This window comes from Arachis ipaensis, chromosome B1 (genome assembly GCF_059453495.1).
Source record: "Arachis ipaensis isolate K30076 ecotype BB chromosome B1, ASM5945349v1, whole genome shotgun sequence".
Classification (NCBI taxonomy): Eukaryota; Viridiplantae; Streptophyta; class Magnoliopsida; order Fabales; family Fabaceae; genus Arachis; species Arachis ipaensis.
In genome coordinates this window covers 86,375,110-86,447,198 of record NC_142436.1, presented here as the reverse complement: position 1 = coordinate 86,447,198, position 72,089 = coordinate 86,375,110, and the positions used below count along the sequence as shown (strand labels likewise).

The following is a 72,089-nucleotide window of genomic DNA, read 5'->3' as shown; positions in this document are numbered from 1 at the left end:
GTTGGGCAGTGGCCAGACGGAGAAGAGAAAAGAAGGGTTGTGGTTGGCTGGTGCAACAGGGCATCCTCCCTGATTAACGCCCAGAACGCGACCTGTGTGTACACACAAAGAAGTGTGTGTACGCACACATGGGGAAAAAAGGGGTGCAAATGCACAGGGTGTGCGAGCGCTCTTGGTAGGAAGGGTGTTACGATGTGTATGTACGCACAGGGCTGTGCGCATGCACAGAGGATTTTTTTTTAGGGCAACAGGACCATGTGTGCGTACGCACAGAGAGACGGGTGTATGCATAGAATGAAAATGTGCTGGGGTGCGCTTGCACAGGGTGTGCGACCGCTGTGAACAGAGCGTGTGTCATCAAGTGTGCGTATGCACACGGCTGTGCACACGCACAGATGGCGAAAACTAGGGGACGTGTGCATATGCAGAAGGCTGTGCGCGTGCACAATGCTCTGTTTCTACAACATTTTTAATGCCTCTAAGGCTCCAACCATGATATCAATCAAAGGTTTTCAACCCCAAAACATATCATTCTTCAAAAAAATATGATCAAACATAAAATGCAACTAATTTAAACCTAGAATTCAATCAAACCAAGCTAAGCAAAGAGACAAAATTCAATAAACAAGGGCTAAAAGAAGAGAAGAGTTAGAAGGATGTTACCATGGTGGGGTGTCTCCTACCTAGCACTTTGGTTTAAAGTCCTCAAGTTGGACATTTGGTTGAAGCTTGTGTCATGATGGCTTATGCTTCCACTCATCCTTGAGTTGCCACCCATGTTTTCTCCTCAAAGCTCCTCTGGGGTCCTAAACAAAGTACATTAAGCTCTTAAGCAACTTCAGGTAAGCAATTGGGACCGAAAATTGTTATTTGTAGAGGTGTATGCCCGGATTCCACACTTTGGTTTCTCTATCATCCTCTTGTTAATTCTTGCTCTTGCACTTGGATGAACAATCTCCCGAATTTTTCTTGAAGCACCCAAATAAACCTTGGAATCCTCCTAATTGAACCTTGCACCACATATGCTTCCAATTCCATTGGCAACCAACACCTATTTCTTCATCATTTAACACTCCAAGAAGCACCTTAAGTTGGTGATTCGTTTCCAAGAGAGCATATTGGTATGGTCCTATAAAGCTCATGGAGGAAATTTTTACCCACTCAAATTGCCCTTGGATTGAAATCACCCTATTGGACTATTGCATAAATACCTTCACTTCTTGGGTGACCACCTCTTCCTCACCACCCTTTTCAATATCTCTCTCAAACTCAAGAGGGGAAGGTTCCTTAAGATCATTGAGGGGATCGACCAAGGTGGACAAAAAATCATTGATGATGCAATCCACTTCTTAATCAAACTCCCTCAATTCTCCATTTACCTCTTCCAGTTCACTAGTTCTACCTTCCTCCTCTTGTGAATCAAGCCTTAGCTCCTCTTCTTCTCTTTGACACTCCACGTTCTCCTCCTCACTACATTCCTTAGTTAATCCTCCATATTCCTCAAGGGAGATGTCTTGATTGCTTGAGTGTAGTAAGGCTAAGTGGTTCACCGCTTTGGCTATAGTAGCTATGAACTCCCCTTGCTTCTTTCGAAATTCTCCTTGCTCTTAGAGAAAAGATTGAAGTTCTTGTTGTTCTTGGGGCAAGGGTTGGAGAACTTCATATTGAGGTGAAGAAGGTTCAATGGTTGGGAGAATGGTTATATAGTTGGAAGGTGTGTCATGTGGGTAAGTGTATTGATGTGGTGTATAAGGAGGTGATGGTTCATATGGTTGATGGCAAGGTGTATAAGCATTTTGATTCCATAGAGGTGGAGGGTGTGATGCTTGAAGGTTTAGTGGTTGGGGGTCGTGTAGAGGGTACGGTTCATACCTTTGGGTTTGGTATGCACATAGAGGAGGGTTTGGCTTGTTGTAGTATGAGGAAGGTGGTTGGCATGAGTGTTGCTCAAACGCAAATGGTTCCTACCTTAATTGATTCTCTCACTCCATGATGCAATTCCAATTTGAATTCATCATACCCTACACTATAATCACAACTAAGCTCCAAGCAATAAGGGTGATAACTCATAAAGAAAGTAGAAAATAAAAGAAAAAGACATCAATAAACAAGAAAGACAAGAACATAAATATTAGCAAAAGCAACCAAACAACCAAAAAGGAAGCTATTTACACTATGAACATATTCACAACAAAAAAAAATATAACACCAATTGCATTCCCCGGAAACAACGCCAAAAACTTGGTGTGAGAATTTTTTGTTGATCTAGAATTTCACAAAATAGAATCTCATTGCAAGTATAGGCCAAATCAATAACTAACTCCCACAACCAAAGTTTGATATTTTCCAATAAAAAAAATTAACCGAGAGTAATGAAATCTCGGTTCGTTCTCCCTATGAATGCAATTAAGATGTGATGATTGGAATGTAATGTATCACTACAAAAATTTCTTCGGCAAGTATACTGAATTGTCGTCAAGTAATAACTCACATCAGTGAGGTCGAATCCCACGAGGATTAACGGATTAAGCAAACAATAGTTAGTTGATTATTCTAGTTAGACAAGCATATTAAGGAGAGATAATCAAAAAGAATTGTAAATTGCATGAAAGTAAAAGAAAGCAATAAAGTGAAGGAAAAGTAAATGACGTAAAAGTAAAGTACAAGCAAGTAAAGTGCTGGAAATGTAAAGTGCAGAAAATGTAAATACCCATAAATTAAGTAAAAGAAAGAGAAGATAAAATAAACATTGGGATCAAGAGATATTGCATTCTCCAGATTAATTGATTTCATCTCATCTTCAATCATGCAACTCATTGACCTCTTGGCAATCATGAGTGATTGAGTCCCAATTCCTTGGTAACTCAATCTTTCCAATCTTGATCAAAAGCCAATTCCTTGGTCTAGTCGCTCATGAGAAGAGATGAAGCTTGTTCCCTGATTATACCACATACTTTCCTAGACCCAAATAATGGAGAGATTAAATGTCACAATATCTCATCCATAACCAAATCTATTCAAGTGTGAGAAGGATTTTCAAGCATGGTTTTATCATTCCTCTTCCAAGGTTCACATAAAACTCAAATACATTTAATCTCTTTTTCAAGATAATTGCATGCTAGTATGAAGAACGAAATTCCTTCAAGTAAATCAAAGAGAGATGAATAGAAGAAGGAGAATAAAAACAATCAATCCATCAAATAGCAATAGAGCTCTCTTTCCCAATGGAAAGAGTTAGTATTTCATAACAAAATATTTTACAAAGTAAGAAAGAAAATGGAGGAGAAGAGAAGGGTGGAAAGAGAGGGTCCGAAGACTCACTCCCTCTGTCTCGGGATCTTCCAAAATGCCTAATTCTATGAAACAAAGGCCTTTATATAGGCTTTCTTTAATTACAAAATTGAAATGAAAGTGAAAGAAAATTAAAATCAAATGAAAATTAACTATTCTAGATGATTCTTGTGGCCTTGAATGGTTGATAATTGTGGGCTTACTTGCTTGAAGTTTAAATGGACTTGGAATGAGATTAATTGAGCTAGAATGATGCTCCCAGGCTGGCGTAGAGTTTTTTTGGAAAGCGTAGCACCCATGCACGCATGCGTACGCGTCACCCACACGTGCACGTCACCCACACGTGCGCGTCATCACTATTTTTGGCCCTTGTCACACGTACGCGTCACCCATGCGTACGCGTCACCCTTAGCGTTGGTGTCAAAGGCGTAGCGTTAGTGCCAAAGATGCTCTTCCACGCGTACGTCTCGTCTATGCATACGCGTGGTCTTCAAAAATATCACTTTCATGCGAACGTGTCACTCACGCGTACGCGTAACTGATGAGCGGATAATTTATACGCTTTTTGGCATTGTTTTTACATAGTTTTTAGTATGATTTAGTTAGTTTTTAGAATACTTTTATTAGTTTTTAATTAAAAATCACATTTCTTGACTTTACTATGAGTTTGTATGTTTTTCTGTGATTTCAGATACTTTGTGGCTGAAATTGAGGGACCTGAGCAAAAATCTGATTCAGAGGCTGAAGAAGGACTGCAGATGCTGTTGGATTCTGACCTCCCTGTACTCAAAGTGGATTTTCTGAAGCTACCGGAGTCCAAATGGCGCGCCCTCAATTGCGTTGGAAAGTAGACATCCAGGGCTTTCCAGCAATATATAATAGTTTATTCTTTTCTTGAATATAAACGACGCAAACTGGCGTTCAACGCCAGTTCTCTACCCTATTCTTGCGTTAAACGCTAAAAACAGGTTACAAGTTGGAGTTAAATGCCCAAAACAGGTTACAACCTAGCGTTTAACTCTAGAAACAGCCTAGGCACGTGTAAAGCTCAAGTCTCAGCCCCAGCACACACCAAGTGGGCCCCAGAAGTGGATTTCTGCACTATCTAACGTAGCTTACTCATTTTCTGTAAACGTAGGTTACTAGTTTAGTATTTAAACAACTTTTAGAGATTTGTTTTGTATCTCATGACATTTTAGATCTGAAGTTTGTACTCTTTGACGGCATGAGTCTCTAAACTCCATTGTTGGGGGTGAGGAGCTCTACTGTGTCTCGATGAATTGATGCAATTATTTCTGTTTTCTATTCAAACACGCTTGTTTCTATCTAAGATGTTCATTCGCACTTCAATATGATGGATGTGATGATCCGTGACATTCATCACCATTCTCAACCTATGAATGCATGACTGATAACCACCTCCGTTCTACCTTCGATTGAATGAGTATCTCGTGGATTCCTTAATCAGAATCTTCGTGGTATAAGCTAGAATCCATTGGCAGCATTCTTGAGAATCCGAAAAGTCTAAACCTTGTCTGTGGTATTCCGAGTAGGATTTGGGGATTGAATGACTGTGACAAGCTTCAGACTCACAAGGGTTGGGCGTAGTGACAGACGCAAAAGGATCAATGGATCCTATTCCAGCATGAGTGAGAACCGACAGATGATTAGCCGTGCGGTGACAGCGCACCTGGACCATTTTCACTGAGAGGATGGATGGTAGCCATTGACAACGGTGATCCACCAACACACAGCTTGCCATAGGAGGAACCTTCCATGCGTGAAGAAGAAGACAGGGGGAAAGCAGAGATTCAGAAGACAAAGCATCTCCAAAACTCCAACATATTCTCCATTACTGCATAATAAGTATTATTTAATCCATGCTCTCTTGTTCATTTGCAAGTCAACTGATAATTATAATTGATATCCTGACTAAGAGTTACAAGATAACCATAGCTTGCTTCAAGCCAACAATCTCTGTGGGATCGACCCTTACTCACATAAGGTATTACTTGGACGACCCAGTGCACTTACTGGTTAGTGGTAAGAATTGTGAAAAGTGTGAATTGCAATTTCGTGCACCAAGTTTTTGACGCCGTTGCCGGGGATTGTTCGAGTTTGGACAACTGACGGTTTATTTTGTTGCTTAGATTAGGAAAAACTCATCTTTTTAGTTTAGAGTCACTAAAATTGCACCTTCTGTTATTGTTTTTGGTTAAATTTTTTTTTAAATCCTTATTTTCTCTTTTTAAATTTTTCAAAAATTTTTATAAACTAATAATTGAGTTTTTCTGTTTGAGTTTAGTTTCATATTTTAAGTTTGGTATCAATTGCATATTTTTATTTTCTTTTAAATTTTCGAATTTGTGTTCATTGTTCTTTCTTAATCTTCAAGTTGTTCTTGTTTCTTTTCCTTGTTTGATCTTTAGTTTTTCTTGTTTTGTGATTTTTCTTGTTTTTCTTGTGCATTTTCGAATTATTAGTATCCAAAAATAAATAAATATTTTATACATTAAATACCTTTATTAAAACACTTTAAATTTATAACTCAATTGGCTAGAGCGTTGTGTTTATGTTCTTGGTAATTGGAAATTTTCCTTTTTAAAACTTTTTCAAAAAAATAATTTTTCTTTGATTAAATCTTATGTCAAACTTTTAAGTTTGGTGTTCTCTTATTATTATTTTTTTATTTTCGAAAACTTATTTTTAGTTTCCTAATAGTTTTAAGTTTGGTGTTCTTTTTATGTTCTTGTGAGTCTTCAAAGGGTTCTTGAGGCTTCTTTGTGTTTTGATCTTAAAATTTTTATGTTTGGTGTTCCTTGGTGTTTCTCCTCTAAATTTTCGAAAATAAGGAGCATTAGATCTAAAATTTTAAGTTCTGTGTCTTTTTATTGTTTTTCTCTTTCCTCATTGAATTCAAAAATATATTTTTCCTTTATTTTAATTGATTTTTCGAAAATTACCTTTAAAAAATTCAAATTTTTATTTTAAAAATCAAATATTTTCAAAATTCAAAATCTTTTTCAAAAATCATATCCAAAGTTTTTCCAATCTTCTTAATTAAGCAATTAATTTCATTTTCAAATTTATTTTTCTCTTGGTTTTCGAAATTTACATTCTAATTTCTAATTATTTTATTTTATCTTATTATTTTTAATTATCTTAATAATTTGGTTTATTCTACTTAAATAAAATAAAAAAATAAAATATATTTTTTCTTTGCAATTCATATCAATTCCATTTTATTCATCATGGATCTAAGTGGAAATGAACAGTCCAGAAGGACTCTGGGGTCATATGCTAATCCCACTACTGCTGCATATGGGAGTAGTATCTGTATACCTCCCATCAAAGAAGGCAGTTTTGAGCTAAATCCTCATCTCATTGTCATGGTGCAGCAAAACTGCTAGTATTCCGGTCTTCCACAGGAAGAACCTATTGAGTTTCTAGCACAATTCTTGCAAATTGCTGACACAGTACATGACAAGGAGGTAGATCAGGATGTATACAGACTGTTACTGTTTTCGTTTGCTGTAAAAGATCAAGCTAAAAGGTGGTTAAATAACCAACCCACAGCAAGCATAAAGACATGGAAACAGTTATCAGACAAATTCCTGAATCAATATTTCCCTCCAAAAAGGATGACACAGCTAAGGCCGGACATCCAAGGCTTTAAACAAGAGGATGATGAATCCCTTTATAATGTTTGGGAGAGGTACAGAGGGATGCTAAGGAAATGCCCCTCTGAAATGTTTTCAGAGTGGGTGCAATTAGACATCTTCTACTATGGGCTTACAGAAGGAGCTCAGATGTCCCTAGACCACTCAGCTGGTAGATCTATACACATGAGGAAAACTATTGAAGAGGCTCAAGAGCTTATTGATATAGTTGCTAGAAATCAGCATCTATACATAAGTAATGGGTTCTCCATAAAAGGAGAAGCCAAAGCAGTGTCTACTGAACTTGGTCCTCCAGAACAAGTTGCTGAACTCAATCAACAATTGTGCTTTCTAACAAAACAGCTAGCAAAATTCAAGGAGATGCTACAAGACACTAAAAATGCTAATAAAAATATGGAGGCACAATTGAATCAGACAAAACAGAAGTTATCAAAGCAGATAACAGATGAGTGCCAGGCAGTTCAATTAAAAAGTGGGAAAACATTAAATACCTCACTTCAGGGCAGCAGAAAGCCAAGAAAAGAACAACTGACAGAGGATGAGCAAAATATTATCCAAAATCCCTCTGAGGACAGTAAGAGCCCAGAGAGGAACAATTCTGGCGTTCAAACGCCAGAAACAGGCAAGGAGCTGGCATCAAACGCCCAATGGAAACTCAGTTCTGGCGTTTAAACGCCAGAAACAGGTAAAAAACTGGCGTCCAATGCCAATCAAGCTTCTAACCCTGGCTTCCAAACGCCAGTGAGGGATCAGACACACCCAAGTGCTGATAGCAACCCCTCTAAAAGGGCTTCTCCAACCACCTCTGTAGGAAATAAACCTGCAGCAACTAAGGTTGAGGAATACAAAGCCAAGATGCCTTATCCTCAAAAACTCCACCAAGAGGAGCAGGATAAGCAATTTGCCCGCTTTGCAGACTATCTCAAGACTCTTGAAATAAAGATTCCGTTTGCAGAGGCACTTGAGCAAATACCCTCTTATGCCAAGTTAATGAAAGAGATCTTGAGTCATAAGAAGGATTGGAGAGAAACTGAAAGAGTTCTCCTCACTGAAGAATGCAGTGCAGTCATTCTGAAAAGCTTCCCAGAAAAGCTTAAAGATCCCGGGAGCTTTATGATTCCATGCATATTAGAAGATAATTGCACCAAGACAGCTTTATGTGATCTTGGGGCAAGCATCAACCTAATACCTGCATCCATTATCAGAAAGCTTGGTTTAATTGAATAAGTCAAACCAACCCGGATATGTCTCCAAGTTGCTGATGGCTCCATTAAATACCCATCAGGCATGATTGAAGACATGATTGTCAGGGTTGGGCCATTCGCCTTCCCCACTGACTTTGTAGTACTGGAAATGTAGGAGCACAAGAGTGCTACTCTCATTCTAGGAAGACCTTTCCTAGCAACTGGACGAACTCTCATTGATGTCCAAAAGGGGGAAGTAACCCTGAGAGTCAATGAGGATGAGTTTAAGTTGAATGCTGTCAAAGCCATGCAGCATCCAGACACACCAAAAGACTGCATAAAAGTTGATCTTATTGACTCTTTAGTAGAGGAGATCAACATGGCTGAAAGTCTCGAATCAAAGCTGGAAGACATCTTTAAAGATGTTCAGCCTAATCTGGAGGATTCAGAGGAATTGAAAGAGCCCCTGAAACTTCCTCAGGAAGAGGAAAAACCTCCTAAACCCGAGCTCAAACCATTACCACCATCCCTGAAATATGCATTTCTGGGAGAAGGTGACACTTTTCCAGTGATCATAAGCTCTGCTTTAAATCCCCCGGAAGAGGAAGCGCTACTTCAAGTGCTAAGGACATACAAGACAGCTCCTGGGTGGTCTATAAGTGATCTTTAGAGCATCAGCCCAGCAAGATGCATGCACAAGATCCTATTGGAGGACGATGCTAAGCCAGTGGTTCAACCACAGAGGCGGCTAAATCCAGCCATGAAGGAAGTGGTGCAGAAAGAGGTCACCAAGTTACTGGAGGCTGGGATTATTTATCCTATTTCTGATAGCCCCTGGGTGAGCCCTGTCCAAGTTGTCCCCAAAAAGGGAGGCATGACAGTGGTTCATAATGAAAAAATGAACTGGTTCCTACAAGAACAGTTACAGGGTGGCGCATGTGTATTGACTACAGAAGGCTCAATACAGCCACCAGAAAGGATCATTTTCCTTTACCATTCATAGACCAGATGCTAGAAAGACTAGCAGGTCATGATTATTACTACTTTTTGGATGGCTATTCATGCTACAACCAAATTGCAGTAGATCCCCAGGATCAAGAGAAAACAGCATTCACATGTCCATCTGGAGTATTTGCCTACAGAAGGATGCCATTTGGGCTATGTAATGCACCTGCAACCTTTCAGAGATGCATGCTCTCTATTTTCTCTGATATGGTAGAAAAATTTTTGGAAGTCTTCATGCATGACTTCTCAGTATATGGAGACTCATTCAGCTCCTGTCTTGATCACCTGACACTGGTTCTGAAAAGATGCCAAGAGACCAACCTGGTTTTAAATTGGGAAAAATGTCACTTTATGGTGACTAAAGGGATTGTCCTTGGGCACAAGATTTTGAACAAGGGAATAGAGGTGGATCAAGCTAAGGTAGAGGTAATTGAAAAATTACCACCACCTGCCAATGTTAAGGCAATCAGAAGCTTTCTGGGGCATGCAGGATTCTATAGGAGGTTTATAAAGGATTTTTCAAAAATTGCAAAACCTCTGAGCAACCTGCTAGCTGCTGACACGCCATTTGTGTTTGACACAGAGTGTCTGCAGGCGTTTGAAACTCTGAAAGCTAAGCTGGTCACAGCACCAGTTATTTCTGCACCAGACTGGACATTACCATTTGAACTAATGTGTGATGCCAATGACCATGCCATTGGTGCAGTATTGGGGCAGAGGCATGACAAGCTTCTGCATGTCATTTATTATGCTAGCCATGTTTTAAATGATACCTAGAAAAATTACACAACCACAAAAAAAGAATTGCTTGCAGTGGTTTATGCCATTGACAAGTTTAGATCATACTTAGTAGGATCAAAAGTGATTGTGTACACCGACCATGCTGCTCTTAAATATCTACTTACAAAGCAGGATTCAAAACCCAGGCTCATAAGATGGGTGTTGCTTCTGCAAGAGTTTGATATAGAAATAGGAGACAAAAAAGGGACAGAAAACCAAGTGGCTGATCATCTGTCCCGGATAGAACCAGTAGAAGGGGCGTTCTTTCCCTCTATTGAGATCTCTGAAACCTTTCCAGATGAGCATTTGTTCGCCATTCAGGAAACACCATGGTTTGCAGACATTGCAAACTATAAAGCTGCAAGGTTCATACCCAAGGAGTACAGCAGGCAACAAAAGAAAAAATTAATTACTGATGCAAAGTACTACTTGTGGGATGAACCCTATCTCTTTAAAAGATGTGCAGACAGAATAATCCGTACGTGTGTGCCTAGAGAAGAAGCACAGAAGATCTTTTGGCATTGCCATGGGTCACAATATGGAGGTCATTTCGGAGGTGAGCGAACAGCCACCAAGGTCCTCCAATGTGGCTTCTACTGGCCTACCCTCTATAGAGATTCTCGAGAGTTTGTATGTAACTGTGACAGTTGCCAGAGATCTGGTAATTTGCCTCATGGTTACGCTATGCCTCAACAAGGAATCTTGGAGATTGAGTTGTTTGATGTATGGGGTATTGACTTCATGGGGCCTTTCCCACCATCATACTCAAATACTTATATTCTAGTTGCAGTCGACTATGTATCCAAATGGGTAGAGGCCATTGCCATACCCACTAATGATACTAAGACAGTGTTGAAGTTCTTCTAGAAACATATCTTCAGCAGGTTTGGTGTCCCTAGAGCACTAATTAGTGATGGGGACACTCACTTCTGTAACAAACAGTTTTACTCTGCTATGGTCCGGTATGGAATTAGTCACAAGGTGGCAACTCCATATCATCCACAGACAAACGGGCAAGCTAAAGTCTCTAATAGAGAACTAAAAAGAATCCTGGAACGGACTGTAAGTACCCGTAGACAGGATTGGGCGAGAAGCTTGGATGATGCTCTGTGGGCTTACAGAACAGCATTCAAGACTCCTATAGGGACCTTTCCATACCAGCTTGTGTATGGTAAGGCCTACCATCTGCCCGTGGAACTGGAATATAAGGCCTATTGGGCAACCAGATTCCTAAACTTTGATGCCAGATTAGCTGGAGAAAAAAGATTGCTCCAGCTAAATGAGCTAGAGGAATTTAGAATCACTGCTTTCGAAAATGCCAAGCTTTACAAAGAGAAAGTAAAAAGGTGGCATGACAGAAAGCTGTCATCTAGAGTCTTTGAACCAGGACAGAAGGTTCTGCTGTTTAACTCTAGGCTCCGGCTATTCCCCGGGAAACTGAAATCCCAGTGGAGGGGACCATATGTGATTACAAGTGTGTCACCTTATGGCTATGTGGAGCTTCAAGACATTGATTCTAATAAGAAGTCCATTGTTAATGGACAGCGAATCAAGCATTATCTTGATGGCAATGTTGAGCAAGAATGCTCAAGGCTGAAGCTAGATTAAAATCTAAGCAAGGTCCAGCTAAAGACAATAAAGAAGCGCTTGCTGAGAGGCAACCTAGCCATTACCAAAACTTTTTCTGTTATTTTATTTTATTCTATTCCTCATTTTATTTATTTTTTAAATTATACAAGTTCAATATTAATAATCTTCAAGGTAAAGAATCAATTGCATAAGTTCACAGGGTTGTAGAAGGATTCAGAGCACAAAACAGGGAAAAGGAGCTCACTGGCAAGAAAACGCCAGTAAGAGGAACAATTGGGCGTTAAACGCCCAAAAGAAGCATCTACTGGGCGTTTAACGCCAGTAATGATACCTTTCTGGGCATTAAACGCCAGAATGGGTACCATTCTGGGCGTTTAACGCCATACTTGCAGCGTCCTGGGCGTTCAGGAAAAACGCCCAGTGACAAAAGAATTCTGGCGTTTAACGCCAGCTAGAAGCAACAGCTGGGCGTTAAACGCCCAGAAGAAGCTACAGGGGGGCGTTAAACACCCAAAAATGCAGTAGTTGGACATTTAACGCCGGGATTGTGGAGGGGAGGAAGTTTTTGTTCCCAACTTGATTTTTTTTTTTAAATTTTCATATTTGAATCCATTTTTATTGCATAAACATGTTCCCATACTTTCATTTTTCAAACTTTTTTTTTCCAAAAATTTTTAAAAATATCTTAATCCTAAAATTAAATCTTTCTCAATTCTTCTTCAACCTCTTCTCAAATCTTTTTCAAAACAAATCTATCTTTTTCAAAATTCTTTTTTTTTCAAACTCATCAATATCTTTTTCAAATCTTCACAATATTTTTAGAACAAATCTATCTTTTTCAAATATCTTTCATATCCTTTCAATTTTAAATTACATCTTTTCCTATCTTACTTATCTTTTCCAAATCACATTTTCTATCATATCTTTTTAAAAGATTTTCGAAAACCCACCCCCCTTCCTTTTAAATCCTCGTTCGGCCTCCCCCTCTCTTCCACAATTCAAACTTGGCTCTCCCCCTATTCCTCTCCTTTCTTTTCTTTTGCTTGAGGACAAGCAAATCTCTAAGTTTGGTGTGTTTATCCGTGATCACTAAGCCAATACCCACCAAGATCATGGCTCCTAAGGGAAAACAAACCAACTCAAGCGGCAAGAAAGAGAATATTCTAAAACCACTTTGGAATCAAGGGAAGTTCTTAACCAAAGAACATTCAGACCATTACTACAAAATAATGGGTCTAAGGTCAGTGATCCCGGAAGTTAAATTCGATCTGAAAGAAGACGAATATCCGGAGATCCAAGAGAAAATTCGAAACCGGAGCTGGGAAGTCCTAGATAATCTTGAAACAAAGGTGGGAAGAAATATGGTTTAGGAATTCTACTCTAATCTGTGGCAAACAGGCAGGCAGAGAATAGATGGAACCGCATTCTATGACTATCGAACTCTGGTCAGAGGGAAGATTGTTCACACCCACCCTGACAAAATAAGGGAGATCTTTAAGCTGCCTCAATTGCAAGATGACCCGGACTCTTTTAATAGGAGAATGAAGAGACCAAATCAGAGCTTGGACAAAATTCTAGAGGACATATGCCTCCCTGGAGCCAAATGGACAACCAACACAAAGGGTGTCCCAAACCAACTCAAAAGAGGGGATCTCAAACCAGTTGCCAGAGGCTGGCTGGACTTTATTGGGCGCTCTATACTGCCCACTAGCAACCACTCTGAAGTCACCATCAAAAGAGCAGTGATGATCCATTGCATTATGCTGGAAAAAGAAGTTGAAGTTCATCAGCTGATTTCTTGTGAGCTTTACAAAATTGCAAACAAGAACTCCAAAGCTGCCAAATTGGCTTATCCAAGCTTGATCTCCCTGTTATGTAAAGATGCTGGGGTAAAGATGGGAGTAGATGAGTATATTTCAGTTGAGCAACCAATCACCAAAAAGTCAATGGAAGGTCAAGTGCAGGACGATCCCATCAAGAGGAGAGCACAGGAGTTCCTCCCGGAAATTCCTCAATTTGAATACTGGGGGCGCCTAGAAGCATCTATCACCAATTTGCAAGAAGCTATGGATCAACTGAAGGAAGAACAGCAAAATCAAAACAGCATGCTCTGTAAGTTGCTTAGGGAACAAGAAGAGTAAGGGCGTGAACTGAAAGAACTGAAGCGCCAGAAGCTATCTCTTGAAGGGCCAAGCACTCCACAGACTAAAGAGGCATCTACCTCCCAAAGCAAAGGTTGTTGAGTCCTAACTCTGTGATAACCTTTTATCTATTTTAAGAGTCTATGAATATTAAAATTAGAGTCATTTGTCTTTATGTCTTTAGTTTCTTTTCTTTTATTGCTAAGTGTCTGCTTTTATGCCTAATTTATATTATTTCCAATAAATAATAAATAAAGATTAGAGTCTATGCCTTAAAGTTATGAACATCCTATAAATCCATCACCTTTCTTAAATAAAAAATGTTTTAATTACAAAAGAACAAGAAGTACATGGTTTCGAATTCATCCTTGAAACTAGTTTAATTATTTTGATATGGTGACAATACTTTTTGTTTTCTGAATGAATGCTTGAATAGTGCATATGTCTTTTAAATTTGTTGTTTATGAATGTTAAAATTGTTGGCTCTTGAAAGAATGAGGAAAAAGGAGAAATCTTATTTGATAATCTGAAAAATCATAAAAATGATTCTTGAAGCAAGAAAAAGCAGTGAAGAACAAAGCTTGCAAAAAAAAATACGAAAAAAAAAGAAAAAAATATATAAAGAAAAAGAAAAAGCAAGTAGAAAAACCCAATAGCCCTTAAAACCAAAAGGCAAGGGTAATAAAAAGGATCCAAGGCTTTGAGCATCAGTGGATAGGAGGGCCCAAAAGGAATAAAATCCTTGCCTAAGCGGCTAAACCAAGCTGTCCCTAACCATGTGCTTGTGGCGTGAAGGTGTCAAGTGAAAACTTGAGACTGAGCGGTTAAAGTCGAGGTCCAAAGCAAAAAGAAGAGTGTGCTTAAAACCCTAGACACCTCTAATTGGGGACTCTAGCAAAGCTGAGTCACAATCTGAAAGGGTTCACCCAGTTATGTGTCTGTGGCATTTATGTATCCGGTGGTAATACTGGAAAACAAAGTGCTTAGGGCCACGGCCAAGACTCATAAAGTAGCTGTGTTCAAGAATCAACATACTGAACTAGGAGAATCAATAACACTACCTGAATTCTGAGTTTCTATAGATGCCAATCATTCTGAACTTCAATGAATAAAGTGAGATGCCAAAACTATTCAAGAGGCAAAAAGCTACTAGTCCCGCTCATCTGATTGGAGCTAAGTTTCATTAATATTTTGGAATTTATAGTATATTCTCTTCTTTTTATCCTATTTGATTTTCAGTTGCTTGGGGACAAGAAACAATTTAAGTTTGGTGTTATGATGATCGGATAATTTATATGCTTTTTGGCATTGTTTTTACATAGTTTTTAGTATCATTTAGTTAGTTTTTAGTATACGTTTATTAGTTTTTAATTAAAAATCACATTTCTGGACTTTACTATGAGTTTATGTGTTTTTCTGTGATTTCATATACTTTCTGGTAGAAATTGAGGGACCTGAGCAAAAATCTGATTTAGAGGGTGAAGAAGGACTGCAGATGCTGTTGGATTCTGACCTCCCTGCACTCAAAGTGGATTTTCTGGAGCTACAGGAGTCCAAATGGCGCGCTCTCAGTTGCGTTGGAAAGTAGACATCCAGGGCTTTCCCAAAATTTATAATAGTTCATACTTTCCTCGAAGATAAATGACGCAAACTGGCATTCAACGCCAGTTCTCTGCCCTATTCTGGCGTTAAATGCCAGAAACAGGTTACAAGTTGGAGTTAAACGCCTAAAACAGGTTACAACCTGGCGTTTAACTCCAGAAACAACCTAGGCACGTGCGAAGCTCAAGTCTCAGCCTCAGCACACACCAAGTGGGCCCCGGAAGTGGATTTCTGCAATATCTATCGTAGTTTACTCATTTTCTGTAAACCTAGGTTACTAATTTAGTATTTAAACAACTTTTAGAGATTTATTTTGTATCTCATGACATTTTAGATCTTAAATTTGTACTCTTTAACGGCATGAGTCTCTAAACTCCATTGTTGGGGGTGAGGAGGTCTGCTGTGTCTCGATGAATTAATGCAATTATTTCTGTTTTCTATTTAAACATGCTTGTTTCTATCTAAGATGTTCATTCGCACTTCAATAGGATGGATGTGATGATCCATGACATTCATCACCATTCTCAACCTATGAACGCGTGACTGACAACCACCTCCGTTCTACCTTCGATTGAATGAGTATCTCGTGGATTCCTTAATCAGAATCTTTGTGGTATAAGCTAGAATCCATTGGCAGCATTCTTGAGAATCCAAAAAGTCTAAACCTTGTCTGTGGTATTCCGAGTAGGATTCAGGGATTGAATGACTGTGATGAGCTTCAGACTCACAAGGGTTGGGCGTAGTGACAGACGCAAAAGGATCAATGGATCCTATTCCAGCATGAGCGAGAACCGACAGATGATTCGCCGTGCAGTGACAGCGCACCTGGACCATTTTCACTGAGAGGACGGATGGTAGCCATTGACAATAGTGATCCACCAACACACAGCTTGCCATAGGAGGAACCTTGCGTGCGTGAAGAAGAAGACAGGGGGAAAGTAGAGATTCAGAAGACAAAGCATCTCCAAAACTCCAACATATTCTCCATTACTGCATAATAAGTATTATTTAATCCATGCTCTCTTGTTCATTTGCAAGTCAACTGATGAGCGGATAATTTATACGCTTTTTGGCATTGTTTTCAGTATGTTTTTAGTAGGATCTAGTTACTTTTAGGGATGTTTTCCTTAGTTTTTATGTTAAATTCACATTTCTGGACTTTACTATGAGTTTGTGTGTTTTTCTGTGATTTCAGGTATTTTCTGGCTGAAATTGAGGGACTTGAGCAGAAATCAGATTCAGAGGTTGAAAAAGGACTGCTGATGCTGTTGGATTCTGACCTCCCTGCACTCAAAGTGGATTTTCTGGAGCTACACAACTCGAAATAGCGCGCTTCCAATTGCGTTGGAAAGTAGACATCCAGGGCTTTCCAGAAATATATAATAGTCTATACTTTGGCCAAGAATTGACGACGTAAACTGGCGTTCAACGCCAGCCTTCTGCCCAAATCTGGTGTCCAGCGCCAGAAAAGGATCCAAAACCAGAGTTGAACGCCCAAACTGGCACAGAAACTGGCGTTCAACTCCACAAATGGCCTCTGCACGTGCAACACTCAGGCTCAGCCCAAACTTACACCAAGTGGGCCCAGGAAGTGGATTTATGCATCAATTACTTACTCATGTAAACCCTAGTGACTAGTTTATTATAAATAGGACCTCTTATTATTGTATTAGGCATCTTTGGTCTCAGTTTTAATCCATTGTTCATCTTAGGAGACTATTGATCTCGTTTAGGGGGCTGGCCATCTCGGCCATGCCTGGACCTTCACTTATGTATTTTCATACGGTAGAGTTTCTACACTCCATAGATTAAGGTGTGGAGCTCTGCTGTTCCTCAAAGATTAATGCAAAGTACTACTGTTTTCTATTCAATTCTTCTTATTTTTCTTCTAAGATATCCATTCGCACCCAAGAACGTGATGAAGGTGATGATTATGTGTGACGCTCATCATCCTTCTCCCTTATGAACGCGTACCTGACAAACACTTCTGTTCTACATGAATTAAGCTAGAATGAATATCTCTTAGATCTCCTAACCAGAATCTTCGTGGCGTAAGCTAGAATGATGGCGGCATTCAAGAGAATCCGGAAAGTCTAAACCTTGTCTGTGGTATTCCGAGTAGGATTCAATGATTGAATGACTGTGACGAGCTCCGAACTCGCGATTGCAGGGCGTTAGTGACAGACGCAAAAGGATAGTAAATCCTATTCCGGCATGATCGAGAACCGACAAATGAATAGCCATGCCGTGACAGGGTGCGTGAGCATATTATTCACTGAGAGGATAAGATGAAGCCATTGACAAGGGTGATGCCTCCAGACGATTAGCCGTGCCGTGACAGGGCATTGGATCATTTTCCCGTGAGATGACCGAAAGTAGCCATTGACAGTGGTGATGTATCACATAAAGCCAGCCATGGAAAGGAGTAAGACTGATTGGATGAAGATAGCAGGAAAGCAGAGGTTCAGAGGAACGAAAAGCATCTCCATTCGTTATATCTGAAATTCCTACCAATGATTTACATAAGTATCTCTATCCCTATTTTATTATATAATATTCGAAAACATCTTCATCACTTTATATCTGCCTGACTGAGATTTACAAGGTGACCATAGCTTGCTTCATACCAACAATCTCCGTGGGATTCGACCCTTACTCACGTAAGGTATTACTTGGACGACCCAGTGCACTTGCTGGTTAGTTGAACGGAGTTGTGTCCAGACATAGAGCCACAATGAGGATTCAATACAATTATATATTGTTACTCTCACATAAGTACAAAGAACATGGAACACAATTTCGTGCACCATCAACTGATAATTATAATTGATATCCTGTCTAAGAGTTACAAGATAACCATAGCTTGCTTCAAGCCAACAATCTCTGTGGGATCGACCCTTACTCATGTAAGGTATTACTTGGACGACTCAGTGCACTTGCTGGTTAGTGGTACGAATTGTGAAAAGTGTGAATTACAATTTCGTGCACCAGTCACCGGCTAAAAATGTCACTTTCACGCGTATGGGTCACCCATGCGTACGCGTCACTAGTGAAATTTTCCAACTTATTACAGGCGCTTTTGAGAAAAGTGTAGCGCCAAAGGCGCTCTCCTGATATGAGGGACGCTTTTGGGAAAAGCGTAGCGCCAAAGGCGCTCTCCCCTAATTTTTAGCTTTTAAGTTCCTTTCTTCTTTCATGCTTGTTGTGTGCTTTTTACTTTCTTTTCCACCAATTTCTACAAAATTCATCAAATCAAAGAATTGAAAGTAATCTATGATTTAATCACAAAAGTATTCAATAATTAAGCATGATTAATGAAAATTAAAGGTGAAAAAGCATAGAAAAATATAACATGATGCGTAGTCATCACAACACAAAACTTAAACTTTGCTTGTCCTTAAACAAACAAAGAATCATGTAATAAAATTTGACAAACTAAGGTGAGAAGAGTAGCAAATTTTATGTTCATGGTTGGCTAGTTTCTTATGCATGCTACAATCACAAAAGAGATTCAAATGATTGATGCTTCTATCTAGCTCATTTTATGAAATCTTTTTCTTTATGTTCCTTCTTTGAAGCAAGCTTTTCATTCTTTTCTTAGCTTAGCTTTTTGGGTGCTTTGCTCCATGTGTTGAAAGCTATGACTCTAAATGCTTTGTTTTCATGTATTACCACTTGATACATAAGTACCACAAGCATTTAATTAGAGGACTCTTTTAGCTCAGTTGTTTCTTTTCTTTACTCTCTAATCATTGATACTTAGAGCCTTGAGCTTTGAGGGAGTGCTTTGCACTTGAGCCTAGCCTTGACTCTAAGTGTTTTATTTTCAAACTTTTTACTTGATACATAAATGCCCCAAGTACTTAACAAATGAATTATCATTGGTACTTAGAGCCTTCAGCTTTCTCATTCTTTCCCTTTTTTTTTCTTGCCTTATTTGCTTTTGCTTCTTCAAAGTTTTCATGATTTAAAAAATTTCATAAAATGTTCTAGATGAAAACTTCAATTAAACAAATTCAACTGCAATTGAGCAACAATAATCATGCTAGCTTCCCAATACTTATAAGCTCATGCTAACTTCTTCTTTAATTACCTTGTTTGTTTATGATCATGATACTTAATTGCTTTTGAACTCACAAATTTCAAGATGGTGGTCATAATGTCATAGCACATGTTACAATTCAGCAATCAAGCTATGCTTATTCATAACACACATGTATATACAAAAAAAAAAAATAGAAGACAATCATGCAATTTTAAGTACTAGAAATAAATAAGAGGAAAAATAACTTTACCACCTTGTAGTTCATCTTCATTATTGTTGTCATTTTCCTCCTATTCTTCCCCTTCCCACACAAAACTTAGAATGATTGCTTCTCCTCAAGCAAGAAATAAAATAGTGGTGATGTGGTTTATTATGGTTCATGAATATCTTAGAACAATAAAATGTGAGTAATACATATGGTTAGACAAGAAAAATTAAGAATCACAATAAAGGCACAAGAAAAAAATAGAGGCAATGTGATTGCATTAATAAGTGGTGTGTGCATGGTACATTGCATAAAAGATAAGTGGCAACACTAAACTTAGTGTGACACTTTTATTTTAGAATAATGCAAGTACCCAATGAAGATTGAAAATCAAATTGTTGCATGGCAACACCAAATTTAGAATGCAATCATATGCCAAATTATTGAAAATAAACAAAGCAAAGAAAAGAAATGTTATCTACGGTTGGGTTGTCTCCCAACAAGTGCTCTTTTAATGTCATTATCTTGACATGTTGTTCATGACTTTCTTCCTCTTCTTCCAGCTAGTTAAGAGGAATGACCTCATGAGGGAAGAGGAGCCAGTTAATGCCCCCTGTTTTGAGTGCCTCTCCCCCACAAGCTTTCTTTTGTTGTTAGCTTGAGTAAACTTGCTTGTTGGGGTAGGGGTGGGATTGTTTTTGGTTGACCTTTTCTTCTTCTTGGATATTGTCCTTTTCTTGGTCACCATCCTCTTTTTAGTGCTTTTGTTGACTACCTTCACTTCTTTGATTTCAAGACTTTGTTGTTGTATACTGGTTGGAGTGTCTTTTTCATCAAGAGCTTCTTGAATTGGTGGTTCAATGAACTCACCCTTTATGCAACTGTCTATTTCATTGGAGTATGGACTCCCATGATTGACGTCCTTCCTTTCTACTGCATGATGTTTCATTGAGTATTTTGGGAGTGAGTTTGCATGTTCCTTTGTCACCCTTAGTAGCCTCTGTGGGTATGGAGTTTTGGGCTTATATACTCATACAAACTCCTCCTTCTTCATTGGAATTTCACTTGGTATAGGTTCCTCTTTTTCTTGTTCTTCTAATTCCTCCCTTGTACCCACCATTTGATCTTCATCCTCCTTGCTTAGCACTACTCCTCTTGTGGTATTGTATTCTTCTTGTAGCCAAGGAAAGAGAGTGGTTGGATTTTCAGCATAGAATTTTGCTAAGTTTCTCTTTTCTTCTTCATAGTCCCTTCTTTCTTTTTCCAATTTTTCTCTAAACTTTCTTAACTCCTCTTCCGATTCTTTCTTAGCTCTTTTTTTGCACTCTTCATAATGCAAATTCTAGCCTAGAAAGCTTATCTAAGGGAGGTTGTGGTGGTTGGTTAGAGTTGGCTTGTGAATGGAATTGGTTGTTTTGTGGTTGCATGTTCTGGGAGTGGTATGAGCTTTGTGGGTGATGGAATGAGTTTTATGGACTCTGAAAAGAATCTTGTGTGTAGTGGAATAAATTTTGTGGATGATGAAATGAATTGTATGGATTTGGGAAGGAATTTTGTGCTGAGGAATGCTCAAGTGATAAAGAATTTGGACATGTAAAACTAGGAGGTGAGGTTAGATAATTAAGAGGTGATGGCTCTTAATGAATAGGGTACGGATGAGTGAAATCTCTTTGATTTTGATCTTCCCAGCTACAACATGAGTAGTGATTACACTAATCAAAATATAGATCATTTTGTGGCCCTGGGAAGCACCCTATTTCATGTTCTCGATACTCCCACCCACCATGAGTATAATAACGTGGATCATTTTGTGGTGGTGGAAAGTTTTCCATGAAATTTGATTGATCATTTTGTGGCCATGGAGCATATCCTAATTGGGTTGATTGCTCATAATTTATCATTCCTTCGTGATATTCCCAGCCACCATTAAGATAATGACTTGAATAATTTTGTGGTGTGATTCACTCGAAAACTATCTCTCAACAATTTCCTACTAGTAAGTGCACCGGATTGTAGTCAAGTAAAAAACTCACTATAGAGTGAGGTCAAATCCCACAGGGATTGGTAGATTGATCAATGTTAATTCGAGAATTGTGCTAGTTGAGCAAAATCAGATTTGATTAAGAATTACAGAATGTAAATTTGGCGGGAAATTTAAATTGCAAGAAATTAAATGACAGAAATTAAATTGCAAGAATTAAATGATAGAATCTTAAATTGCAAGAAATTAAATGGGAATGAGGATTAAGAATGAAATTAAAGAGCAGAAAGTAAAATGAATGGGTAAGATAAGACTAGGGGATTCATTGGGTTTTGAGAGATATTGAATTCTCCGAATCAAATCATTTTCATCTCTTCCTCAATCAATGCATTCATTGATATTGCTTGGAAATGTTAGATGATTGGATCCCAATGTCTTGGCTCACCAATCTCTCTAAGCATGAATAATTGCCCAATGTCTTGATTTAATTGCTCATGGGAAGAGTTGAAGTTTGGTCACTGACTATACCACATAAATTCATATATCAAAGTATTGGTAGGATTACATGTCACTATATCCATCCAACCCCCAATCTAATCCAAGGTGAGAAAACAATTCTAGCATGAACTCTTTATTGCTCTATCAAGGATCTAAAGAATTCCAATTATGGATAGCTTCTCTCTCAAGACAACTATCCAATTGAATTAAGACCGAAAGCTTTCTGACAAAAATCAAGAGAAAAGAAAGAAGAAGAAAATAAAAACTACTATTGATCCATTGAATTACAATAGAGCTCCCTAACCCAATGAAATGGGGTTAGTTGGTCATAGCTCAATTCAATTTTACAGAAAAAGAAAAGTGCAGAAAAAAATAAAGAAAGTACAAAAGAAATTAAAAGAAAAGTGCACTAATGGAAATCAGGGAATTGAACTCCTAGAGCCCCCCTCCGGGCCTCCCAGAGCTCCTTTAATCTTCAACAATTCTTCTATTTATAACCCTCTTCTCATCTTCAATTGGATCAAGTATTTGGATGTGGGCCTTGGCTGAAGCAGTTAGATGAAGACAGGTGCCAATTGTGCATTATGGTCTTAAAGTTGAAGTCAACGTTTTTGGTTAAACGTTGAGCCAAACGTTCCCTTGAGAAAATCAGTTCTGTTGCTGTCATTGGCGTTTGACTCAATGTTGGAGTGCCAACGTTCTTGCAGTCACGCATACGCGTGACCTACGCGTACGCGTGAATAGTCAAATTTTCTATTTCACGCGTGCTTGTGCCATATGCATGCACGTGGTTGGGCTGAAAAAGTATGTCCATGTGACGCGTACGCGTCGATGCAAAGTTCCCAACTCCCATTTCCGAAATCTTATCACGAATGTTGGCCTTAGCATTGGACTAAAAACGCTTCCTCCAACGTTGGCACATCCATGCGTGCGCGTCACGTATGCGTACGCGTGGATTGTCTTTTTTCGATTTCCAGCAAGCACAACGTTGGGGGAAATTACACATCAAGCGGTTACTTTGTCCTCTTGTCAACGTTGCCAATTTCATGCCCACTATAGACTATTATATATGGTTCGAAAGCTCTGAATGTTAGATTTCTAACTAAACTAAAATCACCTCAATTGGACATCCGCAACTCAAGTTATGTTCCTTTGAAGGGGACAGGGTCGCTGGTGTCAGTGTGCAACGTTGGATGCAACTTTGGTACACCAACATGGTCGAAAATGCCAGATTCTGGAGCTCAAATGCATTGTCCACCCCATACTATTATATATTGTTGGAAAGCCCTGAATGTCTACTTTCCATTGCCGTTAAGAGCGCGTAGTTTGAAGCTCTAAAACTCGAGTTATACTCCATGGAATGTGTCGAGGTCAGCTGGCCTTACTACATGTTGATACTATGTTCATCTTTGTACTCTTGGTGCAAGTTTTCTCCCTCAAATTAAGTACCCGATATGTAGTGCCATATATGCTTGGAATGCTCTAGATTCATACTTTCCAATGCTTTTGGAATCATCTCATTTGGAGCTCTGTAGCTCAAGTTATTCTTGTTTGAAGTATACCCATTCAGGCTGTGAGGAGCAACATTTCCAGCAATGTTGGAGCACCAACTTTGGCTCCAACGTTGCTTCCCTTTGCTTCCTTTCGTGGCCTTCTTGTTGCTTCTTTGCCTTCCCTTTTCTTAGCTTCCTTTTCACCTATCATCAACCAAATAAAATGCATCAAAGTATTGCCTTAATCATAAGATAATGCATCATTCATAGCATCAAACAATTCTTTGCATAAATCACATAAAAATGTACAAAATTAACAATGCTTGATTGAATCAAGACAAGCATAAATTTCTCATCCAAATACTTACTTATTGTCTAAGAAATGCATGAAACTACTCTAAAATAAACTAAAAATGGCTTGTGAATCTAGCCAAGATGCCATGGCATCATGGTGGTGGGCAATATCCCATATGATATGACTGATCAGAGTGAAGTAAACTCCATTTGAATTTTGTAAAATACAATCACCAAGAAAAATTGAAATTCCTTATATCAGAGATAAGGAGTTCTTAGTGATGCAATAATACAAACACCTTAGTACCAAGAGAAAATAGAAAATTAAAAGAACTTAAACAAAAAAAAGAAAAAAAAAACTAAAGAAAAAAATGTCTAATCTAGATAATCAACCACCGGTAGTTTGTTAATCACAATTAATCCCCGGCAACATCGCCAAAAACTTGATGATTGATATTTAATGTATCACTACAAAAATTCCTTCGGCAAGTTTACCGAATTGTCATCAAGCAATAACTCACATGAGTGAGGTCAAATCCCACGAGGATTAACGGATTAAGCAAACAATAGTTAGTTGATTATTCTAGTTAGACAAGCATATTAAGGAGAGATAATCAACAAGAATTGTAAATTGAATAAAAGTAAAGGAAAGCAATAAAGTTCAGGAAAAGTAAATGACATAAAAGTAAAGTACAAGCAAGTAAAGTGCTGGAAATGTAAAGTGCAGAAAATGTAAATACCCATAAAGTAAGTAAAAGAAAGAAAAGATCAAATAAACATTGGGATCAAGAGATATTGCATTCTCTGAATTAATTGATTTCATCTCATCTTCAATCATGCAACTCATTGACCTCTTGGCAATCATGAGTGATTGAGTCCAAATTCTTTGGTAGCTAAATCTCCCCAATCTTGATCAAAAGCCAATTCCTTGGTCTAGTTGCTCATAAGAGGAGATGAAGCTTGTTCCCTGATTATACCACACACTTTCCTAGACCCAAATAATGGAGAGATTAAATGTCACAATATCTCATCCACACCCAAATCTATTCAAGTGTGAGAAAGATTTTCAAGCATGGTTTTATGATTCCTCTTCCAAGGTTCACATAAAACCCAAATACATTTAATCTCTTTTCCAAGATAATTGCATGCTAGTATGAAGAACAAAATTCCTTCTAGTAAATCAACGAGAGTTAAATAGAAGAAGGAGAATAAAAATAATCAATCCATCAAATAGCAATAGAGCTCTCTTTCCCAGTGGAAAGAGTTAGTAATTCATAACAAAATATTTACAAAGTAAGAAAGAAAATGGAGGAGAAGAGAAGGGTGGAAAGAGAGGGTCCGAAGACTCACTCCCTCTGTATCGGGATCTTCCAGAATGCCTAATTCTATAAAACTAAGGCCTTCATATGGGCTTTCCTAAATTACAAATTGAAATGAAAGTGAAAGGAAATTACAATCAAATGAAAATTAACTATTCTAGATGATTCTTGTGGCCTTGATTGGTTGACAATTGTGGCCTTGCTTGCTTGAAGTTTAAATGGACTTGGAATGAGATTAATTGAGCTAGAATGATGCTCCCAGGCTGGCGTAGCATTTTTCTGGAAAGCGTAGCACTCGTGCACGCACGCGTACACGTCACCCACGTGTGCGCGTCATCACTATTTTTGGCCCTTGTCACACGTACGCGTCACCCACGGGTACGCGTGACCCTCAGCGTTGGTGTCAAAGGTGTAGCGTTAGTGTCAAAGGCGCTCTTCCACGCGTACGCCTCGTCCATGCATACACATGGTCTTCAAAAATATCACTTTTATGCGTACGTGTCATCGGCTAAAAATGTCACTTTCACGCGTATGCGTCTCCCACGCGTACGCGTCACTGGAAAAATTTTCCAACTTATCGCAGGCGCTTTTAAGAAAAGTGTAGCGCCAAAGGCGCTCTCCTGATGTAAGGGACGCTTTTGGGAAAAAAGTAGTGCCAAAGGTACTCTCCCCTGATTTTCAGCTTTTAAACTCCTTTCTTCTTTCATACTTGTTTTGTGCTTTTTACTTTCTTTTCCACCAACTTCTATGAAATTCATCAAGTCAAAGAATCGAAAGTAATCTATGATTTAAGCACAAAAGTATTCAATAATTAAGCATGATTAGTGAAAATTAAAGGTGAAAAAGTGTAGAAAAATATAACATGATGCGCAGTCATCAAGATGTCACACTTTCGGTTGTGAGGATATGGGGTTTTGAAATCAAAGAACTAAAGGTTAAAGGAACTAAGAAATAAAACAATTAAGAGATGATCAAAATGGTAATGAATGCAATTAAAGAAAGATAAGGTCAAAACTAGTGAAAATGCAAAGATATGTATAAAAGAGCCTTGACTTGGGAATGAGAATTAAGGAATCCTATCATCGTCTTAACCTCAACTATGGCAATTATGAAGAGTCAATCTCGCTTAGTCAACCCCTAACATCGAGGACTATGTCAAGCAAGCATAATTGACCTTAATCCATAAGTCCTAGCTAACTTACCAAATTAATTGGTAAAAAGCTAGCTGACGAGCGAATTTTTGTTAGTAAAGAATTTCATAAATAAATTCTCATTGCTAATATAGTTTCTAAACCAACAAAGAATCCTTTCGTACAAATAAATTTGGTTGTCAGAAGTAACAAACCCCCTAAAAATTAATAACCGAAGTATTTAAACCTAGGGTCGTCTCTCAAGGAATTGCAGGGAAGTGTTCTTATTATTGGTTATGAGTTTTCTGAGAAATTTTTGAATGAGGAATGGAAAAATAAATGATTATAAATTAAAGCAATGAAAATTAACAAGAGATTTTATGTAATTAAAATCAAAAGCCTTGGCTAGGAAAAGGTTAATCGAAAGTTCTATCCTTGTTGGATTTTCCAAGATTAATAGTAATAGGTTGTTGTTTCTACTTAGTTAACCCTTACCGAATAAAGGAAAGTCAAGTAATTAACTAACCAACTCTGAATTCACAAGTCCTAATCCTCTCCCTTGGAAAGGATTAGCGTTAGTGACTAGAGAGCCAGCCAACAACTTCCAATTACAATTTAACTCTTGAGTCTTCCAACTCAAGGGTCTCCTATTAAATATTAATCAACTCCAAAGCCAAGTTGGAAGCCTACTCCATTAACATGGATGCCATTTTCGCATACATGTAAAGGGAGTAGAAAGAAGACATGATAATTAGAATTGAATTGAGATAATCAAGCAAATAAAGAAATTAAATAGAAAAATACTCTTTGCATTAATAAATTAACAAGAGAAGAAGATAAACTAAAGTAATAGAATAAATAAAAAGTAGAAGAAAACTAAATTAAAGGAACATTGAACCTGGAATTGGGAAAAAATAAACCTAAAATCCTTAAAACTAGAGAGATGAGAGAGCCACTCTCTCTAAAAACTACATCTAAAACCTAACAATTTGTGAATGATGGGAAGCGAATGAATTCCCTGTGATTCCCCCACTCTGCAGCCTTTAATCTGTGTCTTTCGGGCTTGAAACTGGGCCAAAAACAGCCCAGAAATCGCTCCCAGCGATTGCCACTAAATGTCAGATTGTGACTCTAGTATCCTAGGAACTCAAATCCCAAGCCAATGTGTGAAAATCAACTCAAAATTACCAAGTGGCATTTTCACAAACACTTGGTGGGCATAAAACCAAAACATAGGAAATTACAAAGGAAAATGAAAACTATAACCAAACTATTCACAATATCAACAATAAACATTCAATCAAGAAAATATAAATCATAGAACACTAAATTCATCAACGAAAATTGCATATATTAACAAAGTAACTTGAACCAGAGGAAATTGTAGAAAGAGTAGTGAAATTAAAGAGAATATTAAAGAGTACTTACAATGAGATAGCAAAATCCAAGACCAAAATTGAACTATAAAATGTCACATTGAAAACCTAATCAAAACCCTAAGAGAGAAATAAAAGATCACTACTCTACACTACTCCTACTCCTACTATGTAAAACTATGTCTAAGTGAGCTCTCTTGATATGTGATGTTTATCGCTTCATAGAGCACTTCAATTCAGCATCTAGCCTTCCAAAATTTGGCCAAAAGAGCCCAACATCGCGAGCCACGTGCTTCATTAATGAAGTCATGCGCTGGTACCTGTGCGTACGCACACATACGCACAAATGTGTGCGTACGCACACTTGCTGATTTTTCTACTTGTGCGTACGCACAATGGGTTATGCATACTCACACTTGGCTGTGTGCTTCTCCTTTGTTTTCTTCATGTGTTCTCCCTTATTACATGCTTCCTTACACTTTTGACTTGCCATTCATGCCGTTAGGGCCTGAAATCACTCAACACACATATCACGGCATCGAATAGAATAAAAGTGGAATTAAAATGCTCAATTTAAGCACAAAAATGCATGTTTTCATATTTAAGTCCAATTTTGGAATAAAACAGAAAAGTATGCTATTTTGGTCATTAAGTGTGAGTTTATATGATGAAATCCACTCAAATCAAGCCAAAACTTATCATCAATTATGGACTCATCAATGCTCTTCTCCTTTGCAGTAAGAGACAGAGCAAGGCTATCGCTGGATTTTCAACCTAAGGAAAGCCTAGATAGTTGGGAGAAGGTGGTCAATATATTCTTGACCAAGTTCTTCCCGCCTCAAAAGCTGAGCAAGCTTAGGATGGAAATACAAACCTTCAAACAAAAAGATGGTAAATCCCTCTATGAAGCTTGGGAAAGATACAAGCAACTGATCAGGAGATGTCCTCCTAACATGATCTCAGATTGGACCATGTTAGACATTTTCTATGATAGTTTATCTGAGATGTCCAAGATGGCATTGGACCACTTTGTAGGTGGATCCCTCCACTTGAAAAAGACACCTAAAGAGGCACAAGAGCTTATTGACATGGTTGCTAACAACCAGTACATGTACACTTCTGAAAGGAACACTGTGAATAATGGGGCTACTCAGAAGAGAGGCGTCCTTGAGATAGGCACGTTAGATGCCATCTTGGCTCAAAATATGCTCATGTCCCAGCAGATCAACATGATCACTCAGCACCTGAGTGGGACACAGAGCTCTGAGGCTTACTGTCCAGAGACAGCTTATAAGGTAGAAACAGGTGATAACGCTTGGACCACCATGGAGGAGGTGAACTATATGGGAAACTCCTCAAGAAACTCCAACAACAATCCCTGTTCAAACACTTTCAATCAGGGATGGAAAAACCATCCTAATTTTGGGTGGAAAGATCAACAAAAGCTTCAATAAGGTTTCAGCAACAATCAGGGTGGAATGAACCAGAATAGGCTCAGTGGTAGACACTATGAAACTTCTCAGCAACAATTAGAGACACCCAGGCAGAGTTTCCCTGACTTGGCTGCTATAGTCTCCCACCTCTCCAAGACCACCCACAGTTTCAAGGTTGAAACCAGGTTTTCCATTCGAAACTTGGAGATACAGGTTAGTTAACTGAGTAAGAGGATCCCAGAGATCCCTTCCAACACTCTTCCAAGCAACACTGAGGTGAATCCAAAGGAAGAGTGCAAGGCCCTCACTATAGAGGTTGTGACCGAACCTAAAGAGGAGCCTACTGTTGAGGAGCTAAAGGAAATTAGAGCTCATGAGGAGACTGATAATGTCACATTACACGCCCTTCTGCTGACAGAAGAATCTGAAGAATACTCTCTTCAGAAGAGGATAAAGAGTCTAAGGAAAAGCAAATCGCTCGGTACATAGCAATCCTTAGGAAGCTAAAAGCCAACTCCTCTCATACAGAGGCGTTAGAGGAGGAAGATGAACCTGTGGTACTGGTCAAGGAGTGCAGTGCCCTGGTTCAGTAGAAGCTTCTTCAGAAGCAACTGGATCCTGGAAGTTTCCTGATTCCCTTTACTATAGGAACCATCACCTTTGAGAAGGCACTATGTGACCTTGGCTCAAGCATCAATCTAATGCCTCTGTCTGTAATGAGGAGGCTAGGAATCCTAGAGGTGTAACGTGCCACAATCTCATTGGAGATGGCTGATAAGACCCTAAAAAGGGCGTATGGTATAGTGGAGGATGTCCTAGTGAAGGTTAAAGACATTCACATCCCTGCTGACTTTGTAATTCTAGACAGAAGGGAGGACAGAGATGAGTCCATCGTCTTTGGAAGGCCTTTTCTAGATACTGCTAAGGCCATAATTGATGTGAAAAGAGGTGAGCTAGTCTTTAGACTACATGAGGACTGTATCTTATTCAAGATACCCATCCCTCAGTCCCCCTCTGACATAGCTGGTACCATAGTGCAGCACATTGTATTTCAGCCTTCACTCTCAGTGCAGAGCTTTACAAAGCCCCCAAACACCAATTCTAAGTTTAGTGTTGGGCAACCATCATCAAGCACTGAGAAGGAAGGTTCTAAGAACAAGGTACCTAAAGGCTGGAGGGACAAAAAGATCCCTATTGAAGGACTCTCACTGGGCATGAGAGTGATAAACCCCATTTTTAAGGTTTATCTTGTGTTGAATCTATAGCATTTTATCAACCTTTTCTCATATTTATTCAATGAAATAGCATGGTTTTGTGATTCTCCCTCATTTTGTGCTTAAGTGTGAAAACATGCTTTTAGGCCTTTAATTTGATTCATTTTATCTACCTTTGATTCCACTAAATGCCTTGATTTGTTTATTAAGTGAATTCAGGTTGAAAGGGCTAGGAATGGATCAAAGGATTGAAGAGGAAAGCATGCAAAGTGGAGAACACATGGAAAAAACCAATGATTTGGTTGCACTCATCCACGCGCACGTGCAACAGACGCGCACGCATGGATCGTAAAACCTCAAGGATGCACACGCATGTTGTACGTGTATGCGTCGGTGCTGGCACGTGATTTTAAGTGAAATCGTGCTTGGCGAATTCACAGAGGCTGTAGGGCCCAATCTGAACCAACTTTGGCACCAAAACACATAAAAGGACCAAGGATTGAAGGGGATTCCATCATTCCATCATTCAATCATTCAATCGCTTTACACATTAGGAATTAGTTTAGCTTTAGTTTAGTTTCTAGAGAGAGAAGCTCTCCCTTCTCTCTAGAATTAGGATTAGGTTTAGGTTAATAAGCTTAGATCTAGGTTTTAATTCATGCTTTCATCTACTTCTACCTTTCAATTCTTTGTTGCTACATCTTGTTCTTCTATTCTCTTGTTGTAATTTCCTCTATTTTGTCTCTATACTTTGTTGTTGATGTACTCTTATTCCTTTTATTTTCTTTTAATACAATTTGAGGTAATTCATGTTAATTGTGCTTTCTTTGCTTGTTGTTGTTAATTCTTTGTAATAAGTTGTTGTTAGATTTTATTCTTGTTGTCAATTTACTACGCTTTCCTTTTATACCTTCCAAGTATTTGTCAAAATTCTTGAGAGGATGTTAGAGTAGAATTTTATGTTCTTGGCTTAGGAAGATAACTTAGAAATTCTTGAGTTACTAATGTCCAAGTGATTGATAGTTGGTAGCCATTAACTCTAGCTCTCATTAATTCAATTAGTGAATAGCTAGGACTTGTGGACTTAGATTGATATAGCTTATTTGACTTTCCATTACTTGTTAGAGGATGACTTAATAGGATTGAACCTTGCAATTATCATATTGTGGTTAGTAATAAGAATAGAGATCCTTAACCACCAAACCTTACCAAGACCTTTTCATCATTTGAATCCCTTGGCCACTTACTTTTCTTGTCTCTTATTCAAAACCCCAAAATATACATGTCCATAACCAATAACAAGAACACTACCCTGCAATTCCTTTGAGAGACAACCCGAGGTTTAAGTACTTCGGTTATTAGCATTATTAGCGGGTTTGTACTTGTGACAAACAAATTTTTATATGAAAGGATTATTGTTGGTTTAGAGACTATACTTGCAACGCGATTTCATTTGTGAAATTCTATACCATCAATTTTCCATTATTCAGAGAGTTGCCTTCACTAAAAGTCCAGTCCTTCTACACACAGTGAGCATAATCCTGTCTCTAGAGCATGTGGAGCTCATCCATGAGTGCACAGGACGTAAATTTACTTTAAGGGGGTGAAATTCTGAGCCCCTATCTATCTCCGTAATAGAGCTATCTGATAAACCACTATTTTATGATTTATCTTGTGCTCAATTGAGTGGTTTTTATCAATTTTTTATCCACTTATTCATATAATTTGCATGATTTTACAATTCCTTCCTTATTCTATGATATATGTGAAAACATGTTTCCTAGGCCATAAAACTGTTAATTTTAATTATATTTTATTACCATTCGATGCCGTGATCTGTGTGTTGAGTATTTTCAGGCTTTATAGGACGGGAATGGCTTAGAGGACAGAAAGGAAACATGCAAAAGTGGAAGGAACGCGCTAAAATAAAATTTTGAAGAAAATGGCAGCGACGCGCGCGCATGGACAACGCGGACGCGTGCCTAGCGCAGAGCATGAGCGACACATAAGCGTGACTGACGTGTACGCTGACGACGCCCCAGCGGTGTATTGGTAGATTTCTCTTTAATAACACCTCGTCGTGAGTATAGCTCTACCAACAACAATCCTCGGGGGGTCAAATTTAGAAGAGGGATTTGGTTGTCACAAGTTCAACCCCAATAGAAATAACCGAAGTATTCAAACCTCGGGTCGTCTCATAAAGAATGAGCAAACATGTGCTTCGACATTGGTTAGAAATCCGGGGTTGTGAGTTATGAGCATGAAAATAAATGGAAATCTTAACAAGCAAGTAATCTTGAATTACAATAAACTAATTCAACTACCTACGCAAAACTTGAGCAATTCCAATGAACAAGCAATATTCTACTTAATTCTACTTTAAACCAAACAAGTAACTATAACTAAGGCAATTGAAATTGGAAATTGGTTTTCAAATATGAATGACAAAAGTAACTCTTGACTAGGCATGGGAATTGGGATCACAATCCTTGTCCAACAACTATATCTTAACAATTATGAGGAACCAAGCTCATTAAGTCTACCCCCAAAGTCTTAAGTACGTGATATCTACTCCTAGACTTGAGGTATGTCAAATGGCTTTGGCCACATCAACCCATAAGTCCCAACCTACCTACTAATTAAATTAGTAGTGGGTTGGCGTCAATGAGTATCAAATTGACCACCAAGGGCTCCGAAATCATCAAATCTATTAGACCCAATGACTCAAATTTACCCAATTCCCTTGACCTAGGCCAAGAGTGGAAAAGACTACTCCATAATCAAAGTAAACAATTCATCAAACACTTGGTAAGCATTAATAAAAGACATGTTCAAAATAGCAATTAAATTAAATTCCACAAATACCCACTAACAATTATCAACATACAATTAAGTAATCAATAAGATTAAACATAGAAATCATCAATGTAACATCAACAAGTCAAGATTCACAACATTCATGAAATGGGTATAAAATGACAATTGACAAGAATCATAAAACTATCACTAAATGTAAGCAAGATTGTAACAAGGAATTCAAATTAAACAATTAAAACTGTAATTAACAAGATCCAATTCACAAATCAACAAGGGAAGATCAAAATGAAAACTAGATCTAGAGAGGAACAAGGGTTTCTCTCTCTAGAATAACCAAAGAACCAAAAACTAGCTAAAATTGTGTCCTAGTGTAAAATGAGTGATCTCTCTCTTTCCCCCTAGCATCCTTGGGTCTTTTCCATGCAGAAACAGCTTGAAGTTGGGCCTCCTTGGCCTCAGAAATCGCCAGGCACGATTTCTCTTAATGAGGTCACGTGGAGCTTCCCACGTGTGCACGCGCACCGATTACTTTTGTGATCCACACGTGCGCGCCAGTTGCGCTTGCGCGTCGATAGGAATCTTTCAATCTACGCGGATGCGTCCATCCTTTCGCGCCGCTTCCAGCCAATCCCATCCACGCGTGCGCGTGGAGTGCGCGGGCGCGCCGATGCTGCTGCTCCCAAGACTTCAATTCTTCATGTTCCTCCCTTTTTGTACATGCTTTCTCCCTCTCTCCTAAGTTATTCCTGCCCTATAATTCCTGAAGTTACTCAACAGAAACATCACGGCATCGAATGGCAATAGAAGAGGATTAAAATATGGCAATTTCAAGGCAAAATAAGCATGTTTTTCATCATAGAGCAACATTGGGAAGTGAACACAAAACCATGCAATTCTTGTGAATAAATGTGAGAAATATTGATAAAATCCCCCAAAATAAGCGCAAGATAAACCACGAAATCGGGGTTTATCATACGCGTGACAAGGAAAACTTCCAAATGATGCGAACGCGTGACCTACGCATACGCGTGACAGACGCCACGTGCAGAAAGTTGCAGAATTCGCCTCCAGCGATTTCTGGACCCTTTTTCGGCCCAAATCCAAGCCCAGAAACATATAATAGAGGCTGGAGATTGAGGGAATCAAATCATTCATTCAACATTCATTGAATATTGACAATTTTAGGTTTTAGATGTAGTTTCTAGAGAGAGAGGTTCTCTCCTCTCTCTAGGTTTTAGGAATTAGGATTCCTCTTAGTTTTAGGATTGTTCCTTCTCAATTCCAGGTTCAATGTTCCTTTAATTTATGTTCTCTTCTACTTTTATTTATTCTATTACTTTAGTTTGTTTATTTTCTCAATATTGATTTATAAACTCCATGTTAATCTGATTTTCTATTTAATATAATTTGAGGTATTTCAGATTTATGATTGCTTTCTTCAATATATGTTATTGATGCTTTTAATTTAATTTAGATTTCTTCTCCCTTTGCTTTGGTTGAGTAACTGGTGACACTTGAGTTATCAAACTCAGCTGTTGATTGAAAATTGGAATTTGCTGATTAATTTGGATCCCTCTAAAGCTAATCTTTCCAAAGGAATTGACTAGGACTTGAGGAATCCCATTGATTAGTCCACTTGACTTTCCTTTATTTAGAAAGGGTTAACTAAGTGGGAGCAATAAACAATTCTCATCATACCTGATAAGGATAACTAGGATGGAATTTCCAGTTCTTGTACCTTGCAATGGTTTTCATAATTATTAATTTACTTTCTTGCCAATTTATTTCCTTATTCCCTATTTCAAAAAACCAAAAATATACCTTTTTTCCATAACCAAAAATAAATCATACTACCCTGCAATTCCTTGAGAGATGACCCGAGGTTTAAATACTTCGGTTATAAATTTTATTGGGTTTGCTTTAGTGACAAACAAGTTTTTGTACGAAAGGATTGTTTGCTGGTTTAGAAACTATACCTACAACGTGATTATTTTTATAAAATTCTTTACCGGCAGAAGTCCAGCTCGTCAAAATGGTGCCGTTGCTGGGGATTTGCAATTGTGTGCCTTATTATTGGTTATTGTAAATATTTCCTTTTTTCTTGTTTATTTGTTTTTAATTTTTATTAGCTACTATGAGTTCTCACCCCTCTGGCTTTAAGTTTGGTTCCAATGTTGTTGTAAGGAATGGAAGCTATAACAGGAACATGCATCAAGGTCAAAATAATCAAAGATGGAAGGAGTCACGAGGATCTGATCAACCCTTTCGGCAACAACATTTTTCAAAGTACCATGGACAACGACCATTCTACGATGCATACCAAGACAATAGTTATGGTGGACCCCTTCGTGACAAACCACCTCCACCAAATTACTATGGTCAAGAGCCATTCCGAGGTGCATACCAAGATGATAGATATGGTGGACCCCCTTGTAGTTACCAACAAGCCATATCATATGCCTATGAACCACCTCCTCAACATAGCTTTGAACCACCATACTCACAAGCCACCTACAACCATTCACCTCCATATGACCCTAACCCTTATCCACCCCAATTCCAATCCAATTACTCCCAAGAACCACCACCACTTCCATATGCACCATGTCCATATCCATCGACCCAAGAATCAAAGGATTGTCTCAAGGAAACCGTGGATAAATTTCATACAACCCTTCATCAATTGGAGCAAGCGATAAATCGATTAGTGATGCGGGAAAACTTGTCTCTCAACAAATCTTCCTTAAGCAAGTGTACCGAAGTTGTCGTCAAGTAAAAACTCACAATAGAGTGAGGTCGAATCCCACAGGGATTGATTGATCAAGCAACTTTAATTAGAAGAGTGTTCTAGTTGAGCGAATCCAGAAATTGGGTTGAGAGTTGCAGGAAATAAAATGGCGGGAATGTAAATAACAGAAAAGTAAATGCTAGAATTAAAGGACTGGAAGTAAATGACTGAAAATAAATTGCAGAATTATAAATGGGAATGGGGGATTTGCTCATAAAAGTAAATCGCAAAAATTAAAGAGAATGGGTAAGATTAGAGATGGGGAGTTCATTGGGCTTAGGAGATGTTGCAATTCTCCGGATCAAGTTCATTTTCATCTCTTCCTCAATCAATGCACTCATTGATCTCCTTGGCAATCTTAAGTGATTGAATTGCAATTTCTTGCAATTCAATCTCTCAAATCTTGATCAATAGCCAATTCCTTGGTCAATTGCTCATGAGAAGAGATGAAGTATGGTCACTGATTATACCACATGCATTTCCCAAACCAAGTATTGAGAGGGTTACAGTCACATACCCATCCAAACCCAATTTGGTCCAGCATGAGAAAGCATTTCTAGCTTGATCTCTTCATTCCTCTTCCAAGGTTCAAAAGAGATCCAAGTTTGAATAGCTTCTCTTCCAAGATAACTACTCAATTGGATGAAGATCGAAAGCTTTCAAGTAAAATCAAGAGGAAAGATAGAAGAAGAACAATGAAAATTAGTATTGATCCATCAAATTACAACAGAGCTCCCTAATCCAATGAAGGGGGTTTAGTTGTTCATAGCTCTTGAAAATGAAAACAAAGATGGAGAATACATCATAAAACTAGAAATTGCAAAGAAAGTAAAATACAGAGAGTAGTTCTTCAGCCTCCAGAACTCCTTTACAATTCAAAGCTACTCCTATATATACTACTCTTCTCAGCTTCTAGTTCACTCTTCAAGTCTTGGGCCTTTGGATCTTGAGTTTGAAGCAGTTCCTTTCTTTATTTGGGCTTGGCTTTACTTGCAGAGAGAAAGTGCGGAGTGGGCAGAGACTTAAGCTCAGGGCGTAAGGAGTGTTAATCATTTAGTGAAAGTCCAAGTTCGGGAACGTTAGTAACACTTAACATTGTCACTAACGTTCCAATGCACCCCTTTTGCCTCACGTTAAAACCCACGTTAACTAGGTTAACGTGGCTTTTAACGTTGCCTTGTCAACCTTCGAGAACGTTAGTGACACTCAACATTGTCACTAACTTTCCAGTGTGCCCCTTCTTGCTTCACGTTAAAGCTCACGTTAACTAGGTTAACGTGGCTTCTAACGTGGCCTTTGCCATCCTTCGAGAACGTTAGTGACATTCAACATTGTCACTAATGTTCCAATGTGCCCCTAAGTCTCACGTTGGAGTCCACGTTAACTAGGTTAACGTGGCTTCTAACGTGGCCATCTTTTAGCCATCCCAACGTTAATGACAATGTTGAGTGTCACTAACGTTGGCTCATCCTTCATTTCTCATCGTTAGCTTCCACGTTAACTTGGTTAACGTGGAAGTTAACGTGACTCTTGGGGGTTGTGTGGTTGCTTCAACGTTAGTGACAATGTTGAGTGTCACTAACGTTGTCGACAACTCTTCATCCTCTACGTTAGTTCCCACATTAACCAAGTTAACGTGGGAGTTAACGTGGTACTTTGCACCATAGGCCAACGTTAGTGACAATGTTGAGTGTCACTAACGTTGGCTTCTCTTCCCCCCTTTAACGTTAGAGGCCACGTTAACTAGGTTAACGTGGCTTCTAACGTGGCCACTTATGAGTAATTGCCAACGTTAGTGACAATGTTGAGTGTCACTAACGTTGGCCCAACTTCTCTTCTCCACGTTAGAGTTCACGTTAACTTGGTTAACGTGACTCTCTAACGTGGGCATTGATGGCTTTTTTGAGAGTGTTATTGGCAATCACTTTTCTCATTAATCTTGCAAGTTACCTCCCCTTTTCTTGCTTCTTTTTGGTCCTGAAATCAAGCAACAAAGTGCATCAAAGCTCTAGTCCAAGTCATGAGTAATGCAACATAATATTTGTCACTAAACTTATGCAAAATCCTCATGAAATCATGTGAAATGCACAATGTATGCTTGAGTCAAGGCATAAGTGAATATTTACCCAAAACTAGCTTATTTCCTAAAGAAATTCATGAAACTAACCTAAAAACAGTAAAGAAAAGGTCAGTGAAACTGGCCAAGATGCCCTGGCATCACAACACCAAACTTAAAGCTTGCTTGTCCCTAAGCAAGTACTGGAACAAGAGAATGATGAATGGAATATCCAGAGGAATGAGTCATCCTTGTGGAAGTCATATTACTAATTTTATAGTGGTTTCATGCATAGCAACTTAGGTTCATTCCATTACTGGCTTTCAGACCTTTATTCTGTCCTAAAACACCCACTTTGTTCATATCCCATGAGACTTTTATTCATTGATCCTTTTATTGTTATTACAAGGGTTGTTTGTGTTGTTTAGGCTAAGTGCTCTGTAAGGGGGCAACTCTTTAAGATAAGCTTTCAGCCAACACTCCCGAACCAGTTGGTTCAAGGTGCTAGGTGTTGAAGCACCCCTAAGGACTTACTCCCTCAAGTCTCTCCCCCATACATACACACCACAGGCATATAGTTTATTTATTTTCTTTTCTTGAGACCTTGGTGTCCAGCACCTCTTTGGGTTACTAAATGCTCTGTAGTGAAGGTTACTCTTGATAGTGGACTTTTAGCTGATAATCCTGAGTTAGTTAACCCAAGTTACCAAGTGATAAGGCACCCCTAAGAGCTTATTCATCCAAGTAGATCCCTCACATAGGAGCACCACAGACACTTGCCTTAAGATTAAAACCATTGATGCCTAGCCTTATTGCTTACTCTTTTTCTTTTGTTTTTCACTTCCATTGTTCTTTCCCTTTGCTCTTATTAGGATCTTGTTATTAACTTAGTCTCATGAGTGTATCCAAAGCAAAGTATTCAGGTCAGATGGTTGTCCTCCTAGCCTTGTGGTTGAACCAACTTAGCTAACTTATGACTACCCCAAAGATTCATGAATGCACTTCCACAATATGAACTCCACTTTGGTCTTTTAAAAACATAAACATTCTCTTCTCAATTTGATAAAAAAGGACAAGCTTACATGTAAATAAGGGACTGATGCAGTGACATAAAGACAAGTGCACATAGACTTTCTTCAATACCAAAAACTAGAAATAACATGATTTGAAAAAGGTTTAAACATAACATGGAAGCAAGTTCTATTTCATACAAGATCTTCCTTATTTAAAACACAGAGAAAGATGGAACAAAGAAGGAACTCCACCACCTTTTACTGTTGTGGGTGTCCATGCTCTTTTCCTTGCTTGTCCTCCTTGTTTCCTCTTGCATTTCCTCGCATCCGTGCCAATCTTGCTTGCTTCCAATCCTCGAGTGCCTTCCTTACTGACTCATGACTCTCTTCCACCCTTTGTCTTTCCTTTCGTGCTAATTCATCCTTCATTTCATCATACTTGGCTATTCCTGGATGCAATATTGGCAGCTGTCCCACTAAGTAGCCGAGCCTGGCTTGAGTATTTATCTGATGTCCTGTTTGACTCATGTAAACTCCTTCTGTGAATGCCCTTTGCTCGTCCAATAGTTCTGCCTGTTCTATTTGTCTTCGATGCATCTCATGTATGTGTGCCCCTTGATGTGCTTGGATGTTGATTAGCCTCTGGGTGGATTCTTGTTGCTCGTTTTGCCATTGTTCCATCCTGTTGAATGCTTCTCCCCATTGTTGTCCTTGGCTTAGTTGCTGTTCCATCATTTGCCTTTGCCACTCATCTTGCTGCCCCATCATCTGTAGTTGAAGCTCTTTCTGTGCTCCTTGGCTTTCCAAATATTGTCTAGATAAGCCATCAATGGCTTCCTGTAATTGGTGCATGTCCAAGGTCTGTGGTGCTTGTCCCTCTAAGACTTGTCCTTCAACTACTGGAGGGGTTGTCCTCTTTCTTTGCTTCCGTTGAGGCAGGGGGAGTGCTGCAGCATTCATCCTTTGGACCGTTATTGGAATGCCTTCTTTTATCCAAACGGGTCCTCATCTTCAAAAACCACCCTAGCTTTCTTGCATATTCGGTAAATAGTGTTAGGGTAACCTAATGTTCCTCTTGAGTCGCTTTTCTCTGCCATCTTTCTAATTCCTTGAGCTATGATCTCATGAACTTTGATTTCTCCTCCCTTGAGTATACAATGCAACATTGTTGCTCTCTCGAGATTCACCTCTGAGTTGTTTGCAGCTGGGAGAATAGACCTCCTCACTAGCTCGAACCACCCCTTAGCTTCAGGAGTGAGATCTGTTCTCTTAATGAACTTTGGTTTATTTCCTGCACCCCTTTCCCAGTCTGCTCCTGGTACACACAGGTCTAGTAAAAGCTGGTCATAATTGGGGTTGTTGTCCAATCTTGAGTGGTAACTTTCTTCTTCAAATGGTATAGACCGTAGCTTCAATGCCCTCATTACACTCATGGGACCAAAATCCACCATTGTTCCTCTCACAAAGCTTGTATATGACTCATCTTTCTTATCATACCTGACTGCATTAGCATAAAATTCTCTTATGAGATTTGCATTCACCTTAGTGACCGGGTCAGTGAGGAGCTCCCATCTTCTCCTTTCTACCTTCTCTGTGATTTCAGGGCATTCAGTCTTCTTAACTTGAAATCCCAGCTCATAAATGATTTCCTTATCAACCATCCACCCGTATTGCAATGCATGATGCAAGCTTCTAAATCTCTTCTCATCATATGGGTGTTCTTCTATAGGTTCCTTCCCCTCCCTTCTCTTAGAACTTGAAGATGCCATGAATGATGATTTAATATGTGAAGGTGGTAAGGTTGTGGGGACTTTTGGTTGTTTAGGGTTTTATGGCAATGAGGAGAGTGAAGGAAGGAATGTTTATAATTGGATAGGGGGTGTATTGTACCGAAATGAAGAGTGATGAAGGTGTGTGATGACAATGAAGGGTGGTATGGACAAGGGTTGTTTATATAGAGAAGTTGTGAGAGAATGGAGGGTGTAGATTGCATGAATGTTTACTAGATGGATGGATGGGGTTGTGTATGAAGGAAAGACAAGGATCATCACTTAATGAGAGTGATTGGTTCGGTCTTCAAGGGTCTTCTTTCTCCAATGTTGCATGGCAGCGTTTCCCCATGCGTTCCCTCTTGAGACATGTGTGTAGTGCTCTTCATTAAGTGGCGAAATCTCCCCCATTTAATTGTCCAATCAATCCCTTTTCATACGTCTTTTCCTTTCCTATAAAGATTTGAATTAAGGAAATTAATATCATAAAAAAAATTAAACTCTACGGCTAGAATAAAATGAAAGAAAGAATTTGATTGTTAGTTTATGAATTCCAACTAACTAACTAACTAACTATTGGTGGGTCCTTATATGCATTTTGGTGGCACCATGGGGTGACATCAAACTTAGTTTGAAGCAATATGATGAAAAGTTTTGTTCAAAGCTTCCAAGACTAGCATGCATCTTGGTTTGCTTTAAACACCAAACTTGTTCTTCACTATATACTGCATGATAAAGACTTCACCAAGTGTTTGTCAAGTTTGGGTTGAAATCATAAAGATTGACTTATTCATTATCATCTGAAAGCATATAAAACATGGGTTGCCTCCCATGAAGCGCTTCTTTAGCGTCACTTGCTTGACGTTTTTCTTTCATCACGGTGGTTGGTAGTGCTTAAAGTCCTCCCCTCTTGCTGTGGACTTGTATCCATTGGTTGGATCAATGATCTCCACATGTTCCAGGGAAAGAACTCTGTTGATAGTGAAGACCTTGGGTAATTGAGATGGCACAGTAGGGAGATTAGGGGGAATATCTGGGAAGTAGGCTGAGACAACTCTATCCCCTGGAGAGAAGTCTTCCGTAGGGATCTTCTCGTTCCTCCATCTCCTTGGTACCTTCTTCATTGTTTCTTTTGAGGTTGCCTTCCCCTTGGTGACCTCTTTTCTCCAAGGAGTTGTGATGCTGTCTTCACTTGCCTCTAGAAGTTTGGGTTCCTCCAACTTTTCCTTGAGCTGTGGCAATTGCTGTTTTCCTTGTTTGTCAGTTAAGGGGGTCTCAGAACGAACTGGCTGTGCTTCGGTGCTTGTTTCCTCCTTCAGTGTCTCATTATCATTTGTGGTTAGTTTCTTGTCCTCTTGATCTGTTTCTTGTGAGAGTTTGAAAACATTGAAGCTGAGTCGTTCATCATGGATTCTCAATATTAGCTCCCCTTTCTCTACATCGATAAGTGCTCTGGCCGTAGCTAGAAATTGTCTTCCCAATATGATTGGGTGAGTGTGACTTTCTTCCATGTCCAGAATGACAAAGTCTGTTGGGAGAAAGTACTTCCCAACCTTTAGCAACACATTTTCCACCACTCCTATTGCTTGCTTTTGAGTTTTGTCAGCCAGTCTGATAATGACATCTGTGGGTATTATCTCATTGATCTGCAGCATCTTCACCAGGGATAAGGGCAGTAAGTTGATGCTGGACCCTAAATCGCATAGTGCTCTGTCGAACATATTTTCACCTATGGCACAAGGGATATGAAAACTTCCTGGGTCTCTTCTTTTTGTAGGCAACTCAGGTTGAATAAGGGCACTACATTCCTTGTTCATCACTATAGTCTGCCCTCCCTTGAGTGAGCTTTTCCTGGGAAGAAGTTCCTTCATATACTTGATGAATGCATGCATTTGTTGAATTGCCTTGATAAATGGTATGTTCACATGCAGAGATGCAAACAAGTCTAAGAACCTTGAGTATATTCTTTTTCCCACAGCACCATTGAGCAGTTGAGGGAATGGTGCATAGAGCTTCAGCAGCTCTTGTTGTGAGATTTCTGGTTCTTTGTGATCTCTATCCTCCTCCTTTGTTGAGTTGTCTTCCGGTTGTTTGCACATTTTGCCTTTCTTGTCTTCAATCTCTTGATCACTTGTAGTGACCATTTTGTAATCTTCCCATCTTACTTTCTTTGCTTCTCCCTTGGGGTTTTTCTCAGTGTCACTTGGGAAGCTATCAGTAGGTTTGGGAATCTTCTCAGCTAAATATCCCACCTGGAATTCCATCTTCCTAATGGTTTCTCCCTGGTTCTTAATATTGGCTCGCACCTCCTCTTTGAACACCTTATTTTCTTGAATCTCTTGGCATATTCCGTCAAGTAAGGCTTCAATCTTAGAGAGCCTGTCATCAATTGATGAGTGATTCGGAGCAGATGTGCTGTTTTAGTTTTGATAAGTGTGTGGAGAAGTGTTGTTGTGGGGTTGTTGAGATGTCCTCTGGGTGAATTGCTGGTGAGCTGCATTGTTGTTGGAGTTGTAACATCTCTGGTCTTGGTTTTGATCTTGCTCACTTCCCCACCCAAAGTTCGGGTGATTTCTCCATCCAGGGTTGTAAGTCTTGGAGTATGGATCATAGTTTTTCCTTGGTGAATTCCCAATGTAGTTGGCTTGCTCCTGACTCCCTTCTGCTTCTTGGTTTACTCCTTCTTGTGTTGTTGATGAAGTGGAGATTGCTGCTACTTGGTTCATCTCCATCTTCTTGGTGAGATCAGCCAGCTGCTGGGTAATGAGCTTGTTTTGGGCCAACAGAGCGTCTACATTGTTTAGCTCAATCACTCCTCTTGTGTTCCCTCTTTCGGAAGCATAGAAGTAGTCGTTTTCTGCTACTGTTTCAATAACATCTATGGCTTCCTCAATGGTCTTCTTCTTGTTCAAGGACCCTCCAGATGAATGGTCTACTGCCTTCTTTGACTCATAAGAGAGCCCTTCATAGAAAATGTGCAGCTGGACCCATTCGTTGAACATGTCAGGTGGACACCTCCTTGTTAAGTCTTTGAACCTCTCCCATGCTTCATACAGAGTCTCACCATCCTGTTGCCTGAAGGTTTGAACCTCAGCTCTCAGCCTATTGATTCGTTGAGGAGGGTAGAATCTTGCTAAGAGTTTGTTCACCACATCCTCCCAAGTTGTCAAGCTTTCCCTTGGGAAGGATTCCAGCCACTTGGCTGCCTTGTCTCTGAGTGAGAAGGGAAATAAGAGCAATCTATAGGCGTCAGGATGAACACCATTAGATTTCACTGTGTCACATATTCTCAGGAAGGTGGTCAAATGTTGGTTGGGATCTTCTTGAACACCTCCTCCAAACGAACAGTTGTTCTGAACAAGGGTGATGAGCTGTGGTTTAAGTTCAAAGTTGTTAGCATGGATTGTTGGCTTTTGGATGCTACTTCCACAATTGCCTGGGTTTGGATTAATGTAAGAGCCCAAAACTCTTCTATCCTCCCCAACATGATTTGCTCCACCTCCTCTGCCATGGTTGTGAGTCTCTTCTTCATGATGATTTTCCATATTTTCTTCCATGTTTGGTTCAAAGTATTCCTCAAACTGTTCCTCCTCTTCTTCAGCACCAACTACTCGTTTTCCTTTTGCCTCCCTCCTTAGTCTAAGGAAGGTTCTCTCTGGTTCAGAATCAAAGGAAGTTGAAGCCCCGCTTCTTCTCCCTGTCATACAACCAACAAGTACAAGCAGAGAAAATAGGTACAGACAGTATTTGTGTCAGAGTTATTGTTAGTTGTGGGTGATGCAATATATCAAACAGTTAGTGGGTTAGCAAACAGAATTGAAAATAACAAAGAAAAACAAACGGGTAGAGGGAGAAGGGTAGAAGTTTAACTAAAACAAAAAGTAAATTACTCAAACAGAAAAATGAAATTCACAAAATAAAATGCTCAATCTAGTGATCTTCCAATCCAATCATTGTTGATGCACAATCAATCCCCGGCAACGGCGCCATAAACTTGATGCGGGGAAAACTTGTCTATCAACAAATCTTCCTTCGGCAAGTGTACCAAAGTTGTCGTCAAGTAAAAACTCACAATAGAGTGAGGTCGAATCCCACAGGGATTGATTGATCAAGCAACTTTAATTAGAAGAGTATTCTAGTTGAGCGAATCCAGAAATTAGGTTGAGAGTTGCAGGAAATAAAATGGCGGGAATGTAAATAACAGAAAAGTAAATGCTAGAATTAAAGGACTGGAAGTAAATGACTGAAAATAAATTGCAGAATTATAAATGGGAATGGGGGATTTGCTCATAAAAGTAAATCGCAGAAATTAAAGAGAATGGGTAAGATTAGAGATGGGGAGTTCATTGGGCTTAGGAGATGTTGCAATTCTCCGGATCAAGTTCATTTTCATCTCTTCCTCAATCAATGCACTCATTGATCTCCTTGGCAATCTTAAGTGATTGAATTGCAATTCCTTGCAATTCAATCTCTCAAATCTTTATCAATAGCCAATTCCTTGGTCAATTGCTCATGAGAAGAGATGAAGTATGGTCACTGATTATACCACATGCATTTCCCAAACCAAGTATTGAGAGGGTTACAGTCACATACCCATCCAAATCCAATTTGGTCCAGCATGAGAAAGCATTTCTAGCTTGATCTCTTCATTCCTCTTCCAAGGTTCAAAAGAGATCCAAGTTTGAATAGCTTCTCTTCCAAGATAACTACTCAATTGGATGAAGATCGAAAGCTTTCAAGTAAAATCAAGAGGAAAGATAGAAGAAGAACAATGAAAATTAGTATTGATCCATCAAATTACAACAGAGCTCCCTAATCCAATGAAGGGGGTTTAGTTGTTCATAGCTCTTGAAAATGAAAACAAAGATGGAGAATACATCATAAAACTAGAAATTGCAAAGAAAGTAAAATACAGAGAGTAGTTCTTCAGCCTCCAGAACTCCTTTACAATTCAAAGCTACTCCTATATATACTACTCTTCTCAGCTTCTAGTTCACTCTTCAAGTCTTGGGCCTTTGGATCTTGAGTTTGAAGCAGTTCCTTTCTTTATTTGGGCTTGGCTTTACTTGCAGAGAGAAAGTGCGGAGTGGGCAGAGACTTAAGCTCAGGGCGTAAGGAGTGTTAATCATTTAGTGAAAGTCCAAGTTCGGGAACGTTAGTGACACTTAACATTGTCACTAACGTTCCAATGCACCCCTTTTGCCTCACGTTAAAACCCACGTTAACTAGGTTAACGTGGCTTTTAACGTTGCCTTGTCAACCTTCGAGAACGTTAGTGACACTCAACATTGTCACTAACTTTCCAGTGTGCCCCTTCTTGCTTCACGTTAAGGCTCACGTAAACTAGGTTAACGTGGCTTCTAACGTGGCCTTTGCCATCCTTCGAGAACGTTAGTGACATTCAACATTATCACTAACGTTCCAATGTGCCCCTAAGTCTCACGTTGGAGTCCACGTTAACTAGGTTAACGTGGCTTCTAACGTGGCCATCTTTTAGCCATCCCAACGTTAGTGACAATGTTGAGTGTCACTAATGTTGGCTCATCCTTCATTTCTCATCGTTAGCTTCTACGTTAACCAAGTTAACGTGGAAGTTAACGTGACTCTTGGGGGTTGTGTGGTTGCTTCAACGTTAGTGACAATGTTGAGTGTCACTAACGTTGTCGACAACTCTTCATCCACTACGTTAGTTCCCACGTTAACCAAGTTAACGTGGGAGTTAACGTGGTACTTTGCACCATAGGCCAACGTTAGTGACAATGTTGAGTGTCACTAAGGTTGGCTTCTCTTCCCCCCTTTAACGTTAGAGGCCACGTTAACTAGGTTAAAGTGGCTTCTAACGTGGCCACTTATGAGTAATTGCCAACGTTAATGACAATGTTGAGTGTCACTAACGTTGGCTCAACATCTCTTCTCCACGTTAGAGTTCACGTTAACTTGGTTAACGTGACTCTCTAACGTGGGCATTCATGGCTTTTTTGAGAGTGTTATTGGCAATCACTTTTCTCATTAATCTTGCAAGTTACCTCCCCTTTTCTTGCTTCTTTTTGGTCCTGAAATCAAGCAACAAAGTGCATCAAAGCTCTAGTCTAAGTCATGAGTAATGCAACATAATATTTGTCACTAAACTTATGCAAAATCCTCATGAAATCATGTGAAATGCACAATGTATGCTTGAGTCAAGGCATAAGTGAATATTTACCCAAAACTAGCTTATTTCCTAAAGAAATGCATGAAACTAACCTAAAAATAGTAAAGAAAAGGTCAGTGAAACTGGCCAAGATGCCCTGGCATCAATTAGCTTCCCGATGTTCGAACACTCAAAGAACTCCCATGGCATCATGTGGAAAATCTAATGAAGAACGTAGCATGCAGGAGACACTAGAAGCTCCAGTGGACAGTAAGGAGCATGACTTTGTATTGGAACAAGTGGACGAAGTTGGAATTATCGAAGAAGAAGAATTGGTTGAAGACTTAGGAGACGCTGAACCTCCATTGTAATCAAGAGTCGTAGAGAATTCCGCCAAGAAAATTGCAACTGATGCCAAGGAAGATAGTGCAGAACCCCCAAGGCATGTATCTTATGAAGTACTGGACGAAACAGATCGAGAAGCAAGTTTCCTTGGTAATAATGATCATGAATCAACCTCTCCTAGTAATGAACTTGCATCCGAAATGGAACTCTTTGAGCTTGAAGAATCCTCCCCAAGTGAATACGAAGATGATGTGGCGGTAGACTTTTCTTAACCTCCAACTTATGACTTGAGTGATGAGGAAGAAATCGAAGACTTTGATCAAGACGTGGTTGCAGTTGAAGAGGTTTGTAAGGAAATGGAAGAATTCACAGAGGAGTACAAGGAAGTGGAGCTTGAAAGACTACTTGAAACACCTCTCCCAAGGCCATTACCACCCAATACAAACTTCAAGTGGGTAAAATCCTTAGCCTTTATCTTTACCTTTCCACTTGAATACGGTTTGCTTGAAACTGATGGCCAACTTAGAGCTCTTTGTGGCTTTAAGAGTAAGAGGGAGATGGTTAGTAATAGGAGTTAGCATCCAAGGTTCAATACGGTTCCACGCTCCAAATGGAAGTGCAAGGATTGGTGTAGAGCTCAATTGAATGGGTTTCGGAAGATGTTTGGGTGTCTCAGTGAAAATTCGGGTTGCGTACCGCCCGGTTGGAACAATGCAGATAAAACTGAAAACAGGTACAAAGGCAAGGTTTGGGATCCTGGAATTCATTCTAATAATCAACACCCCTGGGGCCTGAAAACCTGCTTTAACTTGCTCGAAGGCTTTATGTACCTAGTTTGGGACCCCAGAGGCTATTGGAATTGCAAACGTTGGTGGAGATTTCTGGATGAGTTCAAACACAAGCCATCATAACAAGGAGCTCAACAAATGTCCAACTTAAGGACTTTAAGTAAAAGTGCTAGGTGGGAGACAACCCACCGTGGTATGATCGTTCCTTTTAAATTTTAATTTTATTTTGTTTTGTTTGTTTTTAATTTTATTTTATTTTATTTTTCCTAGTATCATTCATAACATCTGCATCAGTATCTGCATTTTGCAATCTGCATATTCTATATAAAAAAAGCCCACACCAGGCGTGCGCGTAGGCCACGCGTGGGCATCGATCTCAGATTGGCGTCTCCATCCAACGCCCAGAAAGTTGGGCTAGAATCGTGCAGCAGGTGTGCGATGAGCACCAATTGGCCACGCGTGCGCGTCAATGACGCGTACACATCAATTTCATTTACACACACTACGCGTGGGCGTGCACGACGCGTGAAAATTTTTGCCCCCTTAATTGAAACAGAGAGTTGTGCCAAAATGACGCTGGATTCGTGCGTTTAGCACAATTCTAGTCTACGCGTACACGTGTCTCACGCGTACGTGTCATTTTCATTATCCCCTGTTTACGCGTTCGCGTCAATGACGCTACCGCGTTGTTTCAATTTTACCTAATCCACGCTCACGTGTGACCCACGCGTACGCGTGGATTTAAATTCCCTAATCCCCCTGATGCGGAAACCCTAGGCCTAGCGTCACTTCCCCCCTCCCCAACGTTCCACCTCCATTCTTTTCTCTTCCCTCCAACATCCCACTGTGATGAGCGGATAATTTATACGCTTTTTGACATTGTTTTTAGCATGTTTTTAGTAGAATCTAGTTACTTTTAGGGATGTTTTCATTAGTTTTTATGTTAAATTCACATTTCTGGACTTTACTATGAGTTTGTGTGTTTTTCTGTGATTTCAGGTATTTTCTGGCTGAAATTGAGGGACTTGAGCAGAAATCAGATTCAGAGGTTGAAGAAGGACTACTGATGCTGTTGGATTCTGACCTTCCTGCACTCAAAGTGGATTTTCTGGAGCTACAGAACTCGAACTGGCGCGCTTCCAATTGCGTTGGAAAGTAGACATCCAGGGATTTCCAGAAATATATAATAGTCCATACTTTGGCCAAGAATAGACGACATAAACTGGCGTTCAACGCCAGCTTTCTACCCAAATCTGGCGTCCAGCGCCAGAAAAGGAGCCAAAACCAGAGTTGAACGCCCAAACTGGCACAAAAGCTGGCGTTCAACTCCAAGAAGGACCTCTACACGTGCAACACTCAAGCACAGCCCAAGCACACACCAAGTAGGCCCCGGAAGTGGATTTATGCATCAATTACTTACTCATGTAAACCCTAATGACTAGTTTATTATAAATAGGACCTTTTACTATTGTATTAGACATCTTTGGACGCCTGGTTCTTAGATCAGAGGGGCTGGCCTCTCGGCCATGCCTGGACCTTTCACTTATGTATTTTCAACAGTAGAGTTTCTACACTCCATAGATTAAGGTGTGGAGCTCTGCTGTTCCTCAAAGATTAATGCAAAGTACTACTGTTTTCTATTCAATTCATCTTATTTCGCTTCTAAGATATCCATTCGCACCCAAGAACGTGATGAAGGTGATGATTATGTGTGACGCTCATCACCATTCTCCCCTATGAACACGTGCCTGACAAACACTTCCGTTCTACATGAAATAAGCTAGAATGAATATCTCTTAGATCTCTTAATCAGAATCTTCGTGGCGTAAGCTAGAATGATGGCGGCATTCAAGAGAATCCGGAAGGTCTAAACCTTGTCTGTGGTATTCCGAGTAGGATTCAATGATTGAATGACTGTGACGAGCTCCTAACTCGCGATTGCAGGGCGTTAGTGACAGACGCAAAAGGATAGTAAATCCTATTCCAGCATGATCGAGAACCGACAGATGAATAGCCATGCCGTGACAGGGTGCGTGAGCATATTATTCACTGAGAGGATAAGATGAAGCCATTGGCAAGGGTGATGCCTCCAGACGATTAGCCGTGCCATGACAGGGCATTGGATCATTTTCCCGAGAGATGACCGAAAGTAGCCATTGACAGTGGTGATGTATCACATAAAGCCAGCCATGGAAAGGAGTAAGACTGACTGGATGAAGATAGCAGGAAAGCAGAGGTTCAGAGGAACGAAAGCATCTCCATTCGCTTATCTGAAATTCCTACCAATGAATTACATAAGTATCTCTATCCCTATTTTATTATATAATATTCGAAAACACCATTATCACTTTATATCCGCCTGACTGAGATTTGCAAGGTGACCATAGCTTGCTTCATACCAACAATCTCCGTGGGATTCGACCCTTACTCACGTAAGGTATTACTTGGACGACCCAGTGCACTTGCTGGTCAGTTGTATCGAAGTTGTGACAAATTATGAATGTGTAATCACGATTACGCGTACCAAGTTGCTCACGTGCCAGGAATAGTTTGAGCCTGGACATCACAATTTCGTGCACCAAGTTTTTGGCGCCGTTGCCGGGGATTGTTTGAGTTTGGACAACTGACGGTTCATCCTGTTGCTCAGATTAGGTAATTTTCTTTTTGTTTTGTTTTCAAAAATTTTTTCAAAAATCTTTCAAAAATTTCTCATCTGTTTTCGAAAAAAAAATGTTTTCAAAAAAAAAATTAAAAATATATTTTTATTCAAAATTTTTAAGAATGAATTCTAGTGTTTCATGAAGCATGTTGAAGCCTGGCTGGCTGTAAAGCCATATCTAATTCCTTTGGGAATGAGTATGTCAGGCGTGTCATGTCTGAGTTACATACTAAAGCTTGGCTGGCTATTAAGCCATACCTGACCCTTTGATTGGAGCTTTAGAGCATAAGATTCCTGGAATTCATATTAAAAATTTTGGAATCCTTATTTTCTTTTTCAAAATAATTTTTCGAAAAATATAAAATAAAAATCCAAAAAAATTAGAAAATCATAAAAATCAAAAATATTTTTGTGTTTTTTGTTTGAGTCTTGAGTCATATCATAAGTTTGGTGTCACTTGCATATGCATCTTGCATTTTTCGAAAATTTCATGCATTCATAGTGTTCTTCATGATCTTCAAGTTGTTCTTGGTAAGTCTTCTTGTTTGATCTTGATGATTTTTTGTTTTGTGTTGTATGGTGTTTTTCATATGCATTCTTGAATTCTTAGTGCATAAGCGTTAAAGAATTCTAAGTTTGGTGTCTTACATGTTTTTCTTTGCATCAAAAATTTTTCAAAAATATGTTCTTGATGTTCATCTTGACATTCAAAGTGTTCTTGGTGTTCATCTTGACATTCATATCATTCATGCATGCATTCATTGTTTTGATTCAAAATTTTCATGCATTGAGTCTTTTTGTTGTTTTTCTCTCTCATCATAAAAATTCAAAAATCAAAAAAATATCTTTCCCTTTTTCTCTCATCAAATTCGAAAATTTGGATTGACTTTTTCAAAAATTTTTAAAATCAAATTGTTTCTTATGAGTCAAATCAAATTTTCAATTTGAACATCTTATCTTTTTCAAAATCTTTTTCAAAAATCAAATCTTTTTCAAAATTCTTAGTTATTTTCGAAAATTCCAAAAATATTTTTCAAAAATGTTTTTCTTATTTTTATATCAAATTTTCGAAAATAACATAATCAATTAATGTTTTGATTCAAAAATTTGAAGTTTGTTACTTGCTTGTTAAGAAGGATTCAAACTTTAAGTTCTAGAATCATATCTTGTGATTTCTTATGAATCAAGTCATTAATTGAGATTTTAAAAATCAAATCTTTTTCAAAACTAACTTCTAAAATATCTTCTTATCTTATCTTTTTCAAAAATATCTTTTCAAAATATCTTTTCTAACTTCCTAACTTCTTATCTTTTCAAAATTTGTTTCAACTAACTAACTAACTTTTTGTTTGTTTCTTAACTTTTTCAAAACTACCTAACTAACTCTCTCTCTAATTTTCAAAAATATCTTCCCTCTTTTTCAAAAATTTCTTTTTAATTAACTAATTATTCTTATTTTTTATTTTTGATTTTAAAAATTTTCGAAAATTACTAACATTTTTCAAAAACCATTTTCGAAAATCACTAACTCTTTTTCAAAAAAATATTTTCGAAAATTCTTCCTCTCCCATCTCATTCTATTTATTCATTCATATCCTAACATCTCATCTCACATATCTAGCCTCCTCACAGTTGTGTTTCTTCCATTATATTACATTCTTTGTCTCCCCCTCTTCTTCTACTCACACAGGGATCCCTATACTGTGGTATAAAGGATCTCTATTATTATTATTATTTTTCTGTGCCTTCTTCTTTGTCATATGAGCAGGAGCAAGGATAAGAACATTCTTGTGGAAGCAGATCCAGAACCTGAAAGGACTCTGAAAAAAATTAAGAGAAGCTAAAATACAACAATCCAGAGATAACCTTTCAGAAATTTTCAAACAGGAGAAGGAGATGGCAGCCGAAAATAATAATAATGTAAGGAAGATGCTTGGTGACTTCACTGCACCTAATTCCAATTTACATGGAAGAAGCATCTCCATTCCTGCCATTGGAGCAAACAACTTTGAGCTGAAACCTCAATTAGTTTCTCTGATGCAGCAGAACTGCAAGTTTCATGGACTTCCATCTGAAGATCCTTTTCAGTTCTTAACTGAATTCTTGCAGATATGTGATACTGTTAAGACTAATGGAGTAGATCTTGAAGTCTACAGGCTCATGCTTTTCCCTTTTGCTGTAAGAGACAGAGCTAGATTATGGTTGGATTCTCAACCCAAAGACAGCCTGAACTCTTGGGATAAGCTGGTCACGGCTTTCTTAGCCAAGTACTTTCCTCCTCAAAAGCTGAGCAAGCTTAGAGCTGATGTTCAAACCTTCAGACAGAAAGAAGGTGAATCCCTCTATGAAGCTTGGGAAAGATACAAATAGTTGACCAAAAAGTGTCCTTCTGACATGCTTTCAGAATGGACCATCCTGGATATATTCTATGATGGTTTATCTGAGCTATCAAAGATGTCACTGGACACTTCTGCAGGTGGATCCATTCACCTAAAGAAAACGCCTGCAGAAGCTCAAGAACTCATTGACATGGTTGCTAATAACCAGTTTATGTACACTTCTGAAAGGAATCCTGTGAATAATGGGACGCCTATGAAGAAGGGAGTTCTTAAAGTTGATACTCTGAATGCCATATTGGCTCAGAATAAAATATTGACTCAGCAAGTCAATATGATCTCTCAGAGTCTGCATGGAATGCAAGCTGCATCCAACAGTACTCAAGAGGCTTCTTATGCAGAAGAAGCTTATAATCCTGAGAACCCTGCAATAGCAGAGGTGAATTACTTAGGTGAACCTTATGGAAACACCTATAACTCATCATGGAGAAATCATCCAAATTTCTCATGGAAGGATCAAAAGCCTCAACAAGGCTTTAATAATGGTGGAAGAAACAGGTTTAACAATAATAAACCTTTTCCATCATCCACTCAGCAACAGACAGAGAACTCTGAACAAAATGCTTCTAATTTAGCAAATCTAGTCTCTGATCTATCTAAGGCCACTGTGAGTTTCATGAATGAAACAAGGTCTTCCATTAGGAATTTGGAAGCACAAGTGGGCCAGCTGAGTAAAAGGATCACTGAAATCCCTCCCAGTACTCTCCCAAGCAATACAGAAGAGAATCCAAAAGGAGAGTGCAAGGCCATTGACATAAGAAAAATGGCCAAACCCAATGAGGGAGACGAGGACGTGAATCCCAAGGAGGAAGACCTCCTGGGACGTCCAGTGACCAATAAGGAGCTTCCCTCTGAGGAACTAAAGGACTCTGAGGCTCATCTAGAGACCATAGAGATTCCATTGAACCTCCTTATACCCTTCATGAGCTCTGATGAGTATTCCTCTTCTGAAGAGAATGAGGATGTTACTGAAGAGCAAACTGCCAAGTTTCTTGGTGCAATCATGAAGCTGAATGCCAAATTATTTGGCATTGATACTTGGGAAGTTGAACCTCCCTTGTTCATCATTGAACTAAGTAATCTGGATCAACTGACATTGCCTCAGAAGAGACAGGATCCTGGAAAGTTCATAATACCCTGTACCATAGGCACCATGATCTTTAAGGCTCTGTGTGACCTTGGTTCAGGAATAAACCTCATGCCCCTCTCTGTAATAGAGAAACTGGGAATCTATGGGGTGCAAGCTGCTAAAATCTCATTAGAGATGGCAGACTGTTCAAGAAAACAGGCTTATGGACAAGTAGAGGATGTGTTAGTAAAGGTTGAAGGCCTTTACATCCCTGCTGATTTTATAGTCCTGGATACTGGAAAGGAAGAGGATGAATCCATCATCCTAGGAAGACCTTTCCTGGCCACAGCAAGAGCTGTGATTGATGTTGACAGAGGTGAAATAGTCCTTCAATGGAATGAGAATTCCCTTGTGTTTAAAACTCAAGGATCTCCCTCTGCAACCATGGAGAGGAAGCAGAAAAAGCTTCTCTCAAAGCAGAGTCAACCAGAGCCCCCACAGTCAAACTCTAAGTTTGGTGTTGGGAGGCCACAACAGAACTCTAAGTTTGGTGTTGAACTCCCATATCCAAACTCTAAGTTTGGTGTTGGAGAGTCTCAACAAAGCTCTGCACATCTGTGAGGCTCCATGAGAGCCCACTGTCAAGCTATTGACATTAAAGAAGCGCTTGTTGGGAGGCAACCCAATTTTTATTTATCTAACTATATTTTTCTTAGTTATATGTCTTTATAGGTTCATAATCATGTGGAGTCACAAAACAAACAAAAAAATCAAAAATGGAATCAAAAACAGCAGAAGAAAAATCACACCCTGGAGGAGCATCTGTCTGGCGTTCAAACGCCAGAACAGAGCATGGTTCTGGCGCTGAACGCCCAGAATGGGCAGCATCCTGGCGCTGAACGCCCAGAACAAGCATGGTTCTGGCGTTCAACACCAGAAATGGCAGCAAATGGGCGTTGAACGCCCAAAATGGGCACCAACCTGGCGCTGAACGCCCAGAGTTTTGTGCAAGGGCATTTTACACGCCTAAATTGGTGCAGGGATGTAAATGCCTTGACACCTCAGGATCTGTGGACCCCACAGGATCATCTCAGGATCTGTGGACCCCACAGGATCCCCACCTACCTCATCATCTTTCTTTCCATTCATGATCATCCCTTCTGTTTTCCATTTACCACTCACATCCATACACCCACTACCTTCAAAATTTAAAATCTCTCTCCCACCCAATCCCACCCATATGGCCGAATACACACTCCCATCCATCTCCTCCATATCTTCTTCTTATTCTTCTATTCTTTCTTCTTTTGCTCGAGGGCGAGCAACATTCTAAGTTTGGTGTGGTAAAAGCATAGCTTTTTTGTTTTTTCCATAACCATTGATGGCACCTAAGGCCAGAGAAACCTTTAGAAAGAGGAAAGGGAAGACAAAAGCTTCCATCAAAGGTCTATAGCTCAGTGGTAGAACATTTGACTGCAAATCAAGAGATTCCTGAGATACCTCAGGGGATACATTTTCTTCCACACAATTATTGGAAGCAACTAAGGGTGGAACATCAAGAGCACTCCATCATCCTTTATGAAATCAGAGAAGATCTAAAAGCAATGAAGGAGGAGCAACAAAGGCAAGGAAGAGACATAGAAGAGCTCAAGGACATCATTTGTTCCTCAAGAAGGAAATGCCACCATCACTAAGGTGGATTCATTCCTTGTTCTTATTTCTTCTGTTTTTCATTTTCTATGTTATGTGCTTATCTGTGTTTGTGTCTTCATTACATGATCATTAGTAGTAGTAACTATGCCTTAAAGTTATGAATGTCCTATGAATCCATCACCTCTCTTAAATAAAAACTGCTTTAATTCAAAAGAACAAGAAGTACATGAGTTTCGGATTTATCCTTGAACTTAGTTTAATTATATTGATGTGGTGACAATGCTTCTTGTTTTCTGAATGTATGCTTGAACAGTGCATATGTCTTTTGAAGTTGTTGTTTAAGAATGTTAAATATGTTGGCTCTTGAAAGAATGATGACTAAGAGACATGTTATTTGATAATCTGAAAAATCATAAAAATGATTCTTGAAGAAAGAAAAAGCAGCAAAGAACAAAGCTTGCAGAAAAAAAAAAGAAAAAAAAATATAGGCGAAAAAAAATAGAAAGAAAAAGGAAAAGCAAGCAGAAAAAGCCAATAACCCTTAAAACCAAAAGGCAAGGGAAAATAAAAAGGATCCCAAGGCTTTGAGCATCAGTGGATAGGAGGGCCTAAAGGAATAAAATCCTGGTCTAAGCGGCTAAACTAAGCTGTCCCTAACCATGTGCTTGTGGCGTGTAGGTGTCAAGTGAAAACTTGAGACTGAGCGGTTAAAGTCAAGCTCCAAAGCAAAAAAAAAGAGTGTGCTTAAAAACCCTGGACACCTCTAATTGGGGACTTTAGCAAAGCTGAGTCACAATCTGAAAAGGTTCACCCAATTATGTGTCTGTGGCATTTATGTATCCGGTGGTAATACTGGAAAACAAAGTGCTTAGGGCCACGGCTAAGACTCATAAAGAAGCTGTGTTCAAGAATCATCATACTGAACTAGGAGAATCAATAACACTATCTGAAATCTGAAGTTCCTATAGATGCCAATCATTCTAAACTTCAATGGATAGAGTGAGATGCCAAAACTATTCAAGAGGCAAAAAGCTATAAGTCCCGCTCATATGATTGAAGCTATGCTTCATTGATAGTTTGGAATTTGTAGTATATTCTCTTCTTTTTATCCTATTTGATTTTCAGTTGCTTGGGGACAAGCAACAATTTAAGTTTGGTGTTGTGATGAGCGGATAATTTATACGCTTTTTGACATTGTTTTTAGCATGTTTTTAGTAGAATCTAGTTACTTTTAGGGATGTTTTCATTAGTTTTTATTTTAAATTCACATTTCTGGACTTTACTATGAGTTTGTGTGTTTTTCTGTGATTTCAGGTATTTTCTGGCTGAAATTGAGGGACTTGAGCAGAAATCAGATTCAGAGGTTGAAGAAGGACTACTGATGTTGTTGGATTCTGACCTCCCTGCACTCAAAGTGGATTTTCTAGAGCTACAGAACTCAAAATGGCGCGCTTCCAATTGTGTTGGAAAGTAGACATCCAGGGATTTCCAGCAATATATAATAGTTTATACTTTAGCCAAGGATAGACGACGTAAACTGGCATTCAACGCCAGCTTTCTACCCAAATCTGGCGTCCAGCGCCAGAAAAGGAGCCAAAACCAGAGTTGAACGCCCAAACTGGCACAAAAGCTGGCGTTCAACTCCAAGAAGGACCTCTACACGTGCAACACTCAAGCCCAGCCCAAGCACACACCAAGTGGTCCCCGGAAGTGGATTTATGCATCAATTACTTACTCATGTAAACCCTAGTGACTAGTTTATTATAAATAGGACCTTTTACTATTGTATTAGACATCTTTGGACGCCTGGTTCTTAGATCAGAGGGGCTGGCCTCTCGACCATGCCTGGATCTTTCACTTATATATTTTCAACGGTAGAGTTTCTACACTCCATAGATTAAGGTGTGGAGCTCTGCTGTTCCTCAAAGATTAATGCAAAGTACTACTGTTTTCTATTCAATTCATCTTATTTCGCTTCTAAGATATCCATTCGCACCCAAGAACGTGATGAAGGTGATGATTATGTGTGACGCTCATCACCATTCTCCCCTATGAACACGTGCCTGACAAACACTTCCGTTCTACATGAAATAAGCTAGAATGAATATCTCTTAGATCTCTTAATCAGAATCTTCGTGGCGTAAGCTAGAATGATGGCGGCATTCAAGAGAATCCGGAAGGTCTAAACCTTGTCTGTGGTATTCCGAGTAAGATTCAATGATTGAATGACTGTGACGAGCTCCTAACTCGCGATTGCAGGGCGTTAGTGACAGATGCAAAAGGATAGTAAATCCTATTCCGGCATGATCGAGAACCGACAGATAAATAGCCGTGCCGTGACAGGGTGCGTGAGCATATTATTCACTGAGAGGATAAGATGAAGCCATTGGCAAGGGTGATGCCTCCAGACGATTAGCCGTGCCGTGACAGGGCATTGGATCATTTTCCCGAGAGATGACCGAAAGTAGCCATTGACAGTGGTGATGTATCACATAAAGCCAGCCATGGAAAGGAGTAAGACTGACTGGATGAAGATAGCAGGAAAGCAGAGGTTCAGAGGAACGAAAGCATCTCCATTCGCTTATCTGAAATTCCTACCAATGAATTACATAAGTATCTCTATCCCTATTTTATTATATAATATTCGAAAACACCATTATCACTTTATATCCGCCTGACTGTGATTTGCAAGGTGACCATAGCTTGCTTCATACCAACAATCTCCGTGGGATTCGACCCTTACTCACGTAAGGTATTACTTGGACGACCCAGTGCACTTGCTGGTCAGTTGTATCGAAGTTGTGACAAATTATGAATGTGTAATCATGATTACGCGTACCAAGTTGCTCACGTGCCAGGAATAGTTTGAGCCTGGACATCACAATTTCGTGCACCACACTGCCACCAGCCACCACCGCCGCCATCACCGCCGCACCACCACCGTCACTGACCCCCAAACCCGCCGCCATTCACCCCACCCTCACCCATCCTTCTTCTCCTCTTCTCCTTCTCCTTCCTCCTCTCAAACCCCACTGCCTCTGCCCCGTCGCCGACCCAGCCCGCTACGCCGCCACCGTCGACGACCCTTAGCCGCACCGCCCTCACTCCCCCCTCTTCCCCCTTCTCTTCCTCTTCTCCCCCTACTCCCCTAATTCGCCCCCTACCCCGTCGCCAACCCAACCCCGCTGCCACACCCAGACCACTGCCCACCACCACCACGACGCCATCCTACCCCTCCTCCCCCCTTCCTTATTTCTTTTCTTCTTTCCCCCCTACTTCCCCCTCTCCTTTTTTCGCAACACCTCTGCCTCTACCCGAACCACCGCGGGCATCCCAGCACCGCCATGCCACCCACCAGCATCGCCGTACACCTACCTCTCTTTCTTCGTTCCATTTCTTTCACTGCCCCCCTCAGGTTTCACTGCACTCCAATTTCTTTTCCGTTCAAGTTAGTTAGTTTGCATATTTTAATTCTGTTCAATTTAGGTTAGTTAGATATGCATGTTTGTAGTGAATTCTAGGTGGTTAGGTAGCTAGGTTGTGGTTAGAGGATTCTAGGTCTGATAATTGCTCCGTACCTGCTGTTTGAATTTTCTGCTTTTCACTATTGGTTAGCTGTCATTGTTGCTGTTTCATTGTTTCATGGCTGTTTGATAATGTTCTGCTTCATACCATTAATTCATATAAGCTGCATTCATTCCTGCTGATTATAATTATTTCTTTGCATTTATTTCTCTGAATACATATATGCTGTTTGATTTTCCGAAAACGTCCCTTTTACAACTGGAATACTGCCCAAATTTTCAAAAAAAAAATCGGTTTTACTTAACTGCTATTCATGACTCGCCTTTGGTACTTTCACATTGTGCTTTCCTTGGTTTAAACCAAAGTCACCTCATGACATCCTGGACTAGCATTCACTATCTCTTTTGGTTCCCTTCCAACTTCAATTGCATTATTGATGATTCTTAATCCTTTTTATGCTTCTTTTATTTTCTTGTTTATCATTAATAATCTGCATTATCTGCTTGAATGTGAGTTGTTTATTCTTCAAGTTTGTGCATTTCTGTTAGCTAAGAACTACAGTACCATGCCACCAACTTTAACTTCCATTTTTAACTCTTAACTTCATTAACTTTCTAACATCTCTCTTAGTTTTAACCTAACTACTTTCAACCCATTTTAACGCATGTTTATTGTTGTTCCTGCCAAACAGGCATTGTGCATTTCAGTTAATAGTTTTTGGATTATGATTTTTAATTGAATTCTTTGAATTTTATCTTGCATTTAGTCCAATATTCTATATCTTTTTGACTCACTTCATGCTTTGGCTTTTATTCCTCTTTTGCCTATCTATGCTTATCTCGTAAATTGTTACTGTGAACTAAAATATGATGTCTTTGGGACTAAAAGGCACCTATATTTGGAAAAGACCCTCAAAATTCCAGCTGAACTACAACAATACACTACAGAATAGATAAAATAGAGAGGCTGGTTCTTTCTGGAGAGGAATTTGACTGAGGTTAATGCATCCTGGGTCAGGGAATTTTACTGCAACTATTATAAGACGACCCTGGATGCAGAACAGCTCAGAGGGAAGTAGATTTTAGTTACTGAGGAGGCCATTGAAGATATCCTCTATTTCCAGCCTAAGTCAGGTAAACCAGATGGTTACTAGAAGGCTGAGGAAGCCATGAGATTTATGACTTTTGATTGGGAGGTAGTAAAGCGAACCATATCCATTGATCCAGCTATCCCATGGGTTATGGGTAAGTCAACAGTGAACCCAAAAGGAATAAAAATTATTTATCTGAATGATGAGGCTCGGTTATGGCAACAAATCCTGAGTAACTATGTGATGCCGAGCACTCACAAGACAGAGGTGCCAGCTGCCATGATAACCCTCATTTGGTGCGTTATGGAAGGCAAGGACCTGTACCTTCCACGGTTCATCAGGCACTCCATGGCTAAGGTTCATGACCGAGGCACTCTACCTTTCCCATATCTGATTACCCAGTTAGGCTGCCGAGCAGAGGTACCCTGGGAACCTGAGGATGAGAAGCCACCAGCCGCCGACTACAAGAAGATCATCCCATACGACAGGAAGTTTGAGGCTCTGGGCTACAGACCGCCCTCTCTTACTGCCTCCGCTGATGCAGCCACATCTTCTGCTGCCCGTTCAGTACCTGCTGCACCACCCACACCACAACACTCTCACCTGCTTTCCAGCCCATCTACCACCTTGTGCACCGCCTCTTTGAGCACCTGGACCAGATAGAGCGCCACAACCAGCAGTGATATGAGTGGTCTGAGCATCGCAGCAAGCGACGCTATGAGCATTTAAAGATGATGATCAGGTTGGGACACACTGAAATCCCCTCTGAGCCTGACACACCATCAGAGCCATCTGAGGAGGAGGCGGATGAGCAGGAGGATGATGCACGGGCAGAGGATGAGCAGGCAGGATCCCAGCAGACAAAGCACCAGCAGGCAGCATCTTAGCATAAGGAGCCTCAGCAAACACTGCCAGACCCCACAGAGCCTCAGCTTGAGCAGCCTGCAGCACCACAGGCCACCATAGAGATAGTAGCAGTACACCCTTCTGGAGATGACATCCCTTCATACCCAGCCTGATTGAGCATCGAGGACGATGCTATTATATAAGTGTGGGGAGGTCACCATCTCTGGCGAATGATATTTTGGTGAACTACTTTCAGACTCTTTTTCATCCTATTTTATTTCTTTTTCTGTATTTTTATTTTACCTTATTTATCTTATTTTCTTTTCAGTACTTGCACATTTTCTTTTACTGTATCTCTGTTTATTTTTACTTTATTACATTTTACACTTTGGGCTGTGAGCAATCCAACTAGTAGGGATATGCTTTAGAACCAGAACATGATTAAGACAATTCAATGAGATACTTCCAACACCACAAAATGATTCATGTCATTAAGCTAATGGTGGATGGGAGTATCAACAAGGAATGATAGAGTATGAATACTCCCCAGAGCCACAACATGACTTATATTGTTATGACAACTACACAAATTGTGGCTGGGAGGGTCAAAATCAAAGAGATCTTAATGATCCATATTTTGCTCATCAAGAGACATCATCATTTGATCGTGCTATCAATACATTCCTGCAAGATTGCTCCCCAATGCCACAAAATAATCCACACTGTGATGAAGTCAACAATTACTCAAGTTGTGGGTGAGAGCATCAACATCAAAGAACAGGTTGCAAAGTGGAGTTCAACGCCAGAAACAGGCTACAAACTGGCGTTCAACTCCAAGAGAAGCCTCTACACGTGTAAAGCTCAATGCTCAGCCCAAGCACACACCAAGTGGGCCCCAGAAGTGGATTTCTGCATCATTTACTCAATTCTGCAAACCCTAGTGACTAGTTTAGTATAAAAAGGACTTTTCACTATTATGTATATATCTTTTGGATCATCTTTGATTAGTTTTATGCTATCTTAGACTTTTGTGAGGGCTGGCCATTCGGCCATGCCTGAACATTTATCACTTGTGTATTTTCAACGGTAGAGTTTCTACACACCATAGATTAAGGTGTGGAGCTCTGCTGTTCCTCAAAGATTAATGCAAAGTACTACTATTTTTCTATTCAATTCAACTTATTCTGCTTCTAAGATATTCATTCGCACTTCAATATGATGGATGTGATGATCGTGACAGTCATCATCATTCTCAACTTATGAACGCATGCCTGACAACCACTTCCGTTCTACCTTAGATTGAATGGATATCTCTTGGATATCTAATACAGGGGACCGAGTCCGAGTTATTAGTGTCTTCGTGGTATAAGTTAGAACCCATGGACGGCCATTCTTAAGAATCCGGAAAGTCTAAACCTTGTCTGTGGTATTTCGAGTAGGATTCAAGAATTGAATGACTGTGATGAGCTTCAAACTCACGAGTGCTGAGCGTAGTGACAGACGCAAAAGGATGAATAGATCCTATTCCAGTATGATCGAGAACCGACAGATGATTAGCCATGCAGTGACAGCGCATTGGCCATTTTCACTGAGAATTACATAAGTACGACTATCCTATTTTATATTTTATTTATATTCATAAAATCAGTTGAATCCGCCTGACTGAGATTTACAAGGTGACCATAGCTTGCTTCAAGCCGACAATCTCCGTGGGATCGACCCTTACTCACGTAAGGTTTATTACTTGGATGACCCAGTGCACTTGCTGGTTAGTTGTATGAAGTTGTGAAACAGAATTAAGAACATGAACGTGCGTATTAAGTTTTTAGCACCGTTACCAAGGAAGGAATGATCACGACTTCGCACACCAAGTTTTTGGCGCCGTTGCCATGGATTGTTCGAATTTGGACAACTGACGGTTCATCTTGTTGCTCAGATTAGGTAATTTTATTTTATTTTATTTTTAAGCTTTTTTTTACTTCTTATTTTCGAAAAAAAAATATATAAAATTTTTTTTTCTTTTTCCTTTTTCGTTTTTACAAAATTAATTTTCGAAAATCCAAAAAAAAAATATTTTTAATAAAATCATAAAATCAAAAATATTTTGTGTTTCTTGTTTGAGTCCAGAGTCAATTTTTTTTGTTTGGTGTCTTGCATGTGTTTGTTTTTCTCAAGAATTTTCGAAAATTCATCATATGTTCTTCATGATCTTCAAGTTGTTCCAGGCCAGTCTTCTTGTTTGATCCTCTTATTTTCTTGTTTTGTGTCTTTTCTAGTTTTTCATATGTATTTTCAATTTGTTAGTGTCTAAAGTTTGCAAATTTCTCAGTTTGGTGTCTTGCATGTTTTTCTTTTCTTGAAAATTTTCAAAAATAAGTCTTGATGTTCATCTTGATCTTCAAAGTGTTCTTGGTATTCATCTTAACATTCATAGTGTTCTTGCATGCATTAGTTGTTTTGATTCATAATTTTTATGTTTTGTGTCAATTTTATGTTTTTCTCTCTCTCATCATTAAAAATTCAAAAATAAAAAATATCTTTCCGTTTTAAAATTTTGAAAATTTGGATTGACTCTTTCAAAAATTTTTAAAATTCAATTGTTTCTTATGAGTCAACTCAAATTTTTAATTTGAAAATCTTATCTTTTTCAAAATCTTTTTCAAAAATCAAATCCTTTTCATTTTTCTTTCATAATTTTTGAAAATTTCAAATTGATTTTCAAAAATCTTTTTCTTATTTTCATTTCATATTTTTGAAATTAATACCAACATTTAATATGATTGATTCAAAAATATTAAGTTGTTACTTGCCTATTAAGAAAGGTTCAATCTTTAAATTTTAAAATCATATCTTTTTGTTTCTTGTTAGTCAAGTAATCAACTTTAGTTTTCAAAATTAAATCTTTTCAATTCCTTATCATATCTTTTTCAATTTCAATCATATCTTTTTCAAAATCAATTTCAAAATTCTTTCTAACTTCTCCCCTAACCTCTTATCTTTTTAAAATTGATTTTCAAATCTTTTTCAATCAATCATATCTTTTTGTTTCAATCATATCTTTTTCAATTTCAATCATATCTTTTTCAAAACAAATTTTCAATCTCTTTTAATCAATCATATCTTTTTCAAAACTGCCCAACTAACTCTCTACCTTTAATTTTCGAAAATCCCTTCCCTCTTTTTCAAAATTTTGTTTTAATTAACTAATTGTTTTAATTTTAATTTAATTTAATTTCAATTTTAATTTTCAAATTTTAAATTTAAATTTAAAATATTTTTATTTTATTTTGTTAAATTTTCAAATTCTTCTCTCATCTCTAATCTCCCTCTATTTATTTATTCATCCATTAACACTTCTATCCTCACCCCTGTGTTTGGATTCTCATCTTTTCCTTCTTCTATTCTTACTTTCTTCTACTCACATAAAGGAATCTCTATACTGTGACATAAAGGATTCCATATTTTCTTTTCTGCTTTCTTCTTCTTTTTCATATGAGCAGGAACAAGGATAAGAACATTCTTGTTGAAGCTGATCCTGAACCTGAAAGGACTCTGAAGAAGAAGCTAAGGGAAGCTAAAGCACAACTCTCGGGAGAAAATCTAACAGAAATTTTCAAAAAAGAAAAAGATATGGCCGAAAATAATAACAATGCAAGGAGGATGCTTGGTGACTTTACTGCACCTAATTCCAATTTACATGGAAGAAGCATCTCAATCCCTGCCATTGGAGCAAACAATTTTGAGCTTAAACCTAAATTAGTTTCTCTGATTCAACAGAACTGCAAGTTTCATGGACTTCCATCTGAAGATCCTTTTCAGTTCTTGACTGAATTCTTGCAGATCTGTGATACTGTTAAGACCAATGGGGTTGACCCCGAGGTCTACAGGCTTATGCTTTTCCCGTTTGCTGTAAGAGACAAAGCTAGAGTATGGTTGGACTCTCAACCTAAAGATAGCCTGAACTCTTGGGATAAGCTGGTCACGGCTTTCTTAGCCAAGTTCTTTCCTCCTCAAAAGCTTAGTAAGCTTAGAGTGGATGTTCAAACCTTCAGACAGAAAGAAGGTGAATCCCTCTATGAAGCTTGAGAGAGATATAAGCAACTGACCAAAAAGTGTTCTTCTGACATGCTTTCAGAATGGACCATTCTGGATATATTCTATGATGGTCTATCTAAACTATCAAAGATGTCATTGGACCATTCTGCAGGTGGATCTATTCACCTAAAGAAAACACCTGCAGAAGCTCAAGAACTCATTGACATGGTTGCTAATAACTAGTTCATGTACACTTCTGAAAGGAATCCTGTGAGTAATGAGACGCCTATGAAGAAGGGAGTTCTTGAAATTGATACTCTGAATGCCATATTGGCTCAGAATAAAATATTGACTCAGCAAGTCAATATGATTTCTCAGAGTTTGAATGGATTGAAGGAATCATCCAACAGTACTAAAGAGGCCTCTTCTGAAGAAGAAGCTTATGATCCTGAGAACCCTGCAAGAGCAGAGGTGAATTACATAGGTGAACCCTATGGAAACACCTATAATCTCTCATGGAGAAATCATCTAAATTTCTCATAGAAGGATCAACAAAAGCGTCAACAAGGCTTTAACAATGGTGGAAGAAACAGGTTTAGCAATAGCAAGCCTTTTCCATCATCCACTCAGCAAAAGACAGAGAGTTCTGAGCAGAATCCATCTAGCTTAGCAAATATAGTCTCTGATCTATCTAAGGCCACTTTAAGTTTCATAAATGAAACAAGGTCCTCCATTAGAAATTTGGAGGCACAAGTGGGCCAGCTGAGTAAAAAGGCCACTGAAACCCCTCCCAGTACTCTCCCAAGCAATACAGAAGAGAATCCAAAAAGAGAGTGCAAGGTCATTGAATTAACCATCATGGCCGAACCTACAAGGGAGGGAGAGGATGTGAATCCCAATGAGGAAGACCTCTTGGGACGTCCAGTGATCAACAAGGAGTTTTCCTCTGAGGAACCAAAGGAATCTGAGGCTCATCTAGAGACCATAGAGATTCCTTTGAACCTCGTTATGCCATTCATGAGCTCTGATGAGTATTCTTCTTCTGAAGAGAATGAAGATGTTACTGAAGAGCAAGTTGCAAAGTACATTGGTGCAATCATGAAGCTGAATGCCAAATTATTTGGTAATGAGACTTGGGAAGATGAACCTCCCTTGCTCACCAATGAACTGAGTGATCTGGATCAACTGACATTGCCTCAGAAGAAACAAGATCCTGGAAAGTTCTTAATACCTTGTACCATAGGCACCATGACCTTTGAGAAGGCTCTATGTGACCTTGGGTTAGGGATAAACCTCATGCCACTCTTTGTAATGGAGAAACTGGGAATCTTTGAGGTGCAAGCTGCTAGAATCTCATTAGAGATGGCAGACAACTCCAGAAAACAAGCTTATGAACAAGTAGAGGACGTGCTAGTAAAGATTGAAGGCCTTTACATCCCTGCTGATTTCATAATCTTGGATACTGGGAAGGATGAGGATGAATCCATCATCCTTGGAAGACCTTTCCTAGCCACAGCAAGAGTTGTTATTGATGTGGACAGAGGAAAATTAGTCCTTCAACTGAATGAGGACAACCTTGTGTTTAAAACTCAAAGATCTCCTTCTGTAACCATGGAGAGGAAGCATGAAAAGCTTCTCTCACTGCAGAGTCAACCAAAGCCCCCACAGTCAAACTCTAAGTTTGGTGTTGGGAGGCCACAACCAAACTCTAAGTTTGGTGTTGAACCCTCACAACCAAACTCTAAGTTTGGTATTGGGAGGTCCCAACCTTGCTCTGATTATCTGTGAGGCTCCATGAGAGCTCACTGTCAAGCTATTGACATTAAAGAAGCGCTTGTTGGGAGGCAACCCAATGTTATTTAATCATTTTTATTTTATTTTCTCTTTGTTATTTCATGTTTTATTAGGTTGATGATCATGTGGAGTCACAAAAACTACTGAAAAATCGAAAACAGAATGAAAAACAGCATTGAAAATAGCACGCCCTGGAGGAAGGGCTTACTGGCGTTTAAACGCCAGTAAGGAGCATCTGGCTGGCGTTTAACGCCAGAACAGAGCATGAAACTGGTGTTAAACGCCAGAAACAAGCAGCAGTCTGGCGTTTAAATTCCAGGATTACACCCAGAGGAAAGCTGGCATTAAACGCCAGAAACAAGCTTCAGACTGGCATTAAAGGCCAGGATTGCATATATAGGGCATTTTACACGTCTAAAAGGTGCAGGGATGAGAAATCCTCAAACACCTCAGGATCTGTTGACCCCACAGAATTCCCTCAGGATCTGTGGACCCACAGGATCCCTACCTACTTCTTCTCTCCTCTTCACACCTATCCATCTTCTCTTCCCCAAAAACCCCACCTACCTTTAAATTCAAAATAATTTCCCTCCCAAACCCAACCCTAAATGGCCGAACCCTAAACCCCTCCCCACTCCTATATAAAACCCTCATTCCCTCTTCATTTTCACACAACAAAATCCTCTCTTCTTCCCCTTGGCCGAAACCATCTCTCTCTCCCTCTCCTCCATTTTTCTTCTTCTTCTACTTCTTTCTTTCTTCTTTTGCTCGGGGACGAGCAACCATTTTAAGTTTAGTGTGGTAAAAGCATAGCTTTTTGTTTTTCTATAACCATTCATGGCACCTAAGGCCAGAGAAACCTCTAGAAAGAGGAAAGGGAAGGCAATTGCTTCCACCTCTGAGTCATGGAAGATGGAGAGATTTATCTCTAAGGTCCATCAAGACCACTTCTATGAAGTTGTGGCCAAGAAGAAAGTGATCCCTGAGGTTCCTTTCAAACTCAAAAGGAATGAATATCTGGAGATCCGACTTGAGATTCAAAGAAGAGGTTGGGAAGTTCTCACTAACCCCATTTAACAAGTCGGGATCCTAATGGTTCAAGAGTTCTATGCAAACGCATGGATCACAAGGAACCATGATCAAAGTGTGAACCCAAATCCAAAGCATTGGCTTACTATGGTTCGGGGAAAACACTTAGATTTCAGTCCGGAAAATGTAAGGCTGGCGTTCAACTTGCCAATGATGGAAGAAAACGCATGCCCCTACACAAGAAGGGTCAACTTTGATCAAAGGTTGGACCAAGTCCTCATGGACATATGTGTGGAAGGAGCTCAATGGAAAATTGACTCAAAGGGCAAGCCGGTTCAACTAAGAAGGCTTGACCTCAAACCAGTAGCTAGAGGATGGTTGGAGTTCATTCAATGCTCAATCATTCCTACTAGCAACCGGTCTGAAGTTACTGTAGACTGGGCCATCATGATCCATAGCATCATGATTGGGGAGGAAGTAGAAGTTCATGAGATCATGCCTCAAGAACTCTACAAGGTGGCTGACAAGTCCTCCAATTTGGCAAGGTTAGCCTTTCCTCACCTCATTTGCCACCTCTGCAATTCGGCTGGAATTGACATAGAGGGAGACATCCTCATTGAAGAGGATAAGCCTATCACTAAGAAAAGGATGGAGCAAACAAGAGAGCATGGACCTCAACATGAGCATGAGGAAATTCCTCATCATGAAATCCCTGAGATGCCTCAAGGGATGCACTCCCCCCCCCCCCCACAAAACTACTGGGAACAAGTCAACACTTCCCTAGGTGAATTAAGTTCCAACATGGGACAACTAAGGATGGAGCACCAAGAACATTCCATCATCCTCCATGAAATTAGATAAGATCAAAGAGCTATGAGGGAGGAACAACAAAGACAAGGAAGAGACATAGAGGAGCTCAAAAGCACCATTGGTTCTTCAAGAAGAGGAAGACGCCATCCTCACTAAAGTGGACTCATTCCTTAATCTCCTTGTTTATTTATTTTCCTGTTTTTCGGTTTTTGAGCCTTATGTTTTATTTATGTTTGTGTCTTTAAGTGTCTATGCCTTAAAGTTATGAATGTCCTATGAATCCATCACCTCTCTTAAATGAAAAATGTTTTAATTACAAAAGAACAAGAAGTACATGGTTTCGAATTCATCCTTCAAACTAGTTTAATTATTTTGATGTGGTGACAATATTTTTTGTTTTCTGAATGAATGCTTAAACAGTGCATATGTCTTTTGAAATTATTGTTTATGAATGTTAAATATGTTGGCTCTTGAAAGAATGATGAACAGGAGAAATGTTATTAGATAATCTAGAAAATCATAAAAATGATTCTTGAAGCAAGAAAAAGTAGTGAATACAGAAAGCTTGCGAAAATAAACAATTGGCGAAAAAAAATAGAAAGAAAAAAAGAAAAAGCAAGCAGAAAATGCCAAAAGCTCTTAAAACCAAAAGGCAAGAGCAAAAAGCCAGAAGCCCTTAAAACCAAAAGGCAAGGGTAACAAAAAGGATCCAAGGCTTTGAGCATCAGTGGATAGGAGGGCCTAAAGGAATAAAATCCTGGCCTAAGCGGCTAAACCAAGCTGTCCCTATCCATGTGCTTGTGGCGTGAAGGTGTCAAGTGAAAATTTGAGACTGAGCGGTTAAAGTCGAGGTCTAAAGCAAAAGAAAGAGTGTGCTTAAGAACCCTGGACACCTCTAATTGGGGACTCTAGCAAAGCTGAGTCACAATCTAAAAAGGTTCACCCAATTATGTGTCTGGCATTTATGTATCCGGTGGTAATACTGGAAAACAAAGTGCTTAGGGCCACGACCAAGACTCATAAAGTAGCTGTGTTCAAGAATCAACATACTGAACTAGGAGAATCAATAACACTATCTGAATTCTGAGTTCCTATAGATGCCAATCATTCTGAACCTCAAGGGATAAAGTGAGATGCCAAAACTATTCAAGAGGCAAAAAGCTACTAGTCCCGCTCATTTAATTGGAGCTAAGTTTCATTGATAGTTTGGAATTTATAGTATATTCTCTTATTTTTATCCTATTTGATTTTCAGTTGCTTGAGGACAAGCAACAATTTAAGTTTGGTGTTGTGATGACCGGATAATTTATACGCTTTTTGGCATTGTTTTTAGTATGATTTAATTCATTTTCATTATATTTTTATTAGTTTTAATTAAAAATCACATTTCTGGACTTTTCTATGAGTTTGTGTATTTTTCTGTGATTTCAGGTAATTTCTGGCTGAAATTGAGGGACTTGAGCAAAAATCTGATTAAGGCTGAAAAAGGACTGCTGATGTTGTTGGATTCTGACCTCTTTGCACTCGGAATGGATTTTCTGGAGCTACAAAACTCCAAATGGCGCGCTCTCAATTGCGTTGGAAAGTAGACATCCAGAGCTTTCCAGCAATATATAATAGTCCATACTTTGAATAAGGATAGACGATGTAAACTGGCGTTCAACTCTAGTTCCATGCTGCATTCTGGAGTCAAACGCCAGAAACAGGTTGCAAAGTGGAGTTCAACGCCAGAAACAGGCTACAAACTGGCGTTCAACTCCAAGAGAAGCCTCTAAACGTGTAATGCTCAATGCTCAGTCCAAGTACACACCAAGTGGGCCCCAGAAGTGGATTTCTGCATCATTTACTCAATTCTGCAAACCCTAGTAACTAGTTTAGTATAAATAGGACTTTTTACTATTATGTTTATATCTTTTGGATCATCTTTGATTAGTTTTATGCTATCTTAGACTTTTGTGAGGGCTAGCCATTCGGCCATGCCTGAACATTTATCACTTGTGTATTTTCAACGGTAGAGTTTCTACACACTATAGATTAAGGTGTGGAGCTCTGCTGTTCCTCAAAGATTAATGCAAAGTACTACTGTTTTTCTATTCAATTCAACTTATTCCGCTTCTAAGATATTCATTCGCACTTCAATATGATGGATGTGATGATCGTGACAGTCATCATCATTCTCAACTTCTGAACGCGTGCCTGACAACCACTTCTGTTCTACCTTAGATTGAATGGATATCTTTTGGATATCTAATACAGGGGACCGAGTCCAAGTTATTAGTGTCTTCGTGGTATAAGTTAGAACCCATGGACGGCCATTCTTGAGAATCCGGAAAGTCTAAACCTTGTCTGTGGTATTCTGAGTAGGATTCAGGGATTGAATGACTGTGACGAGCTTCAAAATCGTGAGTGCTGGGCAAAGTGACAGACGCAAAAGGATCAATGGATCCTATTCCAGTATGATCGAGAACCGACAGATGATTAGCCATGCAGTGACAGCGCATTGGACCATTTTCACTAAGAGGACAGGTGGCCATTAACAACAGTGATGCCTAACATACAGCTTGCCATGGAAAGGAGTAGGAAGGATTGGATGAAGACAACAGGAAAGCAGAGGTTCAGAGGGACGAAAGCATCTCTATACGCTTATCTGAAATTCTCACCAATGAATTACATAAGTACCACTATCCTATTTTATATTTTATTTATCTTTTACTTATCAATTCATAAAATCAGTTGAATCCGCCTGACTGAGATTTACAAGGTGACCATAGCTTGCTTCAAGCTGACAATCTCCGTGGGATTGACCCTTACTCACGTAAGGTTTATTACTTGGATGACCTAGTGCACTTGCTGGTTAGTTGTACGAAGTTGTGAAACAGAATTAAGAACATGAATATGCATATTGATTTTTTAGCGCCGTTACCAAGAAAGGAATGATCATGATTTCGCACACCAGAAGTTCACACTCAATTGAAACAGAGGGCTACATAGATGAATGGCTCATTGAAACAATTCTCTTCTTTGCTTTGTTTATTTTCTTTCTTTGCTTTATTTATTTTCAAATAAAATTGGCATATGATTACATTCTAAGTTTGGTGTTGCCCTACAACAATCTATTTTCAATCTTTCTGGATGATTGTATCAATTCTAAATTGAAAGTGTCACACTAAGTTTCTAAGTTTGGTGTGCCACTTAATTTTCTATGCAATAAATCCA

At 39.2% G+C, this 72,089-nt stretch overlaps 3 non-coding genes across 3 annotated transcripts; 1 reads left to right on the top strand and 2 right to left on the bottom strand.

Annotated features, from left to right (window-relative positions):
• Positions 1 to 28,465: 28,465 nt before the first annotated feature.
• LOC148577337 (small nucleolar RNA R71) lies at positions 28,466 to 28,569 on the bottom strand. The gene has a single exon (XR_015903130.1). It is a non-coding gene; the product is annotated as a small nucleolar RNA R71 (small nucleolar RNA).
• A 15,135-nt stretch (positions 28,570 to 43,704) lies between these two features.
• Positions 43,705 to 43,808, top strand: LOC148577336 (small nucleolar RNA R71). The gene has a single exon (XR_015904529.1). It is a non-coding gene; the product is annotated as a small nucleolar RNA R71 (small nucleolar RNA).
• A 9,110-nt stretch (positions 43,809 to 52,918) lies between these two features.
• On the bottom strand, positions 52,919 to 53,026 carry LOC148577335 (small nucleolar RNA R71). Its single transcript, XR_015902980.1, has one exon. It is a non-coding gene; the product is annotated as a small nucleolar RNA R71 (small nucleolar RNA).
• Positions 53,027 to 72,089: the final 19,063 nt, after the last annotated feature.